The 72089-nt window shown below is 33.8% G+C and overlaps 1 protein-coding gene across 1 annotated transcript; it reads right to left on the reverse strand.

The window, feature by feature from the left end:
* Positions 1-26726: 26726 nt before the first annotated feature.
* LOC145270828 (uncharacterized) lies at positions 26727-43632 on the reverse strand. The gene is made up of 2 exons (XM_080126401.1): positions 43531-43632; positions 26727-28877 (listed from the first exon to the last, which is right to left on the reverse strand). Exon 2 carries the CDS (start codon positions 28728-28730, stop codon positions 27432-27434), a length of 1299 nt encoding a protein of 432 aa, XP_079982527.1. The 5' UTR covers positions 28731-28877; positions 43531-43632; the 3' UTR covers positions 26727-27431.
* Between the last annotated feature and the right edge of the window lie 28457 nt (positions 43633-72089).

Genomic DNA, 72089 nt, shown 5'->3' on the forward strand with positions numbered 1-72089 from the left:
TCATTTCATTTTATTATGTAAAAACATGGCTGCATAAGCCCGCGAAGGCACTTTGTAAACACTGTTTTTTAAAAAATAAAAAAAATATTTCTATTATTCTTCAAAAAAACTTTAATAGTTTATTTTGGAAGTATTTTCCATAAATAAATTAACCAAACCACTTTAAAAAGAGAAATTACGAGTTTTGTATATTTTATTCGCAGTTTTGTGTTAAGTGTGTCAAAAATTCCCAAAAAAAAGTCTGACACACCTAGAGCTTTACCACATTGTAGAAAGACCGGTGTGTGTGTGTGTGTGTGTGTGTGTGTGTGTGTGTGTGTGTGTGTGTGTGTGTGTGTGTGTGTGTGTGTGTGTCGTTTCTTTATTAGTTTGCTTGGGATAACGCTCACTTTTGCTCCTGTATCGATGAGAAAATGTATGCTGTAATTCCTGTCAGTAATGTCGAAAGTCCAATGCGTACAAAGCCAGCCAAGGGTGTCAGTATCTCTTAGCTATGCTGTTTCTCATTGATTTAGATGTTTGTGTAAATGCGTATGCTGCATCGTGATTAGATTCTGCATCTGATTGTTTAAATCTTGTAATAAAAGTTGAGCTTTATTTTAAGCATCTCTTTGACGTCCGTGTTGTCTTTGTCGACTTCAGGTGTTGTAAGAAGGATTGGCGGGGTTTGAGGTTGGTTGACTGAGGAGACTGACGCTTTGACCTCAGTTATTTTGTCAGCAAGGTTGACCAATCCTTTGATCGATGTAATATATCGAGTAGATGAAAGTATCATTTGAACTCTGGCAGTCTATTGGTGAATAGTTGCTTCAAAATGTCGGTTCAAGTAGGTTTTCGCCTAGTAGATACTTCATCGTTTTCAAGAGTTGAGACAGCGTCCTATCGCCTTGATCCTATTCCAGGGACGCTTTTGTTGTCAATCCGACTTTCATTTAATCAATTGTGTCTTAAAAGTGTCGTATGTTACCGATCCAGGTGAAAACACGATTAAGTCACACACTTATGACAGCACCTTTTTATGATAGTGAAACCATGGTGTGGTTGAGCTCGGTAAGCCATGAAGCAAAAATGAAAGCATTTGTAGGAAGTTGTGCAAAAACCAGCGAGGCTTAAGAATCCACCAAGACAGGAAGAAATGCTTTCAGGGAGAGGGATAGAAACAACGTGAAGTTGCAAGACCTTATAAAACGACAGAGGAGCACGACCAGGAGTCACACCACAGTGCCCAGCCACACCAAACTGAAGTTTCTCCTCCTTTAGGCATGGAGTCAAGAAAACGCATCAAATGGCCGCCTGCCAACAAGGAAGCATGAGCAAATTTTGACAACGATATTTGCGAGTTATTGCATTAACCGGGCAAGGAAGCATTCAAAATCGGTTGAAATATATGACCCCAATTATAACCAATATGGCATCTGAAAGTTTTGGTTATGTATTTTAACTTTATTAATTTATAATTCATCCGTTACTTATGATAGTTTTGTTGTAGTTTAACTTTAAGTTAAAATCAACCAGTCCAATACGACAGTTTTAACTTTTTATATATTTTTGTCTTAATTAATTTAGTTAAATGACGCAATAAAAGTATCAACTCGATAAGAACATATTTTATTTATTTATTCGAAAACAAGGTTCCTTTTCCTTCGTTGACTGACAAAAAGCAAGAAGCACAGGAATTATAAATTCCTGCCAAGAGAACAGTTGTATAAATCTTTACAACGACTTGTAGGATCGGATAACAGGTCGGGATGGCGATCTGATGAGTAAGAACCCGAAATCCGTAATGAAGACAGCAATCATCACTGAGGACCACATTAACGCATTTTAATGTATTTTGAGATACCAGATTTATATTGAGTTTAATATAAAATAATTTAAAGATTATACTTGTAGTTAAAAATATGCGTACATATTAGTTTACAGTGGAATTGATTTACAATATCCCGACTTACATAAATAAAAAATAAATATAAATTGAGGTGAAGTTGAAAAACGTTTAATTAGTAAAATATAACGTTTAATTTTGTACAGTTAAAATTCATGAAATAAAATGGATCAATAAAATGATTAAAATATATAAGGGAAATAATACAATATACTTTTAAAGTGGAATAGCGTCCCTTACACGAAAAATAAAAACAGACGTAACGGAAAATTAAGTAACCTCTCATATTTAGATAAGCATACACCATTTTGATATCATTTCAGGATGACATCACAAATGATGAAGATTAGTAATACGTAGATTGGTAGAACTAAGTAAACGGAATAGTTACACTCACATAACATAACAGGTATAGCTGTGCTAAATATTTCTCTATCTCCCCCAAATCATTGGTACAATCCCCGAGGGATGGAACAAGGACTTATTGTAGATTGTAAAAATTCACATTGCAGGATATAGTTTGGTGTCCAGTATTATCAATGTTCCTGTATTGCAGTATTGCATGCTGGGATGCATCAGTGTTGAGTTCTCATTATGAACCAGTATTATCAATGAGCAGCCGTTTGACGGTTTTGACACCAATCCGAGGCCAACAATTGCTGCGTGGGAAAGCAACAAATGGACACCTCAATTTTGTAAGAATTGCCTGGTGAACTCTGATATTTCTATCAGAAGACAGCTCATCCGGTATACCAAATGTGACGAAAGTTCGAGAGAGTCTATTAGACCATCAGTCACACCTGAGGCTCTTTCAACTATGGGCCAATTGGAGTATTTGTAAACAATGACTAAGTAGCTGGTACCTTTAAAGTGGAAGAAGTCAGCACATACACACCGAAATGGGCTATATAGGCGGGTGGTGTCGGGTGTGTAATGAGTCAAGATTATAATATGCTGCAACAACAGCTGATTTAAGCTGGGAAAGGAGAGTTGGGCAAAATCCGAGTAGGGGGACTTATGTCGTGATGTTCATAAATAATAAGTCTTTCCACAGTAATCGCATGTTTTTTTACCACAGACCTGGCTTAGTGCTGACCAATTGGTATCATTTCTGTTGTATGTCACCTCACTAATTGTGGGAAAATTCTCGGTAATAAATTCTGCTAATAAAGTATTTGTCTGCAATATCAGTAACATACACCAAACCAAGGTTAAAATTACATTGAAATTTACGAAACTATAAAAGACTTAATTTAGACCTGTAGAGTCTACCATACTTTGTTCAAGTTATCATCAAAATGTCATTTGGTCATGATAAATGATTGAATATGGATAAAAGATGCAATTATTTGAAATTCAGGTACTTATATTATAGTTTTTTTTGTATATCTACATAGTAAATAATCCTAAATCTTATTTAGAAAAAACAAAACAAAAAAATAATAAACAAATTAATTGCTTTAAAAACTTTTAAAAACAAATATTTAATTATGTTTGACTTAACCATTATATATGTTGCATTTTCTTGTTCGGTGAAGTAAGTGTGTGAGGGAAAAGGGCTGCTAAACTCAGGTAAAATGAATGGCCGATCCCCAAAATGCATAAACATTTGATCCTTGCATTTTTAAATTCACCAAAATTCAGAAAATGAACCAATTTTTATGAAATTTTCAGTATTTATTAACCATCATAAAATATACTTTTTTTCAGTTTTAGTGAAAATGTATTATTTTTTGTAAACAAAACACTTTTACTAAAGTTAAAATTTTAAAACTAAAAAAAAAAATTAAAAAACTTAACTCTAGAGGTTATTTAGGCAACAAAACCTATACTTCTTCATCGTTCAATGAAGGAGAAATCTTTCTACTGGAGCAATTTTAATTTTTATTCTGATTTAAAGTGCCCCTATTTGGGGAGGCTGATTATGCATATATATATATATATATATATATATATATATATATATATATATATATATATATATATATATATATATATATTGCTTATGAAAAAAAAACACTTGCAAAATTCATTGTGCACTTAAAAATCAACGTTAAAACACATTGAAATTTACGAGACTAAAAAACAATTTATGCCTGTCGAGTCTACCATACTTTGTTCAAGTTATCATCAAAATGTCATTTGGCCACGATAAATGGTTGAATATGGATAAAAGATGGAATCATTTGAAATGCAGGTACTTATATTATAGTTTTTTTGTATATCTTTATAGCAAATAATCCTAAATCTTATTAATACAAAAACAAAAAATAATAAACAAATTTATTGCTCGAAAAACCTTTTAAAACAAATATTTAATTATGTTATCGCTCTAGACAAAAATGTCGGCTTTTGTACTTTTGAGGAAAATAAAAATTTTAAATTCTATTAAATATAGTAGAAATATTTTACATTTTCTGGGGAAAAAAGTTACTCATAAATAAATGATTTTAATAAATTTAATTTCGTTTTAAAAAGCGACAACTTGCCTATACTAAAATGTAGGTGAGGGAGGGGGATGCTATTTAATTTTTTTGGCACAAACAAGTGTATTTTTTTAAATTCAATATCTTAAGATTATACTTTACTAACTTTCTTTGAAATAGTCTCAGAAAACTAATATTTATCTTTCAGGGGATTTAGATGAATGTGTCAGTTTATTTCTCCTAAATTGCACAAGCACCAGATTAACTTTAGGCTTTAATCTTTCAAGCACAATTAAAAAAATAACCAGGAATTTTAAGTAAATAAATAAATAAAAATATAAAAATGCGGCTTAAAAAAACTATCAGTTTCCGCCATTAAATTGCACGCGAATTAAAGAAATAATAAAGATGAAACTTGTAATCTGTTCTCTCGCATGTAAATATGAAAATGTTAAATAAAATAAAACTAATTTTATCTGTGATATTCAGTAAATATATCGGCTCTATTTCGAAATGATTTTTTTTCCTCTTCAATTTTTTTATTTTATTTTTCCTCTCCAATTTTGTTTTCTGCGAACTTGCTCTTCTGTTCGTTATCTTGAATGTTAACTTGAGCTTGTAAAGTCAATCACATTTGAAAAATCGTTTCCTTTATAAAAAAAACAGATAAAGTTAATCGAAAGCAGATTATAAAACAAAAACGTAAGTATTACTACATGAACTCAGTATCGATTTTTCACATTTGCAGAATACGTTAAAAATGTAAGGGAGATAACTACATTTAGTAAGCGAATAATCCTGAAATGTTGATTTATCGTGGAAACTTTTTCGGTGTTGATTGTTTTTTTTTTGTTATCAATATTGACTTAAACATTAAAAAAAAAAAAAACTTAAAAAGACAACGGTCAATGTCTAGAATACCTTTAAACGTTTTGGTAAATTATTACTTACTTTCCATCTTAATAATCGTTAGGCACTTCCAAACGATTGGGAAGAACGGAGCACAATCCCGTAAAGTCAAACTTGTCTTAACTATACGAAATATGGAACAACAGAAGGGACTTAATGATTTTTAAAACCTTTGTTTATCTTCTTCAATCTGCAATTAATAATTAATCTTTTTTTATAATTTTGTTAGATTTTAAGATTTACACAGTTTAATGATTAATAATATTTTTCAATCGGTTTTAATCTGGCCATAAAATAGTTGGCAAGAGTAATGTTTATATTATAATTTTATATAAAAAAATTAAACACCGTTAATTAAAAATCTATGTGGTAACCGAACAGTTTATAATAATGGAATTTTAATAGTTTGAATTTTTTTTTTATTAAGTTTAAGGTAGTTTGTTTTTCTTTGTAATTCAACTTATAATAGTAGATATTGATTAGAAAAAAAAAAACGCTATTTAAAAAGAAACATAGTAATTAAAAATTGATATATATTTGTCAGTTTCATTTGTCTGTTTCTAACGACGCCGTAAAAACAATTTTCAGAATAACTTTTTTTTTTTAATTTAGGCAATATCTTCATTTTTAATGTGTTTTGTAAACTGCAGAAGCAACAGATTAACTTTAGTCTTAAATCTTTCAAACACACACAAAAAAAATCAGGAGTCTTAAATAAATAAATAAATAAAAATACGAAAAGGCGGCTTAAAAAACTATCAGCTTTTGTTATTAAATTGCACGTGCAACCAATAAGAGAATTAATAAATATGAAACGTGTAATCTGTTCTCTCTCATGTAAATATTAAAATGTTAAATAAAATAATACTAATTTTATCCGTGATATTCACCAAATAGATCGGCTCTATTTTTAAATGATTTATTTTTACTATTTTTCCTCTTCAATTTTGTTTTCTGCGAACTTGCTCTTCCGTTTGTCATCTTGAATGTTAACTTGAGCTTGTAAAGTCAATCACATTTGAAAAATCGTTTCCTTTATAAAAGCAAATAAAGTTAATCAAAAGCAGATTATAAAACAAAAACGTAAGTATTATTACATTAATTTAGTATCAATTTTTCACATTTACATAATACGTTAAAAATGTAAGGGAGATAACTACATTTACTAAACGAATAATCTTGAAATGTTGATTTAGTCTTGAAAAATTTTCAGATTTGATTGTTTTTTGTTATCAATATTGACTTTAACATTAAAAAAAAAACTTTAAAAAAAATTTTCAGTGTTGATTGTTTTTTGTTATCAATATTGACTTTAACATTAAAAAAAAAACTTTAAAAAAACTTTTCAGTGTTGATTGTTTTTTGTTATCAATATTAACTTTAACATTAAAAAAAAAACTTTAAAAAAAACAACGGTCAGTATCTAGAATTACCGTTTTGGTAAATTGTGACTTATTTTCCATCTTTATAATCGTTAGGCACATCCAAACAATTGGGGAGAACGGAGCACATAATCCCATGACGTCAAACTTATATATGGGGCAGCAGAACGACTTAATGATTTTTAAACTGCAGTTAATAATTACTCTTTGTTATAATTTTGTTTGGTTTTAAGATTTACACAGTTAAATGATTAATAATATTAGAAACATTTGTATATTAAATATGAAATACAGTTTTACGAAATATGTACGACTGTTAATTTGGTTAATTTTTTTTATTCTTTATTTGGTAAAATGAGATAAGCTAGATTGGTCTAAAAGATGTTTATTTTTTGTGCAATAATATTTTTCAATCGGTTTTAATCTGGCCATAAAATAGTTGGGAAGAGTCATGTTTATATTATAATTTTATATTAAAAAAAATTAAACACCGTTAATTAACAGTCTATGTTGTAACAGAACATTTTAAAATAATGGAATTTTTATCTTTTTAATCTTTTAAAAATGAATTAATTTTTAGGAAGTTTCTTTTTCTTGGCAATTCAACTGATAATAGTATATATTGATTAGAAAAAAAAACGCGATTTAAAAAGAAACATAGTAATTAAAAATTGATATAATTTTTTTATTACAACTTCAAGTTTTTGTTCAGTACGAATTTATCGTTTACCAAAGAAAAAAATAATTTTATAAATAAATAAATACATTTTAAATACTTTAAACTAATGTTCTTTATAGTTTACAATATATATATATATATATGATAATAGTATATATTGATTAGAAAAAAAACGCGATTTAAAAAGAAATATAGTAATATAATATTTATATCAATTTTTTTATTGCAACTTCAAGTTTTTGTTCAGTACGAATTTATCATTTACCAAAGAAAAAATAATTTTATAAATTTTAAATACTTTAAACTAATGTTCTTTATAGTTTACAAAAAGAAAAAATAATTTTATAAATTTTAAATACTTTAAACTAATGTTCTTTATAGTTTACAAAAAGAAAAAATAATTTTATAAATTTTAAATACTTTAAACTAATGTTCTTTATAGTTTACAAAAAGAAAAAATAATTTTATAAATTTTAAATACTTTAAACTAATGTTCTTTATAGTTTACAAAAAGAAAAAATAATTTTATAAATTTTAAATACTTTAAACTAATGTTCTTTATAGTTTACAAAAAGAAAAAATAATTTTATAAATTTTAAATACTTTAAACTAATGTTCTTTATAGTTTACAAAAAGAAAAAATAATTTTATAAATTTTAAATACTTTAAACTAATGTTCTTTATAGTTTACAAAAAGAAAAAAAATATAAATCTTAAATGTTTTTCATTGTTTAATGTTTTTTTTCATCTTTTTCTCAATTTTCTCAGTGGATTATTATTATTAATCTATTATTTTATTTTCAATACTTAAACATAAAAAACAACGATCAATGCCTAGAATCTGACGTAAAGCAAAAAAAAAACTCCATCAAAATCTTTACAATGAAACTTTTATAGTCTTTTGGGAAACGAATATATACTTCAAAAGTGGCGCAGAGAATTATATTTCATTATATGATGAAATTACTTTTTCCAAAAGGGGATCATTTTTTTTATAAATTTAATGTAAAATGAGCGGTACCGGTGTACGTATTGATCCATGCTGAAATATTTTTAGAAAATCATTCTTAACATGGGAAGAGGAGGGTGTTTTGTTCATATTCTGTACTTTAACCTTACAATTTAATAAAAACAGATATCATAAAACTTTAATTAAACTTGAAAAAACTAATTTATAATGAAAAGTGATACCCCACTTTTCAGAAAGTACATTTATCATATCATGAAAACAATTTCTTTGCACCACTGTTAAAGCATATATTCGTTTTCAGCACCCCTGAAAACTTGTAACAGTGGTAATCGTACAATTTTTTTTTTTGGGGGGGCGAAAGAATCTAGACATTAACCAGAACAACTGTATAGTTTACCTTGAAAAAAAATTATGAATATTAAATGATTTCCACTAAAAACAAAATGTTCGACGCATGCATGGAAGTGGTATGCTCATGTGTACTTGTCACTAATCTAACAGATTTTCCAAAAACAGATTTCAATATTTACAATTAAGTTGTGTTCTGTTTCTAATACAAAGTTTTCGTAAATCGATCCCCCATTTTGGAAACATCGACTTTTTCAACCAATTTTGTGAATTTAGCCTTTTTTTTATTTTTAGCCTATTTGATATTTAGTAGTTTAGCCATTTTTTTTTAACCTTTTTGATATTTAGTAGTTTTCTCTTTTCTTTAATTAAATGTTTGCATTCTTGACTAGTGCTTTCAATCTGAGGGTTCGATGTATCAGAAACTGTGTGTACACATGTAAGTATACCAAAGAGTTTTCCTGTTAATTAATTTGGAAATGTAGTTATCAAATTTTCTGTTCGTTTGTTTTAAGAATGCTGATCATTAAAATAAACTTTGTTGTATTTTTAAGTTCCCTCAAAAATACTTTCAACAAACCTTACAAATAACTTTGACTAAATTAAAAAAATAATCATGATTTTTAAACAAATTACAATATAATGGTTCTGAATTTTTTTTAGATGAGGAATGATTCTTTGTATTATTTAGATTTTTAAGACTACTGTTCTCATCTTGAGTGTTATTTATTGTGCAAACATTGTAAAAATAACACTTAAGATGAGAACAATAGTCCAAATAATTCAAATGATACGAACAAATCACAATATATATATTTTGTTTTACATGTATTTTTACATGTTGAAAACTTGTTTTTGTTTTTCCTTGCAATAATTGAGATTCCATAATTACTGGATTGTGATATGACCCTTTAATTTTAATTCTGTTTTGAAAAGTGAAGATAACATAAAATTAATTTATTTTGTATTTTGGGGACATAAACATTGACAGATGAAAAGGAAGTTATTATAAATGGGGCTTTCATAAGTAGATGTTCTGAATTTGTGTATGGAAAATCGTAACTTACTTGGCTAGCATGCGTGTGTGCTTCAAATGATTGGTCATGTAACAGAAAAAGAAAGGAAAGAAACAAAGCCTAAAATGGTTGCGGGTCACTTGTGCAATGCAGACGGTTTTTATTTTTGAATAAAAACGTGCTAAAAAGGGCATCGTTTCTCAGATTAGCATGAGGAGAAGCTGATCATTTTCTGACATGTGCAAAATCATTAAACTGGTTTCTGCTCCCCTCCAAGTTTCCCTTCAAATCATGAGAAACTAACAAAAATTCTTTCTCTTCCCTTCCTCTTTCCACAGCCAACTTTATGTCTGCTTAAAAAATGAAGAACAAGAGAAAGAAGAGAAAATTAAGAATATGCAATCAAAAATGCCAATTTGGACAATTCTCTTGGATCAATCATTATGAAATTGAGTTACTCACTGAATGTCATGGAAGCAACATGATTGATCCTAGTTTTGAGGTTATTGTTGGACTCTAAGGGTTTATGAAACGTGTTGAGGTTATGGTTGGAGTCTAAGGGTTTATGAAACGTGTTAAGGTTATGGTTGGAGTCTAAGGGTATATGAAACGTGTTAAGGTTATGGTTGGAGTCTAAGAGTTTATGAAACGTGTTAAGGTTTTGGTTGGAGTCTAATGGTATATGAGACGTGTTGAGGTTATGGTTGGAGTCTAATGGTATATGAAACGTTAAGGTTATGGTTGGAGTCTAATGGTATATTAAACGTGTTAAGGTTGTGGTTGGAGTCTAATGGTATATGAAACATGTCTGTGGAGGCAAATATTGTTTACTTTCATATTTTACCTCTCTTAGCCATCACCAAAATTATGTGATTAAAAACAAGAAAATACATTAAGACGATTCTAATTAAAATACATGACTACTTTTACAAAACTTTAAAATTGACGTCCACTGTGGGTATTGGTGATTAGTCCTAGAGTGATATGATCACTGTTAAAATGGACCAATATTCTATAAGATATGCTATTGATATTCTTAACCAACACAATAGCATTCAAATTAGCTCCTATAGAATAAGGGAATACAGAAGAGATTTATTCGGTTTAATATTCAATCAAAATGGCCGAGTAGTGTGCTAGGGGAAAATAGAAAATCATTTTGGTATATTGCTACCATTGATCATAAATAATGTTTTATTTTAAATTTTGAACAAAAATAAAAGAGAATTGCAATGCTTTCTCACCAGAGTTTCTGCTGAAGACTAATGCAAGGAATGCCGAAAGATTGCAGGCTGTCAAATTGCAGAAGGGCTATACTACTAAATATTCATTGTGTTTGTGTTGTATTTGTGTTACACTAATGGTCTTAATTTATAATAAAATACAATTTTTCATAGTGCGGAGTTTTTAAATTGATGTGAACACTAGGATACTTTCAATTTAGCTTCACTTTGCAGCTTTTGATAAAAACGATGAGTGCGAACCTTTTTGCGTTTTCACTATATATATATATATATATATATATATATATATGTGTGTGTGTGTATATATATATATATATGTGTGTGTGTGTGTGTGTGTGCGTGAGATTTAAAATAGATTATTGTTTAAGGCTTTTAAGCCAGTCATCAACACGAAAGCATGTTACTCGCATGTACTAAATAAAGGGTTCTATTCAAAATTCAGTACAGATTTCTGCATTCAAGAGAAAGGTAACCCAGATCGACAAAGTACACCTGAATAAGATCGGAAGTAACGTATGAACGTTGTGGTAATAACACCCAAGATGACACTCAAGATGAGAACAGTATTCTGAAGAATCTAAATTATATGAATAATCAATCCTCATCTCTAAAAAATGAAGAAACGTAAAGATTTTAGTTAAATATGTGGAAATAAAAACACATTAATTTTATTAACTAAACAGTATTGCATACAACTCTACTCATTTTTTTAAATTTCATTAATAATAGATGTTTTTGATATTTTTAATAAAAATAAATATGAGAAATTAAGCTTAACCACATGAAATATAATTTTTTTAATTTATTTTATATTTTCAGAATTTACAGTAATGAAAAGAAATGAATGGATAAGGAGGACCTTTCTTTATTGGTGATTTAAAAAAGGTTTAAAATAATTTTACATTTTTTATATAAATTTTCAAAGTTAAAATTTACTAGCCTGCCTATGATCATACACTACATTGTATATACATTTTGTGGAATCAGATGCAATCGAACATGGCTGATAAAGCATTTTCTTATGAAGTATGTTGTTCTTCTTTTGGAGAGAAGTCAAGTTTGTGGCGTCATATGCTAACACTTACGGCAGACAAACCACATTCTTCTGAAGTATGTGGTTCTTCCTTTCTAAGTAAGTCATATTTGTTGAGGCATATGATAACACATACTGGAGGAAATTAAAAGATGTTTCAATTATAGCAGTCATCAAAGGAGCATCTGGGTTATGAAAAGGAACTTTAAAAAGTACATAGCAAGCATACCCGGTGAACCAAGTGCAAGTGAAATACAAACGATTGCACTGAAAGAGACGGCTAGAATCCTAAAAAGATCTCTTGATTGGACTCACTAAAATAGGGGTAAATGTCAGACATCTGGTTGGACGTCCCATCCCCTGGAAGAAATAGGTTAAGAAAAATGAAAAAAAGAGACAAACCACATTCTTGTGAAGTATGTGGTTCTTCTTTTGCATGTAAGTCAACTTTGTCGCGTCATATGTTAACACATACGGGAGACAAACCACATTCTTGTGAAGTATGTGGTTCTTCTTTTGCACAGAACTCAACTTTGTCGCATCATATGCTAACACATATGGGAGACAAACCACATTCTTGTGAAGTATGTGGTTCTTCTTTTGCATGTAAGTCAAATTTGTCGCGTCATATGAAAACACATACAGGAGACAAACCACATTTTTGTGAAGTATGTGGTTCTTCTTTTGCACAGAACTCAACTTTGTCGCATCATATGCTAACACATACGGGAGACAAACCACATTCTTGTGAAGTATGTGGTTCTTCTTTTGCACAGAAGTCACATTTGTTGAGTCATATGAAAACACATACAGGAGACAAACCACATTCTTGTGAAGTATGTGGTTCTTCTTTTGCACGGAAGTCAACTTTGTTGCGTCATAGGCTAACACATACGGGAGATAAACCACATTCTTGTGAAGTATGTGGTTCTTCATTTGCTCTGAAGTCAACTTTTGTTCGTCATATGATAACACATACGGGGGACAAACCACATTCTTGTGAGGTATGTGGTTCTTCTTTTGCACGGAAGTCATATTTGTTGATGCATATGACAATACATACAGGAGACAAACCACATTATTGTGAAGTATGTGGTTCTTCGTTTGCACGGAAGTCAAATTTGTCGAGGCATATGACCACACATACAGGAGACAAACCACATTCGAATGTAGTATGTAATTCTTCTTTTGAAGTAGAGTCAAATTTATAGTGAGGATACTAAAAAGAGCTCTCGGTCTGTTTCAATAAAAAGCATTTCAAAGAAAGGAAATAAAAAAGAGAAAAACCAACATTTTTCTGGAGTATGTTGTTCTACTTGTTCATGGAAATCAAATTTGTTTCATAATATGAGAAAATGACAAAATATCAAGGACTTTTGTATGACATAAAAATGAAACTGGAATCTTACAAATGCATCAATCATACAATTATTATAGAAACTGGGCTAATGAAAAAGAATTACAAAAACTATCTGGCAAATATACCTGGTGAACCAAGAGCAAGAGAAATACAAACAGGTAAAGGGACTGAATCTTAAAAAGATCTCACTGTTGGAGTAACTAAACCAATGGAAGAATGTTTTGCATCCGGTAGAATGTTCCATCCCCAGCAAAAAAAAAGTGATAAAATTATGGCAAAATAGAGAGAAAGAGACAAGCCACATTCTTCCTTTGCACAGAAGTCACATCTGTTGAGGCATATGATAACAACTTGACTGCCTACTAGACACTATTCTCGAGTGTCTAAGGTCTCTCTGTACATGGGTTTGCCAAAACAACCTGGTCTGAGGTTACTTTCCTAGAAATAAATGCTGACCAAATATTCAACATTCTATTCCAGCTTCATGAAACAAGAACCAGCAGAACAACCTCTATCACGCAAGTGGCCAACCATTTTGATCAAGACTGTTTTACAAATATGACAGAATTAGAAAACAAGTCTGCTACAGAAATCATCCAAAACATTTATTAAAAATACTCCAGAAGTTCCATTACAGAATATTGGAAAAAATTGGCCAAGCAATATTTTGACAAGTATTTTCTGGATTCATTCATCTAGGACTTTATAAGTTTAAAATACACAGAAATAGTGAGGGTGAACCGTTTGACATCGAGTTGTCAGATTCTTCTAGAGGATGGCTACTATGAAATAAAATAGAATGTATAAATATATCCACATGACGATCTATAACATGTTGAATATTGAATGCTGCAGCAAGTCATGAGAGCAGCAGTTGGACATGTTATACACCATCCACTATGACTCTCCACAATTCCTAAAACTACATGCCTTGAAACGAGCTGTTAAACCTGACATAATTATATGAGAAAATAAGTAGAAAGTCACAATCTCTGAAGATAATGTCTTCAATAATACTAGGTTAAAAAGAGTGAGAGTAAAAAATAACAAAATATCAGGTTTTATGTACGACATGAAAAAAATTGGAATCTTTGGAAAATTTCTATTTCAGTAATTATAGGAGAAACTGAAATTAAACAAAAGAATTTAAAAAACTACCTGGCAAATATACTTGGTGAACCAAGTACAAGAGAGATTAAAAATTTGCTCAAAAAGAGAAGTTAGAATCTTAATATGATTGTTCGGTTGAAATGTATAAAGGCTGAATGCCTAGCATCCACTAGGATACACCATCACCAAATCCATTAAATTAAAAGAGACAAACCACATTCCTTCGATGTATGTGGTTCTTTGCATAGCAGGAACATTTGTTGTCCCAGATGCAAAAACATACGGAAGACGAAAGAACATTCAATATCTGTGCATTTCATATAGAGATAAATGTGAGACCTATGTAGGGAGCCCATCGATTTCTGAGAACTTCAACTGATCAAAATTGAAACAAAAGAGAAAAGTGTATGAAATATACTAACTGTTTTAATGAAAAATCTTAAGAAATATTTACACACAATTCTTAAGACAAAAATCTTAAGAAATATTTACACACAATTCTGAAGACAAAAATCTTAAGAAATATTTACACACTATGAGAAAATCAAACTTTTACAATGAAGCAATAACCGGGACAATAACTCTATAAATATCTATATATTCAAAAAAAAATCACGTAAGTTACAGGAGAATCTCTTCAAACTAACTAAAATGTATAAGTAAACAATTTACCAGGTAAATTTCTCAAAACTTCCAACTCAAAAACTACAGTCTTGTTTCAAAACTTCCAGCTCAAAAACTCAACACTCTTTCAAGTTCAGTTTCACACGGCTACGTATATAGCATGCCTTCTTGCACGTCCATCCACAGCGAGAACTGAAATAATAAAAATTTTAAAAAGTAAAAAAAACATATTCTTGTTATGTGTGTTGGTATTCTTGTGTTAAAAAAGTGTTATTCTCTCATGCAAAAACCTGGGAAACGAATTCGATACTTTGCTTATGTTCATAATTTCCTTTTAAAAACAAAGTTTTTATTCTCGTGTAAATCTTTAAAATCATCCAAAAGAACAAAGGTAACATCTTAACAGTTTTTACGTCTATTTTTAAATTCACTAAAACGTCTATTTTATATCGTGTATTCATGTTTAAATATCTACTTCATGTTTTAGCTTTTTTATCATTTTTATCAGCATACGTTTATTGTGCAAGATCTTTTTAATGCGATTGACGTTCAATAAGTAATGAGCCTGACCCACTTCCGCTTGTCTAAGCTAGTAAAACTGTTGCATATACACTTAGGTCTGAATGCTCTCCATCCATCATTGATGAGACAACTGTCGGCCATTTTGAGGCAACATTTTTTGAAGATCCATGCTTGACTATTTGCTAAAGGGGATGATTAGTGCAGGGTCTGTGGAAACTACCTGATGGATTCATAGGTTGCTGACAACTTTCCAAAAGCAAAACCGCATTGATTACCACAGTGTACCAAAGAAGTATTCACTCTAGGTGTCTTAAACCGGTATCCACAATTTACATACGATAAAGCAAGAGTGTTGAACAACATCCAATTACCATTTACTTTTGCAGCATCTTGATATCAATAAAAATTCAACAATTATAAACTGATTAGCCATATACAGCCTCAACGTAGATAGTAAGTTGTGTAGCAGTTGTATTTTGTGTGGCTGTTTTATATTGTTTAAATTGTGTTTCTTTTTTCCATGGACCATTGCTGGATTAGTTGAGGAAGAATACATTACGAAGTGCTTATTTATTTTAAAGACAATAAATGAAGCATTAATGAATATTGCAGTTATCAGTTAGCAAGTGATAATTTAATTAATTAATAGATTTTTTAAATAAACATCGCGGAAAGCGAAATTTTATAACAAAGCCTGTTTATATCAACAATTTTATAAATATATAATTATTATTTTCAATCAGTAAGATTTCTTTATTAAAAGTCGTGTTTGGTACAAAAAGCAAAATAATCACAAAGCTTTGTAGATGTGTGAGTTAATATGTTCATAGTGTTAATAATATTCACATGTATGTAATATATATATATGAGTGCATGGCATTGTGTATGTGTGTTGATTTATCTTGTTTTTGCTAGTTCGTCTATAGCTGTGATATACACATTTTGTGGTATTTCAGCTGAACCAGCTTGAGTAATCTGAAAAAATCCGATTGTGTTTCCCAGGGCATTAGTTATATAGGCTTGATTTTTTTTTAACTTAATGCAACATTTGTATGCTCCACAAAACTTCGTGCAGTCTTTTCATAAACGCATGGTGTTTTCTCACTTGCGTTTTTACCTTGAAGCAATCAAGGTGTTTGTTTTAAAGTAAATTTAAATATTGCCTCTCCTTTGCCGTTATATTCTCTTGGTTCTTGCTAGTTTTAAAGTTTTTATTTAAAAAGAAATTGTTCATGGGAGGAGAGACCAATATACAATTAACTAATTACTTCTTAATAATGTTTTCTATGTTAGTCTTAAGTATGACGCAGACAGCCAGATAATTTTCCTGTCTCGCTCCCCAATTAAGACTGGGTGAAAACTTTTATCCCCTTATTTCCGCAACCTGCAGCAGCACGGCATATTTCTGTTTGTCGATATGTTATCCTGAGATGTACGACTCTACCCCTTACAAAAATTCATACAAATTAACAAAATTGTTACGGGTGTAAAGTTTTAATATATTACATTAAGGGTGTTATTTTTCCAGTTTAAAGCAACTGTCGTAGTTTAGAAATATTTTGAGTTAAACAAAATGGCTGCATGAATGCACGCAGGCACTTTGTAAACAGTTTTTTTTTCATAAAAAATATTTTTATTATGTTTTAAACGACTTTAATAGTTTATTTTGGAAGTATATTCCATAAAGAAAATAAACAACCCACTTTAAAAAGAGAAATTACGCTTTTTTATATTTTATTCGCAGTTTTCTGTAAGGGGCGTCAAAAATTCACCCCAAATTCTGACACACCTAGTACGGCAAGTCTATGGGCTTGAAACGCTTGTTGTAGCTGCAACGGCGGTGTATGATAGAATGCACCCACATAGAGTAAGCTTGCAGATGGGGAAACTTGTGAGCTTCAGGTTCATTGCAAATGCCCAATCTTGGAAGTAATAGAATTTCCAACACAAGAGCAGACCTATGATGCTGACGTGGCCATTATGTAGTGCATCCGACGGAGAAAAAATAAACAAAAATAGAATAGATGCCGCTTATACGTAAGAACATTAGAAGTAAAATGCTGCAATATTGTGAATTGTGAAAGTGACCAAATTTTATAACTCAGAGAATGTATGTGGGATGTTCTTAGTTTGGTATTCTGAAGTTGTCCGAGAGGAACATTTTAAGAAATCACACACCTCATTTTCGGGATATCTAAGAATTTTGTAAATCGCTTTGTACCGTTGACCACAAACAGGGTTATGGTCAATTAAGGGGTTAGTTAAGAAAGGTGTTACGTTTTTCCATGGTTTGATTTGGAAGACTGGGGGATTCAGATCTTGAAAGTCCGTGTGAATCCGTAAATAGAATTATGAAGTTAGCAAATACCTCGGAGAATTGAATGTTGATCACGGAAACTTAAGTCTGTGAATTCTGAAGTTGACGGTCACCCTAAGGTGGCTCTCGAAGAAATTCCAGGGGTGTTCTGCTGATTTCTTTGTTCGTTAGTTAAGCCGCCAGCATTTAGACGTTTTTGGCCTTGGTCACGTTATTTACTATTAATGGCATTATTATTTCTCATCGTCTGACAAGATTTAACTTTAAGGGATATAAATAACAAGACGATGGAGTACGTAAATGGTCAAACCGTTTGGGTACTTACGGTTTGTAAAATGGCGTCCCTGCGTGAATTATTTATTTGACCACATGCCGTGTGAAGTTTTCTTTTTCTTCTGTTTGCCTGTTATTTTTTAGTTATAGTTTTATTGTGCCGTTCGTATATATTTTTATGACTTATCTAATCCCATTGCTGCCACCATGGTGTGGTACTTGTTAGTTGTTAATATGAAGAATAGAGCTGAACTGCAGATCAAGTTTTAGTAGTTTTATTAAGAATGATGTTTTCATTGGGTCCTAAGCGAGAATAGGTGAATATATCTGCGGTATTATAACATTCTGCAAAAAAAAAGGATGCAATACCCATAAGGAAAGACCATATAACGTTATCTAAAGCAAAGTGACAACGGTTATTTTACTAAATTGATTCTATTCACATCGCTGGAATGTTGAATCTCTGTTTTGTAATTTCTTTAATTGAATGTGCTCTAATGAAATAGCACTTGCAAATATTCAGTGTAATAGTTTTTCCCTCAAACTTAAACCATCTCCCCACGTTTATTTTATTCTCTGAGTGTACTGACATGCAATAGTTTTGATGTAATGTAAACAGGCATCTCACTGATAAGCTCTCCACAATATCGTGTTAGACAGGATCCAATTAGTAGCCCCTTATGTTCAAGTAAAAACGATGTCAAGCTATTCATGAAGAGAATGATGTCAAGATATTCATGAAGAAAATGATGTCAAGATATTAATGAAGAAATGATGTCAAGATATTCATGAAGACAATTATGCCAAGATATTAATGAAGAAAATGATGTCAAGATATTAATGAAGAAAATGATGTCAAGATATTCATGAAGAAAATGATGTCAAGATATTCATGAAGAAAATGATGTCAAGATATTAATGAAGAAATGATGTCAAGATATTCATGAAGACAATTATGCCAAGATATTAATGAAGAAAATGATGTCAAGATATTAATGAAGAAAATGATGTCAAGATATTCATGAAGAAAATGATGTCAAGATATTAATGAAGAAAATGATGTCAAGATATTCATGAAGAAAATGATGTCAAGATATTCATGAAGAAAATGATGTCAAGATATTAATGAAGAAATGATGTCAAGATATTCATGAAGACAATTATGCCAAGATATTAATGAAGAAAATGATGTCAAGATATTAATGAAGAAAATGATGTCAAGATATTAATGAAGAAAATGATGTCAAGATATTCATGAAGAAAATGATGTCAAGATATTAATGAAGAAAATGATGTCAAGATATTAATGAAGAAAATGATGACAAGATATTCATGAAGAAAATGATGTCAAGATATTCATGAAGAAAATGATGTTAAGATATTCAAGAAGAAAATGATGTCAAGATATTAATGAAGAAAATGATGTCAAGATATTAATGAGAAACTGATGTCAATATATTAATGAAGAAAAAATTGTCAATATATTAATGAAGAAAATGATGTCAAGCTATTCATGAAGAAAATGATGTCAAGAAAATCCCCTCAAAACATTTTCATTCACCTAATAATTTACAGTTAAAAAGTAAAATATTCATCTTTTCTTGAAGAAAAAATTTTGCTGATGAATAATTTGCAAAAAATCTTTTTCAAGCACTTTTTATTATTTTTTTGGTTTATGAAAAGTACCAAATTTTCCGGTTTGTTCATTTTGAAATTTGTGTCTGTTACAACGTTCAGACTAAACCAATGATTGCTGGTCTTGCCTGATCCATGCTTGATGGGAATTTCCGAGAATCCAGGTCAAATTATGAAAAAGTACCGAATATTTCTTTCTCGAGCTTCGTTTCATGCATGAGACTGAAAGATGCTTATATCTAACCGTTTGGACAGAGTATGAAGTGTGAAGCGTTAGGATTGAATTATAAAATAACGATTATTAGAAAGACAAAAGAAATGATTTTTTTATTAACTCAACTATTAACTCAAGCAGTAACAACGCATGGAAGTAATCGAGTGTTATCTACTGGTGTTAATTTATCGTCGGATGATTACAACATGCATTGGGTGTTCCCATATAAAGACATTAACCCTTGGGTCGGTTGTCGCCTATCGTCTTAGTGGTGTAATTTCATTGCTCATTGTGGGCCAACCTGGACTCCAATACCAACTATTTACCCAGTGACAATGTCAGCTACCTCAGTCATCAATAAATAACCAGACTGTACCATTTTCAGTGGGGGGTGTTAGTTACATACACATGAATGAAGCACATCGTAAAACGACATTTCGTTACACTGCTAAGACAATAGGCAACATTATTGTCGTTAGACCAACCTAAAGGAATAACTGAGATGAAGGTTTCAAAAGCACAAAGATTACAACTTGGTGTTGTGAATGTGGAGACAGATTTTATTGAAAATAATGCTTCCTGGCATACCGTTTATAATGGATGAGGACATATAGGACTTAGAGACATTCTATAAGTGAAGAACAGGCAGTTTCCTAGAAGTAAAATGGGAATATTTAATTTTATTTTCGTATCTTAAAGCATTTTCAGGGTAAGTAACAGATTTCAAAACTTTTGGCCACCAAATTGACAGAACCGACCAAAGGGTTAAACAACAAAAAAAGAAGCTTGCATTCAGCCGACAATCAACATAGCCCATGTGTGGCTCAATCCATACTAGCTAAGAATATCAATAACATATCTCATAGAATATTGGTCCATTTTAACAGTGATCATATTACTTTAGGACTGACCACCAATATCTATAATGGATGTCAATTTTAAAGATTTGTAAAAGTACTCATGTATTTTAATTAGAACCGTCTTAATGTATTTTTTTGTTTTTAATCACATAATTTTGGAGGACTGTTAAGAGAGGAGAAATTTTTTTCCTCCTGTAGCACGTTTCATATAGTCTTAGACTCCAACCAACACCTCATCACTAGGACCAATCATGCAACTACCAGGATTTTAAATAAGTAACTCGATTGCGAGATGATGACCTACCGCATGGTTAGGAGAATTGTTCATTTTGGCTTTTTGATTGCATATCTTAATTGTCTCTTCTTTCTCCTGTTCTTCCTATATGGACAGAGGAGAGTTTTACCTAAGCAGGTAGAGAGGAGAAGGAATTTGTGTTAGTTTCATATGATTGTAGGTGAAATATGTCAGGAAATGATCAGCTTTTTTCAGGCTACTCTGAGAAATGAGTTCCTTTTAGCAACCAATGAAAATAAGGTGTCCTATATCAAAATAGAATCATTAGCAGTTTATCCTCTTTGACTTCAAGATGTGACAATCATTCGGAGTTTAGTTTCATATGATTGCAGGGAAAATATGTCAGGAAATGATCAGCTTTTTTCATGCTAATCCGAGAATAACCTCAAGATTGGGAAGGTGATTAAAAGTTATTTGCTTACATCCTCCCAGATGATTATCACAGGTAACATTTGAAACGTATCCAAATTTCATAACAAACACATGGCTAGTGATCTAAAAGATAGATACACAAATTATTTTACTCATAGTTGAAAGAAAAATAAAAGAATATATAAATAAAAAGAGGGGTATAATGGTTCCTTACTGAATTTCTATGGTAATATCGAAATAAATAATGGATCACACTTATAAAAAAACTAAAATAATATCAGTTTTTTACGCAACTTTCAAAATCCCTGGATTAAACAACTTTCCAGAAGGGTCTTACCAGCTGAAATAAATTATGAAAGAAATTAGAGATATAATACTCAGATTTTATTTAAATGCTGCATATATAATTTAACTTGCATAACGTGCATGATGCTCATGTGAGAAAATCAGCAGCAGCTGTAGAATAGCTGACTAGCGAAAATATGAGAAGCCGCCATCTAAGTACATATGCAAAGCGTGTGCACACTGATGTCACGGGAAGAAGAAAAAAAGACAGAAAAAAGAACACATGATGAGAGACGACAGCAATCAGACGTGTTTTGACTCATATGCAGTGAAAAATGTGTTGCATGGTTGAAAAAGTGGAAACCCAGGCGGGGAAAATGATACAGAAGAGGGACATTTCTGACAGGCATGTGCAACGCGGGAGTGATACTTTTAAACACAGTGAAGTTCGTTGTTGGAAATAACTGGAATAGTTTTTTTTTATCCACCTAAAAAATGCTTAATCCTATTTTAATGTCCTTCCTTCGTATTTTGTTCCTGCGATGGTATCAATGTGTAGGAGCGAGTTTTTAATCACATTTTTATTTTATTTGTAATAATTAAAAATCAATGTCTCCAAAATACGAAATAGTTTAATTTTATGTCGCCTTTAGTTTTCAAAACAAAATTTAAGTAAAAGTGTACTATCACAATCCGGTAAGTAAATATTTGACAAATGCTATTTTTACAATGTTTGCACAATAAATAACACTGAATATGAGAACAGTAGTCTTAAGAATCCAAGTAATACAAAGAATCATTCTTCATCTAAAAAATCCAGAATCGTAATAATAGAATTGGTTTAATGTTGGAGACGCCCCTCCATAAAATTAATGGACTATCTCATGATGTAAGTTCCTCTGGTGACGTCACTTCCGGTAACGAGTACCGGTGCCTAGCAGAGATTGGTATGTGGTCAAGGAGGTTGTATGCAAACGTCCAACAGTTGAGGAATGATATTGCTCAACCTGCCTTGCCTGTAATATATGTGAATACATGTTTGTTTCTAAACGTCCCGTGTTCCTTTCGTTTTATTACCATTTAACACCATAACATTTAAGAATCATGATTATTTTTAATTCATTCATTTTTAAGGTTTGTTGCTTTGGTCAACTTTATGGCCACCTACGTAGGGGGTTACTTTTTGCCTTTGTTTTTTGGGCAAAAAGTATTTTTGGCTTTTTTTCTCTCAATAAATCCATGGGGATATTTAAGAACAAAAATAAAGTATAATCTCTATACAGATATGTCATTCCTTATGTTTTCAGTGGTGACCATTTTTATGTGCAAGTGCGCACATATATTTGCCACAAACAAGTAGTTTTCCAAATAATAAGCAATGCAATTCATTATGTTATCGGTGGTGACCAATTCTGTATGTGCAAGTGAATACTGAATTGGCCACCACTGACAACAAATGATTGCATTGTTTAATATCCAGATACTTTCTTGTTTGTACCAAATTTAAATGCGATATTCGTTGTCAGCATACCTGAAAACCTATCGAAGTTGTAATGTTAAAGATGATTGTTAAGGTGGAAAGTAAATAACAATTTACCAAATCGGCTTTCAGGCAGGCCAACAAAACAAATAAAAAAATTATCACGTGGCCAGAAAGTGGGTGCTTATTTTACACTAGCAGGGCTACCCAGCGTTGCTCGGGACCATATAAACTATTACAAAATTGAAGTTGATTTTGAACATATCTGTTATTCTTAGGATAGAGGAATTTTTAATATCCATGTATAATTTGCTATTTCGAGCAAAAGAATTTTTACCTACCTAGAACATGTATGAAATAATTGTACCCTCCCTAGGATAGGTAATTAACAGCATGTATATGAAATAATTTTACCTTTGTGAGGACGGGTAATGTACAACAGATATTTAAAATAAGTTTTCCTATCCTCAGACGGGAAATTTAAATACATATATTAAACAATTTAACATACTCTCGACAGGTATTGTACAACATATATGAAATAATTTCACTTCCCACCAAGGCAACCATAATTAAAAAAAAAATGAAGTAATTTTTAGATGGATCGTTATGATTTCCAAATTAATACATAAATACATTGCCTTGATTAATGATTAGACAACCGATTTTCATAAAAAAAATTCAAGTGGCTCCAATCCCTGTCTGAAGCGATTATTATAAAACATTTTCAGTCGCATGATGTCTTGTCTGGAACGATTTCCATAAGACATTTCAAGAGGCTTTGTGCCTTAAGCGATTTCAATAAAAGCTTTCAAGTGGCTTCATGCTTTGTTTAGAGTAATTTCAAGAAAAACTTCCCACTGACTTGAGCGATTTTTAAAAAACATTGGAAGCGGCTTCATGAGAAATTTCCATGAAAAATTTCCAGTAGCTTTATGCTTTGTCTAGAGCGATTTCCATAAAAAAGTCTAGAGGCTTGTCTGCAGCGCTTCCCATAAACCGTTTCAAGTTGCTTCATGCCTTGTCTGGAGAAAATTTCACAAAAAATTAAGTGGCTTTATACCTTGTCTGGAGCGAATTTCATATAACATTTCAAGTGGCTTCATACTGTGTCTGGAGCGATTCTTATATAAAATTTATAGTACCTTTATGCCTTATCTGAAGCGATTTCCATAAAAAATCTTTAGTGGATTCGTGTCGTGTCTGGAGCGATTCCCATCAAACATTTTAAGTGGCTCCATGCCATGTCTGGAGCGATTTTAATAAAAAAAACTTTTAAGTGGCTTCATGACTTGTCTGGAGTGATTTTAATAAAAAAATTTTAAGTGGCTTCATCACTTGTGTAGAGCGATTTCCATAAAAACATTTCAAGTCGCTTTATGCCTTGTCTGGAGCAATTTCCATAAAAACATATCAAGTGGTTTCATGCCTTGTCTTGATCGATTTTCATAAAACTTTCAAGTGGCAACGCTCTGCCTTCTGCCTTAGTATATATTTCCATCTACCTCATTCAATCCCAGGCCATGCCGAGCCTTCTGCTAGTATATATTTCCATTTATTTCATTCAATCACCGGCGACGCTGGGCCTTATGCTAGTATATATTTCCATCAGTCTCATTTAATATATTAGATGACGTTATTATTTCAGCATGGCCAGTATTCCGTATGTTAGTTTCTTAACTTGTTAGGTGAAAGCACAGAATAGTTTAAAAAATACCTTGTTCTCCTCGTATCAACAATGGCATTCTAAATAACGTTAATACTTCAGCACAGTTCGTATTCCATGTCAAATTTTTACTTCTAATATTGTTAGGTGAAAGTATGGAATAGTTTACAAAAATACCTTCCTTTCTCAATATGACTGGCTTTCTAAAGAATAACGTTATTATTTCAGCACGGTCTGTATCCCACATGCCATATTTTCATTTATTAAATTCTTAGGTTTAGGTACAGAATAGTTCAAAACATATGCTCATCATCTTAAGGATGCCTTTCTAAATAATAATGTTATTATTTCAGCACGGTCCGTATCCTGTATGGTATTTTTTCATCTAATAAATTCTTAAAGGACAGTGCAGATTAGTTAAAAATATACTCTCCCCATATTAAGAATGGCTTTCTAAATAATAATGTCATTATTGCAGCGCACTCCTTATTACGTATGTCATTTTTTTATTTATTAAGTTGGTAGGTGAAAGTACATAATAGTTAAAAACATATGCTCCTCATATTAAGAATGGTTATCTAAATAATAACGGTATTATTTCAGCACGGTCCTTAATCCATATTTCAGTTTTTTATTTATTAAATTGTAAGAATAGTTAAAGACACACGCTTCCCATATAAGGAATGGCTCTAAATATTAACGTTATTATTTCAAATCCATATGAAAGCGTAGAATATTTAAAAGATACTTTCCCCATATTAAAAATGGCTTTCTAATAATGTTATTACTTCAGCACGGTTCGTTTCCATATGCCAGTTTTTTATTTATTAAATTGTTACGTGAAAGTACAGAATTATTAAAAAACATACACTCCACATATTAAGAATGTATTTCTAAATAATAACGTTAATATTTCAGCATGCTCTGTATTTCGAATGTCAGTTTTTTATTTATAAAATTGGTAGGTGAAAGCATAGAATAGTTAAAAGACACTCTACCCATATTAAAAATGACTTTCTAAATAATGTTATTACTTCAGCACGGTTCGTATTCAATATGTCAGGGTTTTTTAATTAAATTGTTAGGTGGAAGTACAGAATAGTTTAAACATATCTTCCCCATATTAAGAATGGCTTTCTAAATAATAGCGTTATTATTTAAGCACGGTCTGTAATATGCATGTCAGTTTTTTATTTATTAAATTGTTAGGTGAACGTATAGAATAGTTAAAAACATATGCCTCCCATATAAAAATGACTTTCTTATTAATAGCATTGAGACTCAAGACTTTGTATTTTGAATGAAATTAGATCGAGAAATGGATACTTATTGTTGACATGAAAACAATAATAAAACAAAAATAGAGATAAACATGAAAGGAATCTACCTGGCTTTTTCTAAGCAGTTCAGAGATTTCACCCCCCCCATTTGTTTTTCAAGGAGGAAATAATGCCTGGTAAAAAAAACTACTTGGTTACTTGGCTAAGATTAAAGTGTAGTATCTGTTCTGATGCTCTGCTTCACTTTTTTCAGTTGGTGGAGAAGTTCTTCATGACTGAGACAATTATTTAAAATTGTTAGGAGAAAATAAAGGATAGTAAAAAACATACCCTACCCTCCCCATATAAAGAATAGCTTTCTAAATAATAACATTATTACTTCAACACAGTTCGTATTCCGTATACATGTTCCTTATTTAATAAATTGTTAGATGAAAGTACAGAATAATTAGAAAATACCTTCCCCTCCACATATTAAGAATGGCTTACTAAATAATATTATTTCAGCACAGTCGATATTCCGTGTTATTTTCGATCCCCTCTGCCTTAAAATATTTTTGAAATAAAATAAATATGAAATCTTAAAAGAAATATAGGTTTGTCTTTACAAATTAAAAAACCATGAGTACAATTTACGTATTATTTCATTTTTTAATACAAAGACATAAAAAAATGAATTGTCATCAGCTAGAATCAAGTCAAAATATCTAGCGTTCCAGTTTAATATTGTTTTCTGTATTGTGTGCATAAACGCAAATAATGTCGGCTAGTGGTTAATGTACATTTTATAAGTGTAAATTCTGCCAATGTCTACACGTTATTCATGTATGTAAACAAAGATATAACTCACTATAAACCATCCTTGGTGCATGAATATTATTTCCTGACAATTTCAGTGTTATGTGACCAGTAGTTTAAGGGTTAACCTGTTAGATATTACACACATGCACTATTTTATTTATATAGATAAGTATGTAAGGTTTCACAGCAGCATTTCTTAGATAGGTGGTTGTAGGGATTACATGATAGTAATGTATTGTATATAAGTACTTTCCAACTGTTCTTCCGGTTAATGTTTCCAGGACTTGCTGCTACATTGAATGCTTAATTTTTTTCCCGTATGTGTTTTCATGAGTCAACAAACTTGACAAGAACCACATACTTCACAAGAATATGGTTTCTCTCCTGTATGTGTTTTCCTACAATTCAACAATGTTGACTTCCAAGGAAAATAAGAACCACATATTTAACAAAAATGTGGTTTGTCTGCCGTATGTGTTTTCATATGATTCAACAAATTTGATTTATGTGCAAAAGAAGAGCCAGTAACTTCACAAGCATGTCGTTGCTCCCACGTATGTTTTTTCATATGACTCAACAAATGTGACTTCCGTGCAAAAGAAGAACCACATATTTCACAAGAATGTGGTTTTTCTCCTGTATGTGTTTTTATATGAGTCAACAAATTTGATTTCTGTGCAAAAGAAGAACCACATATTTCACAAGAATGTGGTTTCTCTCCCATGTGTGTTTTCATATGACGCAACAAATTTGACTTCCGTGCAAAACCTGAAGCACATACTTCACAATAATGTGGTTTCTCTCCTGTATGTGTTTTCATATGAGTCAAAAAAGTTGACTTCCATGCAAATGAAGAACCACATACTTCACAGGAATGTGGTTTCTCTCCCGTATGTGTTTTCATATGACTCAGCAAACATGACTTCCATGCAAATGAAGAACCACATACTTCACAAGAATGTGGTTTCTCTCCCGTATGTGTTTTCATATGACTCAACAAATTTGACTTCTGCGCAAAAGAAGAACCACATACTTCACAAGAATGTGGTTTCTCTCCCGTATGTGTTTTCATATGATTCAACAAAGTTGACTTCCATGCAAATGAAGAACCACATACTTCACAGGAATGAGGTTTCTCTCCCATATGTGTTTTCATATGATTCAACAAACTTGACCTCCATGCAAAAGAAGAACCACATACTTCACAAGAATGTGGTTTCTCTCCCGTATGTGTTTTCATATGATTCAACAAAGTTGATTCATGTGCAAAAGAAGAACCACATACTTCACAAGAATGTGGTTTGTCTCCCGTATGTGTTTTCATATGATTCAACAAAGTTGATTTATGTGCAAATGAAGAACCACATACTTCACAAGAATGTGGTTTCTCTCCCGTATGTGTTTTCGTATGTCTCAACAAATTTGACTTCTGCGCAAAAGAACTACCACATACTTCACAAGAATGGTGTTTGTCTCCCGTATGTGTTTTCATATGATGCAACAAATTTGACTTCTGCACAAAAGAAGAACCACATACTTCACAAGAATGGTGTTTCTCTCCCGTATGTGTTTTCATATGCTGCAACAGATGAGACTTCCGTGCAAAAGAAGAACCACATACTTCACAAGAATGTGGTTTCTCTCCCATATGTGTTTTCATATGATTCAATAAAGTTAACTTCCTTGCAAAAGAAGAACCACATATTTCACAAGAATGTAGTTTATCTCCCATGTTTGATTGCATTCCACAAAAGGTATATTGAGTTGAGTATATGAGAAAAAGCACGCTAATAATTCTAAAAATATATTTGAAGGAATTAAAACTGTTACGTAACCAAGGAAGAAAAGGTCTTCTGATCTCTTAATGGATTTCTTTTCAGTGTTGCAAATTCTGAAAATATACAATAAATTTGAAAAAATAAAATTTTGTGATAAAATTTCATTTTTATTAAAATATATATAGCGTCCTATGTAATTTGAAGTAGCATCCTATGTAATTTGAAATTTTATTTTCAATATCACTAAAGATTGAAACTTCAGCATTCAGGAGTATTTAACTTACAACTGATGTTTACCAAGTACTCTAACCATAGCACTTTTTTAAGGATAGATTTTAAACTCTTCTAACTTAATGTTACTAATACTACAATATAAAAGGTTGTGGAAACAAAAAGGTGAATTCCAAAAATGTTATTTAAAATCTGCAGTTTTATTAAATTAGGTTTTTTACATAAGATCAAAATTATAAGACCAAGGGTTTAAATTCTTAGATTTATGGTACTTCTAATGTTTTTAGTTCAGTTAGAGATTAGCAATCACTGTGTAAAGGTGTTACCATGCCTAAACCAAGAAAACTCACCGAAGTTGACTGCCCTCGAATTCTAGGATTCCATAAGCAAAGTTTGTCACAGCAAGTGATAGCAGTTAAGGTATATCGCAGTGCAACTGTTATTGTCAACTTTCTAAAGAACATTGAGAATTATGGAAAAGCAAAATCCTTTGGTAGGCCCCCAAAATTTCTCCTGCATTGAGTAGGAAAATCAGACAGGTTGTTATGAATGACAGAGCACTTTCTTCGAGTCAAATTAAGTCGGTTACAGATGCTGATAACAGTCCAATCAGACGACACTTACAACAAAAAGGCATGGTAAATAAAAAGTGTAAACAAATTCCTCTATTGTTTCCACGTCACAAAGTGGAACGCTTAAGATTTGGTTGGGAATACCAAATCTGGGACGTTGAGAAGTGGAAGACAGTCTTGTTTTCTAATGAGAAAAATTCAATTTAGATGGTCCTTATGAGTTACAGCGATATTGACATGACAAAAGCATGTCTTTTGAAATTTTTTCCACGCATCATAGTGGTAGAGGGTCCATAATGGTATGAGGTGCCTTTTCTTACAGATGATAAGAGGGAACTCCAGATGGTGCAGGATCGTCAGACAACAGCTGGTTATATTAGCGTGCTACAAAAAGCATCTTTGATGACGGAGGGACATCATTTGTGTGGGGATGGATGGTTATTCCAATAGGTTAATGCTGCAGTCCACAATGCAAGACGGACCTTGAACGTTCTACAAGAAAGTGGAGTCCATCTCTTGGGACATCCTTCATGCTCACCAGACTTGAACCCAATTGAAAATGTTTAAGGATGGATGAAAAAAGAGGTTTATCGAAACGGCAGACAATATTCAAGAAAAATGAACTTCGTGAAGCCATCTTCAGAAACTGGACCAGGACTCCTCGCACGTTAATGGAAATCCTTATTTTTAACATGCCCCCCAAAATTTTTGAAGTCATCAAAAGCAGTGGAGGTAGAACTCATTATTAAGTTTTATTGTTTAATGTTTACATACACTTTTCGTACACTTTTTTACAATTTAATAGAATTTTTGTCTCTGGTCTTATAATTTTGATCATGTGTAAAAAGCCTAATTTCATAAAATGTAAATTTTAAAAATAAATCTTTAGAATGTAGCTTTTTGTTTCCATAACCTTTTAGATTGTAGTATCGGAAGAGTTTATAGAAACTTTTACTGCTTATTACTATATTATTTATAATTAATTGTTCCCATATCATGTTAAATACTATACTAGGCTTAGTAATTGATCATCACCCAGAATATATATCGATTCCTTAAGCCAGATTACTCTTTATTGTTCTTCTCCATTTATAATTTTTACTTCATCTCATAAGGCTAGATGGTTTGCTTTTTAAATCATATATTCTGCCATAACTGGTTTTTCAATCTCTTCAATGTTTTTTTAATCTTACTGTGAGTGAGTGACATGGATTACATTTGTATAACTTTCAACATTTACATGGAATCTCTTTGTCATGATTTTTCCATAAACCATTTGACATGCACTCTTTAATACTAACCTGACGTTTTAAAAATTACAAATTCTTTTATTTTTTCTGCCATGTCTTTTGTATATGATATACAAACTTTTATTCGTATAACATAATGGCAGTATTCAGAAGAGATTTGACTATCTTGCTTTCTGGTGGAGAGTTTTTCTTAAGCTTTCCACCTCATTTGAATATGTATTGTTATTAGTATATTAGTATATTTTTATTTGTATGTGTTGATTTTGCTCGGTGTTTTAGGAAACAGACAGTTTCTTTACATTATAGATTGTGAGGATTGAACTGTTATACTGGCAGTCTTTTAATGATGCAAACCACATGTGGCATGAGATGACTTGGAAAATAAGAGACAAGAGTTTGATTTGGAGTGGTATTATTATTTTGTTCTTTCGTCAGTAGCACTTTGTTGTTATAATGGAGTAGTATCTGTTTTCAAATTTTGTGCAGGGATTGAGTTCACTATTGAAAAATAAGGCAGTGGTGTCAGTAACAATAAAAATAAGAGGGAGATCTCTTTTTAGGAAAATAGTGCTGTTGGGAAATAAAAGAGACAGTGGAATAAAGGAGGTGGATTATTGATACCTTGTAATATTTCAGGGTGACCGGAGTAGTGGATGAGGAAAAATGTCAGAAGGCCCTAGCAAAAGTTAAATGGAAGATCTGGCTCGACATAAGGAAGGAATACGAAGAAAATCCCACGGAGATTTTTCACATGAGACAGTTGATTCTAGTTGAGGCTATGGGTCCAGCCAGTCCCCAAAGATATGGAGACATAAAAGAGGAGTAAGGGACTAGTACATGAAGTAAAGAGAAGTAAATAGGCAGGTAGATAATTAGATATTAGTTATTGTGGCGAGCTGGGCCATATACAGAGATTCTGCAGGAAGCATATCCAAGGAAACAAGGGCGCTCCATTCCTTTGATGCCTTATAAACGGAACAAGGGCATCAATGCACATAGTTGGTAATATGGGCGCATCAAATTCCTTTTCAATAAGAATTCAGGGAAATAATTATAGAGCTCTGGTAGATAAGGGAGCAGAGGTGTCAGTAATAAATTTTTTAAAGCACTGACAGAGACATAACTATGCGATAAAAGCATTAGTTTAAGAACAGCTAATGGGTGCCAATTAATTGTAGAAGGGATCCTTCGATTAAGATTAGGAATAGGAAGTCAGTCTATCAACGAGGACTTCTTTGTTACAGAGAATCTCAGTACAAGTGTCATACTATACCACAACTTAAGAAAAATGTGTTAGGATGTACTTTGATTTAGAAGCAATGAGACTATTTGATGAGTATATCGCTCTGGAAGATTTTCCCATATTTCATCAATAGTTCAGTTAGCACAGAAAATTACATTAAAACACCAGCATCTACATACATACTTGAGAGGGAGCTACAAAATAACAAAGTGTAGTGTGACTGGTAACATTATCGAGATTACCATGAATGATGAACAAAAGAGAAAAAAATTTGAAGGGAATAAAAATACCTCAAGATTTCAAGTTGGAAGTTGATATGTTGCTGAAGTAGAATAGAGATTTTTCTTGGACAGAACCAATACGCTGGCGAAGCGTATCAATATTGGAAGGCATGAACTCATACTGAGACGCCTGTATTGAAAACCACTAAAGCAATAAAAGTTGGTAGACTTAGAGAATAGACAAAATGATGCGGACAGGTGGAATTGAGGCATTGAATAGCCCGTGGAGTTTTCTATTAGCATTAGTAGAAAAGACTTTGTGTATATTTTCGGGTTTTAAACAAAGTTACAAAGAAGTATGCCTGAGCATTACTGGTCATTGACAATTAGGGGAGGTCGATTTTGGAACCACGGTTACTTCTACCCAGTGAAAGATGTAAACTAACCTAAAAAGTAAAAGTGCAAAATATTTTTCTCCAAAGCTTTACCGTTTTATGAGCAAATGAATTTAAACATCGAAATTATCGTATATTTTGATTTTATACCGGTGTTAAGTGATAGAAGTAATAGGTTAAATTATGACCGGGGTTGAGAAAATCTGAAGCAAATATGTTAAATAATATATATATATTTTTTACTGTCGAGGCATTTTAAGTAAGTTAGCTAATAATAAATTTGAAAAAAAGGCTAACACTGAATAATATTTAATTTAATTTACAATGAACTTCACACAAATCCGGTCTATTTTTTTACTGGTGCAATTTTCAATCTTCACCGGAAAAATCAAAACATTCGCTAATTCACACACGTATTTACTAGTTTGCATTTCATTTTAATACATAACTATCAAGAAACAAAAATATTTTTATAATTCTTATAAAACAATTTTATTATTATTGTTATAATTATTTGTTTATTTTAAAGATATTTTATAATTGTAAAGATATTTTTTCATTTGAAAGTTGTTTATTTTGCGTGCCTTTTGCTGTTAACATCTTGCCGTTAGCAGTTTGATTTGTAATTCAGTAAGTGAATATTTATTATTTTATATTTTATCCTATTTGAATTTTTTCTCTCTCAATTTTTACTTATTTATATAATTCGACAATTTCCGATATTATATACGTTTTTCAGATATTTTTTTCTAAAATGGTTGGGAAACAAACCAAAATTTCTACTCGCAGTAGAGATACTACTAAATTTGCTGGTCCACCTTCTATGCTTGATAAAACAGAACCCCCCCATATATCGACAAGTGATACAGCACAGTTATTTCCTGGAAAATATACATCCAACCTCAAGTAAATTTGCGCTTTCAAAATTAATAGCCGGTGATATAATTGATATTTGGAAAGCAGTTAATCCACGCTTACCGCTATTAACTGAAGTGTATATTGTGAATAAATTGCAAAATATCTGCTTTAAAAAAGTAAAACAGATAAATAGAAAATATTTGACATTTTGATAAAGAAACTCAACACATTGTTTGACATTTCTTCTTGCCGTTGTCAACTGCCAATTTTATCTTGTGAGGACAAAAATGTGAAATGTAAAAAGGAAAATTGTCAGACCAAACACATAATCTGCAATTGCCCCCTCAAACAGAAGGTAAGTTTATTATTCTATTTTTCATTCTTTAAGACAATGTCATACACATTTTAAAGTAAATTAATTTCTATACTTGTATTTTAAGTAAACAAATTAAAAATCTCATACTTTTTCATTTTATGTGAAATTGCATGAAAATTCTGAGTCACATCTCGCATCCAATATGTGTCAAATTTGATTTTTCAGGTTCCATTGGAAGACAGAGAATATCTAAAAGACCAAAGAAACAAAATAGGACCTAAAGGCACTTTTCAACTTGGTCCTATAGATAAAGCTTCCATTAAAAAATATAAAAGGAGTGCAGTGTTAGGAGAAATAGGGAACCAAGTTGGTTCATCTTCTGTTGCCTCGACATCTTATGACCAGAATGTTTCCCCTTCCCAATCAGATAATAGCGATGGACAAGACGAACATTTTGAGCCAGACAGATATTGTAAGAGAGATTACAGCCAATTAAAAATTCCACGGTACGCTATTGAACTAATCCGGGGTGATGTTAGTTCAAAATTAGGAGCGAGCCTGGCAAATGCCTTCCTTTTGGATTTAAATGCTATGGGCCTTCTCAACATAAGTATAAACATTAACAACATCATCCTGGATAAATCAAAAATAGACAGACAAAAAGAAAAAACTAAAGAACATACCCTTCAAAAGCACAATGAAAAAATTGAAAATCTGGTTTGTATTGGTGTGGATAGTAGGCATGACAAAGACACTTTGTTTTATCAGGAGGTGGTGGAAGCGAATGGAGAAACACAAATAAGGAAAGTTAAGGGACCAGAACGCCATTTGATATTAACAGCGGAAATAGGCTGTGATAAAAAGGGAGGATATCTCACCCATAGAGTTATCCCTAATACTAATGCAACTGGTGTTGTTTTAGCAGAAGAAGTTGCAAGTGTCTTAAAAGAATATAAGAGTGTGACTACATTAAAGGCTGTGCTTTTAGACAACACCAATACAAACACTGGCTGTGAATCTGGGCTTGTCACATCTCTAGAAAAAATATTAAACAGGAAGTTACACACTATCGTTTGCTCCCTACATCAGAATGAACTTCCTTTCAGGGCGTTATTTAAATGGATCGATGGTAATACACAAAGCCCAACATCATTTACTGGGCCAATTGGAAAATTGTGTGGTAATAATTACAATCATTTGCCCCAGGTTGAATTTCCACCAATAAGTAATCCTTTGGATATCAATTATTCTGTACTGGTAGGCATTGATGATCTGAGTGGCGACCAAAGACTACTGTTGGAATATGCAGTAGGAATTTCACGGGGAAAGGTTGACCCAAAATATGCTGCATGGAGGATTGGGCCTTTAAATCAAGCCAGATGGCTAACTCTAGCAATTCGACTAATGTGTTTATGGACGCGACAAATTTATCGTCAAACACTGTTTGATAAAATGCACACATTGGTTAAATTTATTGTTGAAGTGTATGCAGTTAGTTGGTTTGAAATTAAAAGAGACAATAAATTTCATAACCAGCAACTATACATTTTCAATATGATTCAGAGAATTAAGCAGCAGCCACAAGAAATCCAAACAGTTACATTTAAAAATATTCAATACAATGCTTTTGCTCTATTGCCAGAAAATATTTTGTTTGCAATGGTCAAATCAGATGAAATAAAAGTGAGGGAAGAAGCTATAAAAAAATTTTTAACCATTAGGTAAGTAAACATTTTTTTTATATAAAATAATGAAGTTGTTTACATTGATTTATATGTTCATTTTTAAATGTTGTTGAAATTTCATCATTAGAAAAAATTCAAACAAGTAAAATCCATTTTTAAAGTTAATTGCTTTTTTTTCTTTCAGGAGATCAAAATCATCTCACAAAAGGTTGAAAAAAATTTTCAACAATAATTTTCAAAGCTTGGTGTCATTTAATAAACCTATCTCAAAGTGGAGTTTGTGAGCCTGCTTTTACAGAAGAATTTTCAGATGAGGAACTTCAGGATTCATCGTTGAGTGGGAGGAAACTAGATTTTCCTGATTTACCTGCACATTCGCAAAGTGTCGGAAGGGCAGTTAATTTAACTACAGAGGCTTCTCAGTTGGTCTATGGATTTGAAAGAAGACACAAGCATATTATTGCAAAAGTTTTATGTCGAGAAATGAGGCCTTCTTTTGATTCAAAAGGATCTTATGTGGAACACTATGAAATGATGCAACAATAATCATTGCTAACATTTGTGTGTGGTTTGACATATTTTTTATGAATCTGTTTAAAAATTAGTGTATAAATTTGAACCTAAGATTACCTATGATGAATATAGGTATTAGAGCAGTTTTAATTAACAATTGTAGTTTTTAAAAATTGATTCACTTATAAATTCCAATCACATTTCATTCTATTCCTTCAATAATAATTATGACCTTTCACATTTTTATTTTAATTTTATGTTTTTATGGAAATCGTTCCAGACAAGGCATGAAGCCACTTTATGTAAGGATCTAAAAAATAATATTTTAAGGTCAAAATCTTGCTAATAATATGCATAAGATGGAAAAGATTCTGACCCAGAATTACTTTTTATGACTTGCATCCTCAGTTAATGTTGTCAACTGAAGATTATATGCAGCCAGGGGGGGGATTCACTTTTTAATATTAATTTTAATATATTTCTTTCCTTTTTACTAAAATGATTAATCTAATAAATTTGTTTGGACTGAAATTGTAAAATATTTATAAAATTGTCTAAAAAGCAACGGTTTCTTCAGCGCGTCTAATAAGACAATCTTTAAAGTTAAATGCTCATCCAACCATGAAAGATGGCAAGCAAATTTTTTTTATTAGTACTCACCATACCAACACACAACTTTCCCTGCGTAGAAGATTTTGATTTTCTAGAAAAAGTTAAAAATCGACCTCCCCTATTGACGATATACTACCCTTGCTCGGGCCAGCAAAATATTTCTGAAAAATTGACCTAAAGTCAGGGTAATAGCAGCTTAAATTAAGTAAGGACAATAAAATGAAAGCTGTGTTCACCTAATGTGTGAGATTTCTAGGAGAAAAGTACAGTATCTGTGGTTCAAAGTAAGTGAACAGGGTATAGAGTCAGACCTTAACAAAGTCAAATCGATAAAATTAGAGATTTCTTCAATATCACGTCATATTATCAATGATTTATCAAATAATTTTGTGAAACAATGAGCCGTTAGTTTACTTGATGAAGAAATATGAAAGGTTCCAATGGGACAACACATGCTAGTTTGCCTTTAATGTTTGCCTAAAAAAGAAGTTTGCAGATATGGTTATATTGGCGTATTTTGATCCTGAAAAGGACAACCGGCTGTACACAGATGCATTTAATCATGTATTTGGGGAATATCCGTCGCAAATTGTCATATGATCAAAGGAAGAGCAAAGAAGCTGAAAAACCAATTTACTAGTTATCACATAAAGTTAATGATAAAATCGAATCATTTGGAGCCAAAAAAGTTTGCGTCATATAAAAGGGTTGAGTGTTCATCAGTATCGTCCGAATGTTCTATGATTTTGAGTGTAGATTTAAGAGGCAGATAGGGAATTTTTTAGATTTAAAGATGCGGATAAAGAATGGTAAATCATCTATAATGGAACAAAAATAAGTCATAATGAAAGACGAAATAATGTCGAAACTCAATGACAAACTATTGATAAGGTTATATGTACCGTCGCATCATAGAAAAAGACTGGTTGTGCAGTACGATGACAATAATGGTCACATGGGCGTGGAAAAGATATTTCACGCCAATAAGTAAAAATATTTCTGTCTGTGTTCATTTAAGGAGGTGAATGAATACGTAGGCAAATATATTTCATGCCAAACCAGAAACCTGAGAAAGCAACAACTACAAATCTAGAAGTGTGATTTGCCTCGTTTTCCTTTTGCAAAACTGATATTGGATATTTTCAGGCCCTACCCTACACTTTCAGGTAACTAGTACATAGTGACGTTCATCGATATGTATAGTGCTTGGCTGGAGACTTTTATGATCCCTAATAAGAAGGCAGAAACGCTGGTGCATCTGTTGTTGAATGAGATTTTCCCAAGATTCAAGGTACAACTCCAGTTGTTACCAGACAATGGGTCCAAAAATGTTAACAAAGTGATGAAGAAGGCATGGGAGGACCTCAACATACATCACGTGACCACATCATTTTATTTCCCCTAAAGTAACAGAAAATAGAAATATTTCATAGGATGATGTATGACATTTTAGCGAACAATGAACAGTCATGGCATTTATACATAAACCAAATGTTGGCGACTGTCAGATTCCATGTGAGCGAAATAATGAAATTCTCACCATACTTCTTGGTCTACAACAGAGACGTGATCCTGCCATTGGATAATATATCAATGCCTTGTAGAGTATACTATGGGGACGAGCAACACGAGATCGCTCTAAAAGAGATGCATCGATCTTTTACTTTAGTAAGGGATAACATTCAGGAAGCTAAGAAAAAAACTGGTAGATAACTCTGATAAGAAAACAAAGTCAATGGATTTTAAGATTGAAGATCTGGTTTATTATGTTAGAAAACATATTATGTGGTTATATAAGATTAAGTAGCATTTGATGGGCTCCATGACAAACGTGCATGTGTAACATCTGTGGACAACGGCAATCAAGGAATGGGAAATTCCCAGCATGGAAAGACCATTATGAAAGAGCGTATGAGTTAGATAGCTATTCAGGCATAGTACAGGCTGTTATCTTAATATGGAGGAGTTAACATCAACAACAAAGATCGGATCAGGAATCTGATGTACCAATGATGAAGAGGAGAGTCATAACACAGAGCATAACGTCGAAAATTGCATATATTTTAGACACGAATTATCCCCTATTTTCATCAAATATGATATTAGGATCCATTTGAAAAGGCCTAAAGTAGGTTCAGTGTTTGGAAGTGGTTAGGGTTAGATGTCAAAGACGATATTAGGATCCGTTCAGAAAGGCCTAAAGTAAGTTCAGTGTTTGGAAGTGGGGAAGAGGAACAAGTGAGATGGAATTGTTTAGGTTGGGTAAGATCTATTTTCTGTTTTTAAAAGAATATTCCTTTCTCGGGTTCGTTCCATGCATGATTAAAAAAAGTAATTGAAAGTGATTATGAGAAAGACAAAAGAAATTAATTTTTAAGTTGACACAAAAAGAAAGCAATTGGACAAGTTTGGACTCATCTGCAGTGGTCAAAAAATGGAAAGGAAGGTGATGAAAAAGACACATGCATGAAAGGGCATTTCTGAGAAACATGTTCGACACCGAAGTGATATTTTGAAACACAGTAAAGTGCATTGTTCGAAATTACTGGAATAAATTCTTGTGTATCCACTTAAAAAATGCTGAGTCATATTTCAATGTCCTTCCTTTTTTGTTTCTGCGATGGTACCAGAAAATGTGCAGGTCTGGGTTTTTGAAATGTAATAACACTGTTCAAGTGTAAGAACCACATTAAATACTTTCATCTCTATAAATGATCAGTGAAATTCGAAACCAAGATCCCAGTGACTGTGCCAGTTGCTTTATTACTGAGCCATAACCAAAAGCAGCATATCAAGTCTAGATGGAAACCATTATTTCTATAGCAGCAGCACCGACACCTGACGGTCTGACATTTTGAATTTTTGGTTTATAAGCTGTGCTGATTGCTGCTAGCAGTCAACTTCCTTTCTAGTTTACCAAATAAAAGGCCATTTCTCAGGCAAGTTGAGCAGATGACAACATTCATAAAACGATTAAACATTGGCAATCCTCTCTTCCATTCCAGCTCTTGGACTGACAACACACTGAATGGTGATTCTACTTACTAATTTCCCTGTTTCATTGGCATAGAAATGGCGACAGTCTGCATTGCACAATTGACCATCAACAATAAAACCAACAGTTTTATCATTTTAGCTTTTCTTTCCTTTATTTTTTGTTACACTACCAACTCTTCGAAGTACACACACACACATGCTAGCCAAGTCAGTTGCACACATGGACCCATTCTACAGCCAATCCTTTTATTCTTTTTTACATTTTTACTAACGAATAAAATTAATAAAATTGTTTTTAAATGTTAGAATGAGACTTTGTCTTTCTATACTACAATCCTTTCAGCAGATAAATATAAATTAGCAAATTATGGTTAAACCAATAATTTCTTGGGTAAATTCGATACAATGCTATCAAAAACGTACAACTTTTAAACTTAAAACTGTTGTCAAAACATCACACTCCAAAACTCGATACTCTATTGTAAAAACTTTCAACTCAAAAACACAAATTCATTACATCCACTTATGAAAAACCCATTAATAATCACAGTTAATGTTCCATAACATACAAAATAGTTTGATTTTATGTCATCTCACTTTTCAAAACGGAATTAAAGTTAATGTGTACTATCACAATCCGGTAAGTAAATATGAAATTTCCATTATTGCAAGGAAAAACAAAAACAATTTAATGTTCAACAAAATAAAAAATAATTACACACACCTGCTAGCCAAGTCAATTACAATTTTCCCTACACAAATTTAGAACATCAACTTATGAAAGCCTCATTAATAATAACTCTAAACTTTTCATCTATCACATTTAATTGCTTGATTGGTTGAAACATGGACTCATTCTACAATCCTTTTCTTATTTTCTACATTTTTACTAACGAATAAAATTAATAAAGTTGTTTTTCAATGTTAGAATGAGTCTTTCTATACTACAATCCTTTCAGCAGATAAATATAAATTAGCAATTTATTCTTTAACTAACAATTTCTCGGGTGAATTCGATACAGATGTCAAAAGCTTCCAATTTTAAAACTTGAAACTGTTGTCAAAACATCACACTCCAAAACGCGACACTCTATTGTGAAAACTTCCAACTTAAAAACTCAACATTCTTTCAAGTTAACTTGCACATGACCACGTACATAGCATCCTTTATCCAACTTGTTCTTCTGTTTGTTTCACAAACGTTTTTATTCACCCATTTCATGGGCATAGAAATAGTGAGTCTGCATTGCACAAGTGGCCGTCTGTTAGAGAATAACAAGGCAGAAGCAGAAAATTATCTAATTATCTCTGTATCTATCTGTCTATATAATTACCTATCTAGCGATGAGTTGACAACAAAGATTTGAAGTCATTTTCGATGACATGTTATGTGTTCCAGTTTGTGCAAGCATAGCTGAAGTTGGATTAGAGACGCCGAGAAAGACAGATAGGATTAAATGGGTCACCCTTGTGAAGGAGACGTCTCAAAATGGAAGCAAAGAAGAAATCTCAAATCTAAAGATATAAAAAATCCTACATCGTCTTGGGTCCTGTCTTAAAGCGTTCCTTTAAACTGATTCGAGATCCCCAAGGATGTATGACAAACCTATCAGAAGTAGCAGAAACAGGTATGACATCATGTTATGTTATATATGTATATATGTTGACATGCAAGCACACACCAACACTTAGAAGAATCATGGGCATCTACAACAGACATTAAAAATCTGATGACAATAGTCCATTACACAACAATCACAACATACATAGTAACACGTCAACAATAAAACCAACTACCATTTTAATCTTTCTTGTTTTGCTACACAACTAACACTTTGAAGCACACACACATGCTAGCAAATTAAGTTATGATTTTCCCTACACAAATTCAGAACATCCACTTATGAAAGTCCCATTAATAATAACTCCAACCTTTTCATCTATCACAGTTAATGTTTCATAAAATACAAAATAGTTTAATTTTATGTCATCATCACTTTTCAAAACGTTAAAGGGTACTATAACAATCCAGTAAGTAAATATGAAATTTCATTATTGTGATGAAAAACAAAAACAAGTTTTCAACATGTAAAAAATACATGTAAAGAAATAAAAAATGTTATTGGTACGTATCATTTGGACTATTGTTCTCATCTTAAATGTTATTTTTACAATGTTTTCACATTAAGATGAGAACAGTAGTCTTAATAATCTGAATAAGACAAAGAATCATTCCTCATCTAAAGAAATTCAGAACCGTAATATTATAATTTGTTTAAAAATCATGATTATTTTTTAATTTAATCAAAGTTATTTGTAAGGTTTGTTGAATGTATTTTTGAGATAACTTAAAAATACATAATAATAAGTTTCTTTAATTATCAGCATTCTTTAAACAAACGAACAGAAAATTTAATAACTGCATTTCCAAATAAATTAACAGGAAAACTCAACAAGAATAGAAACATATAATTTTTAAAAATGAGAAAACAATAACTGCATTACTTAATTTGTGAAATTTGGCTAAAAAAGTCGATGTTTCCAAAATGGGGGTTCGATTTACTAGAGTGTTGTATTAGAAACAGAGTACACCTAAAAATATTAAATACTGAATTCTTTTTTATATATAATCTGGTAGATTACTGAGTATTAGACTTCGTTGAAAAAAGATACAATAAAAAAGATGACAAAAAAATATACACAGTGGGAGGGTATTGCTTCCATACGTGCATCGAGCATTTTTTTTTTACCTTAACCATATGAATCAGTGAAAAACATTTAAATTTAAAAAATTAAAAAAAAAGAAAAAATTATAATTATAAGTTGTTTTAGTCCACGTCAAAAATCTTTCCAATCCTCCAAAAAATCTTTACAATGACGACGTTTTTTAAGGTTTTCAGGAGTTATATACTTTAAAAGTGGCGCAGAGAAATATTTTTCATGATATAACAAAATTATTTGTTTTTAAAGGTGGGGATCACTTTTCATTATAAATTTAATGTCAAATGAGCATCCACTTTATGGCCACCTAGTAAAGCGCAAAGCGGACACTTTTTGTTTTTGTTTGTTTTTTTCTGATTTCATGTTTCAATAAAGACACAGGGACATTAAAAAACAAAAATCAAGAAAATGTATTTATCAATTCTGTACGTGAAAACGCATACAAAATTGGCCACCACTGATAACATAAAGAATTACGTATTGACCGTTTTTTGTATTTTTAAGTCAGTATTGAAAACAAAATCTGATAAATTAGTGATCATTCGATAATAATCCGATGAAAAAAAATATGAAAATCAAAAAATACACTTTACTTTAAACATATGAATCAGTGAAAAACATTTAAATTTAAAAAATTGAAAGGAGAAAATTTATAAATAAATAGGTTGTTTTAGTCCACATCTAAAAGCTTTGCAATCCTCAAAAAATATTTTACAATGACGACTTTTTAAGGTTTTCAGGAGTTCTGAAAACGAATATATACATCAAAAGTGGCGCAGAGAAATAGTTTTCATGATATAAAAAAATTACTTTTTCAAAAAGTGGGGGATAACTTTTCATTATAAATTTAATGTAAAATGAGCACCTACTTTATGGCCATTTAGTAAGGCGGGCCTTTTTTTTTTTTAATTTTTTTGTTGTTTCGATAAAGACAAAAGGATATTAAAGAACACAAAAACAAGAAAAATGTTATCAATTCGGTACGTGACCACCACTGATAACATAAAGAATTGCGTATTGAACGGTTTTTTATGTTTATGTCAGTATTGAAAACAAAATCTGATAAATTAGTGACTATTCGATAATAATCCGATGAAAAAAAGATGAAAATAAAAAATACACATACGTCGTGCGCCATGTAGTAATACTTACGTTTTTGTTTTATAATCTGCTTTTGATTAACTTTATCTGCTTTTATAAAGGAAACGATTTTTAAAATGTGATTGACTTTACAAGCTCAACTTAACATTCAAGATGACGAACGGAAGAGCAAGTTTGCAGAAAACAAAATGCAAGAGGAAAAATAAAAAAGAAATCATTTCGAAATAGAGCCGATCTATTTGGTGAATATCACGGATATAATTAGTATTATTTTATTTAACATTTTAATATTTACATGAGAGAGAACAGATTACAAGTTTAATTTTTTTTATTAATTCTCTAATTCGTTGTTGCACGTGCAATTTAATGGCTGACACTGATTTAAAGCCGCCTTTTCGTATTTTTATTTATTTATTTATTTTATATTCCTGATTTTTTAAAATTGTTTGAAACATTTAAGCCTAAAGTTAATCTGATGTTTGTGCAGTTTACCAAACTCATTTAAAATGAAGATATTGGTGAACATTAGTTAATCATATATATATATATATATATATATATATATATATATATATATATATATATATATATATATATATATATCCATTATCGTGTTAAATCTCTAATTCGTTGTACGTGCAATTTAATGGCGGGAACAGATAACTTAACATATTTTTGAAAGCTTATCAATGATAATATTATAAGCCTTATCATATTTTTAATCGTGTTTTAAAGATTAAAGCTTAAAGTTAATCGATGATATTTACTGGTTACTTAAATTCGGCTCAAGGAAATAATTTATCCCGAATTCTCCTAAGACAGCAAAACATCGAATCGGAAATGTAAATATGAATCGAAACGTTTCGTTTCTGCCCCCCACAATTTTCTCAGTTTTTTATTATCGAAATGAAACGAAACAGCTTTATTTTTATTATTTTGTCTCTTTTTTTTTTCGAAATGAAATTTGTTTTTGTTTTCCTTTTATTTTTATTTTATTTCATTTTTATTGTGAAAGAAAAGGGGGGGTTAATGATTGCTCACGAGAGGGAGAGCGTTGTGCATTTACCTTGCTTACTAACAAAAAGAGACTGCCTTTTTAAAGCTTTTTTTTCACAGGTCAGGTGACCGTTAATCACATGACCTTTTTGTTATTTAAAGGGAGATTCTTCCCAGTGGTCAAGTTTTTTTTTTCCAGATGAATTTGTGGCTGGTGCCGGAAAGCTATTCTTTGATTACCCAAGCTTTGCTGGCTAGCAATTTTTAACTGACTGTCACGTCGCGAAAGGGGGCAATTCTTCTGCAACTTAAGATAGGTGCACATTGCTTCCTTTCCTCGACTGAGCAGTCATTGGATTTTAAGGGAAAATTAATTTTTTTTCACATTATTAGTTTTTTTTTTGGGGGGGGTCTTCTATATAAATAAAGGTTCCACCCTCAAATTTAAAATTACTACTACTAAGGGTTTTCTGGCTGCTGAAAACGAAAACAACGTTTAAAATTTCAAGAAACAAATATTTTTTCAGACATGAAAAAATTATCGTGTGAAAATGAGGGGGATCACCTTTTTATATTAATGTAACGTAAAATAAGCACCCTCTTTACGGCCACATTTTGCGGGGGGGGGTAATTTTCTTAAGGGGGTGTTTATTTGGTAATTGTGACCAACCAACCAGCAAAAATGAGCGTTTGTGCTTACAACAACGACCACTAGTTATAACAAAAAATGTTTTTTAAAAAAAATACATTTTTCTCAGTTTTTATTAATGAAATGAAATGAAACAGCTTTATTTTTTGTCTCTTTCTTTTTTATCGAAATGAAATTTGTTTTTGTTTTCTTTTTATTTTTATTTTATTTTTATTAGTTTTTTGGGGGGGGGATTCTATTTAAGTAACGATTCCACCCTCAAATTTAAAATTACTGGAGATTACTTTTCTATATTAATTTAACGTAAAAACTGTTTAAAAAATATACATGAAAAAAAAAAGTTGTAATGAAAATGTTTTCCTGGTGGTGTCAGAAACTGACAAATTCAAATTTAGAAATTAAATTTATTGTAAAACATCCCTTGAAATATAAATATTAGTTTTCTGGTACTATTTCAAAGATAATTAATAAAATAAAGTCTTAAGATATTTATTGGATTAAAAAAAAAGAAGACATTGTTTTTAGAAAAAAGCTTAATTACTCCCCACCCATCAAAGAAGAAGTTCGTAACAGATCCAGCTTTGCTTAATCAAAACAAAAGATAACGCGTCGCTCATAAGTTCTATAACCCTTCCCCCAAAAAAATATCAGGAAGTCCATTTTATTTTATTACTAGGGCTGTGACAAGAGAACCTTTTTATCATTGTTTTGACTCTCGAGTATATATCCGACACAGTTAATCAACCGAGAACCACATCACTCTATTGTTACATTTTTTTGTACCAATAATAGTGCCCCCCCCTGTTTACATTTATTATATTTTATCTGGTTCTTGTATTTGATTTTTTGTATTTCGTATCTGTAATAATTCTTAGTTTCATACATTTTGGGTTTGATGAGCCAAGCAAGGATTTCAGCCTCTTTTTTTGGTTGCAGCGGTGTGGAGAATGGATGCAGGTTCATTGCCCAGCGCAGACAAGGAATTTTGAAGCCTCATTCAAAGAAGAAAACCCGGCAAGAATACCACGGATATGCGACGAGGCATGCTTCTGAAAACTATCTACGTGACTATGGTCTGCACGTATTTGGAAGGAGTATATTTTTTTAAAAGGTTTCTATTTTGTGTGGTTACGGTTTGCACGTAAATGGAAGGAAAGAAATTTCTAAAAGGACTTTAAACAAAAAAAAAAGAAAAAGGCACATACCTGACTGGCTTTTTATTTGTGAGTACGCTCCTAAAATTTATTACATATGAGAGTGTGATTAGAAACTACTATTTTGAATCTTATTATTGTATTCGTTCATGGATACGACAACTTCATTATAAGAACCAGTATAATTTTTTCATTATATGTTACCTTGGCGTTTTTTTTTAATTTAATGCCCGCAAAGGGAAAACATTACAACTAATTTTATTGTGAATAAAATCTCTTCTTCGTTTCAAACAAGACCTTTATATTTTATTCTTTACCCCCCTTTTTTATTCCATGCTTTTATTTTTTTTTCAGGCTAGTTACTTTCGTGTCAAATTTATCTGGAAACAAGATAAATTTCCAACATTTTACAAATTTTTTTATTCCCTTTTTCGGAACACTTTGAAAATATAGTGTATTCTTTTTTCATCGAGATATGTTTTAATTCTCTTTCTGTAAATGCCTTTTGCAAAAGTTTGTCCCTTTATGTAAAAGTAGTTTGGGAAATGTCTGCTTTTATTTGAAAGCATTTGGCAAATTTTGTCCCTATATTTAATGCATTTTGCAATTTTTCCCCCTATTAAACACATTTAGCAAATTTTTGTCCCTTATTTAAGACACTTTGAATATTAAGTGTACCCTTTTCTAATCGAGATACGTTTTACTTCTTTTTCTTTCAAGTTAGGATTAAATTTAACCTCTTTAAATTTCTGCTATCTCCGCTACCTGACACTATCAATTTGTCTCTTAGATTCGTTCGACTACTGTGAATTTCTTCCGTTATTTACAGGCATTTTCCAAATTTATTTTCCCTTATTTAGAAACATTTTGTAAGTTTACTGCTTTTATTTGAAGTCATATTGTAAATTCATGTCCCTTATTTCAAATTACTTTTCAAATTAAGTATATCTTTCCTATGTCGAGACCCGTTTTATTCTCATTCTGTCAATGCGTTACTTAGCTAGGGTTAAATACACTGGCCCACTTGTTGACTCTTTCTGTTGCCCCCCGTACCCCACGCCTGTATTTAGAAACGGTCTGTATAGATATTTCAACTACTAAATTCCCTTCCCACTTAAGTTGTAACTTGGCGTGTATCCCAACGTCCCATTAAAAGACACGACGCCTACTATGTCCTTAGTTTAGAAAACGTGTAATGTAATTTTATATGTTTCGAATATTCGACAGTAGCTTAACAAAGATTCCTGAATTTAACATAGTACGTCTGTACAGGGACTGCAATGTTATATTTAGTTTATTCCTAAATTTAGCATTTTTATGTACGTCTAATGTCTTTATTTATATCTGTCTAATATATTTTACGTATGCCTAGCACGCAGTTTTGCACATATTTTCCTTATAAAAAGAGATTAAGCAATACATATATACTTTCCTTTTACTACTTTTTAAAATTGAAGTTGTAACTTTCGTAACCATCTTTCGAAATATAATCTACATTTTAATTGCATTAGTTGAAATTCCAGGGGTATTGCGATTTATGTTGGAATAAACTATAGCATTTTCTTCCCTAGTCAGCGAATAGGAGATCCTGCTAGACTGAGGTAATTTTATTTTTCGTCCTAATTCAGCGTGTTCGATATTTTTTGGAAGCTGGATTTTCCCCACTTTAAGAAACGACTTTTATCTAACTATACCCTCGTGGGGTGCCTAGTAAATAGAGATGCTGTGTCCGAAACCGGACGATAGTATCACAGATATTGTATTATGTGTTGAAGTCTACTTTACCTAAAACTTGTTGCATTCGCATATGTGCGATTACTTTCGTATTTTATTGTAGAAAACGATTTCTTATATGTTGAAGATATTTAAAATTTTCAATAGCGAGTTCATACCGATTTGTTTTGCGGACTGTGTTATTCAAAGAGTTTGTGAAAAAACAAGTTCCCCTTTCTTTACCTTGACCCGTATTTGCATTTGGTTATTTGAATTCGTTTGAAGATACACATGTGACATAAGTGGCATGTACCCTCCCTTGACGTAGTATATTTAAACTCTCTTCTCACTTTTTCCTAGGTTAAATTTCAGTAAGGATATTGCTATAAAAGTGTTAAACGTTATTCATTTTCTAGTCAATTAACTTCCATATAGAAGTTTTCATTTTAAATCCACTTAATTTTAATTTTGAGTCATAGTGACCTTTTTAATTTGTAACTGGGGATTGTAGCCCTTGATATTTTCACGGCTCAGTATGGTGTATGGTCTTGTTTTGTTTGTGCTATGAAGAAGGAATCTTATGCAAATACCTTTGTAACCTTTGTGTGTGCATTTTTTGTGTAAAATATTTGAACGCCTATTTTTTATATTTGTTTGGATTTAGTTTATATTTTTGAAAAAAAAAACGCTGCACGATGTTGGTCACTCGTTCTTCCGGATTCCTTGTAAGGAAATGAAAGTTTTATTTAGGGAAAATTATCGCCGTCTTGGATTTGTTGCGGTTGCAGAAGGAATTACGTAAGCCTTATTTTATGACAATGAAAGCCGATGTTGATGAATGGTTAGCATCGGTAGATAATATAACTGAGTTGTTGGGTGATCGTTCGTTGCGTGAGGACGTGGACTGTTCGCTTGTAGAAGCGGATGCTCTTAATGTTGTAGTGTTCTCGTCCCAGGTTCGATTCATTCTCTCGAGGTTGGCAGATGGTGTGGAGTGTTATTCCTTGTGCAACCCTGTCATATTCGAAACCCGTACGGAGATGCTTGGCGAGTTACCGACTACTAGGCCCAAATGTCCAGACTCGGAAGACGGTTTGCTGAGTGCTGACAAGTTTGGCTTGGAAAATGTTGCATCTCAATCTGAAAGCAGTGTTGCAAGTTCCACTTCAGAGGATCTGCGTAGTCAGGTGCTGAAGTTTGATTTTTCTGGCAGGCAGTTTTCCAGTAATATTTTAAAGAAAAATGTATTGGGAGTGAGATTCCTAGGTATCATGAATGATACCACTCGTGTCCACGACTTGTTAAGCGTAGGCATGAATATTGTGAAATTCATGGAGGGATTTCCATGGGATGTTGGAATTGTTTTACCCTCTAACCATGTGAGTTCGAAAACTTGCATGTGTCTTCTACAACCTTGTCAGAATACCGAGGAACTTAGTCATGACGGTGAGATATTACTCAGGTCATGTAGTTCTGACAATAGCCAGTAGTTAAAGGACAGGAGTCTATCCTGTGTGAAAGTGCAAGTTTTGTGCACTTCTTTAAGTGCTAATGTTAGCACTGGGAGAGAAATTCTCCATCAAGGGTATAGGGCAGAAAGCATTATATCCACCTGTGAACATGTAAAAACCAAGAGAAGAATGTTTTTTTAAGAGTTACGTGAACTCAAGTTTGACAGGGGCGTCCAAATTCAGGTTGAGTGTAATTCGATAAAGAATCCCATGTGGTATCCTGTCGAATTTGCTAACTACATGGTGTGTAATGCAGCTTCTCCGAGTTCCTATGAGAATGTAGGATATGTTGTGCAGAGATTACTTGCAGAACCTTCATTCTATGAAGTTGCTCCTTTAATCATAACATTTCCTGCTTTGGAGTCACATGCAGGTGTCATTGTGTTTAAATGTTTTGTGAAGATCTGCCTTCACATAGCTTACTGCAGTATTGCAAGAGCTATCGAAATAAAGCTCGATTTTTCCTGGGGTGTTTCTGAGGCGCTCAGGGTACTCTTATACTTAGAAGTGAGTTTTCTAATGCTGAGATGTTTGTTTCAGTGCTGGACACAAAAAGATTGGATCTCTCCTTGCTAGGGGTCTTCCATAAGTATTACAACTCCAGTTGCCGAGGTGTTTCTGACACCTATACTAAACTTTGTTTGTTTGGCTATATGTATATGGCTATGCATACGTTTAAAACTGTAATTGCCTTAAATAATTTGTGCAGAATTTGGGTTGAAGTTTTATTTCATTCCACCAAGTTGAAGAACTTATCAAAGCATAGGGTTGATTGGATTCGTCCCTCTTGTAGCACAAGTGTTGATCTCACTGGGCTCTTGTGGTTACGAGGGAGCTGATATATTTTGGTGTTCGCTAGAGATCTTATAGGGATGAGGAGGTTAGATGATAAATTATGTGAACTCCTCAAGCCTTTATACTCTTTTATATGCAAATAATTAATTATCTGGCGAAATATTCTCAGTTCAAAGTTCTGTTGCAAACTTGCATCTGATCATTAGTTTTAAATTTATGAATCTGGTTAGGTACTCCTCTGTTCCAACCTAAAACATGAAGGTTTTCATGTGAATTTCTATAGAATAAGCCTATTTGAATTCGTCTGCCTTTTTTGTTTGTTCTGATATTTGTTTCCTGGAGTTCTTCTGACCATACATTGTGTGGTATATGTATATATATAAAAAAAATTGTATTGTAAATGTTACAGATGTCATCTAACTGTAGGTTGACTGCCATTTCCTGTTGGGAGAGAATGTTGGAATTTTTTTTGTACCAATAATGGTGCATCCCCCCCCGTTTACATTTATTACTTTATCTGGTTCTTATATATGATTTTTTGTATTTCGTATCCTTTATGATTTTTAGTTTCGTATATTTTTGGTTTGTACGAAACTCCCTTTAATTTGGAGAAAAGAGAAATGCTAGCTCCGTGATGATGTCACGAGCCCAGCGCCAATTTCGGCCTCTTTTGAAATTCCGCCGACGTGGAGATTGGACGTTTGTTTCATTGCCCGGCACTGAAAATAGAATTTTGACGAGCCTCCTTCAAAGAAGAAAACCCGGCAAGAATACCCAGTTATGCGACGAGGCATACTTCTGAAAACTATCTATGTGGCTACGGTTTTGCACATAATTTGAAGGAGGGCAATTATTTTTTGAAAAGACTTTATTTTCTGTGACAAGGAATTTTGGAACCTCCTACAAAGAAGAAAACCTGGCAAGAAAACCCCATGTATGCGACTTCTGAAATCCATCTGTGTGTCTACAGTTTGCACGCAAATGGAGGAGAGAAAATTCTAAAAGGACTTTAAACGAAAAAAGAAAAAAAGGAAAAAGGCACGTGCCTGACTGGCTTTCAATTTGTAGATACACTCCACAAATTTATTTCATATGAGAGTGTTATTAAGAAATACTATTTTGAATCTCATTATTGTATTCGTTCATGGATACAACATCTTCATTATAAGAACCAGTGTTTTTTTTTATTATTATATGTTACCTTGGCATTTCATAAATTTAATGCCCACAAAGGGAAAAATTTGCAACTAATTTTATTGTGAATAAAATCTCTTCTTCTTTTCAAAGCAAGACCTTTATATTTTATTCTTTACCCCCCCTTTTATCCCATGCGGTTATTTTTTTTCAGGTTAGTTACTTTAGCATCGAATTTATCTGGAAGCAAGATAAAATTCCGACATAACTTATTGAACCAAATAAATGTATTAAAATACATAACTTATCCAGGTAGGTAGAAGAGTAACTTATCTAACCGAATAAAAGCATAAAAATACATAAATTATCCAGGTAGGTAGAAGAGTAACTTATCGAACTGAATAAAAACATTATAAAACGCATAACTTATCCAGGTGGGTAGAAGAGTAACTTATCGAACCGAATAAAAGCATAAAAATACATAACTTATCCAGGTAGGTAAAATTGTAACTTTTCGGACTGAATAAAAGCATTATAAAACACATAACTTATCCAGGTAGGTAGACGAGTAACTTATTTTGCTTTGTCACTTTATTTGCTGGTTTCTCTTAACAAAACTCCCCAAAAAGGTGAATTGTTATTTGAATTATTTTGAATGCACCTAATATTTTTTTTTTTTTTTTACAAAATATTTTTCTACTTAATTTTTTGTTGCGGTGAAAAGTGAAAATATAGAAGAAAATAATTAAAGTAATTATTGCAGTACAATTGAATATTAAAAAAACAAATAAAACTAATAAAACTTGGAATACGATTTAAAAAACAGGGCGGATAAGTAAGTGCACCCAATTTTCATTATAACTTTTTTTTTCACGTGTAATTTTTTTTACATTTACTTAATTCATTTTTTGCTCGTATAGATTAATTTTTTAAACACAATCAAGAAATAATCAGAAATCTATATGAAAAAAAAATAAAAATAAAAATACGAAAATACGGCTTTAAACACTATCAGTTTCCGCCATTAAATTGCACATGCAACGAATTAGAGAATTAATAAAGATGAAACTTGTAATCTGTTCTCTCTCATGTAAATATTAAAATGTTAAATAAAATCATACTAATTTTATCCGTGATATTCACCAAATAGATCGGCTCTATTTCGAAATGATTTGAGTTTTTTTAATTTTTTCTCTTCAATTTTGTTTTCTGCGAACTTGCTCTTCCGTTCGTCATCTTGAATGTTAAGTTGAACTTGTAAAGTCAATCACATTTGAAAAATCGTTTCCTTTATAAAAGCATATAAAGTTAATCGAAAGCAGATTATAAAACAAAAACGTAAGTATTACTACATGGCGCACGTATGTGTATTTTTTATTTTCATCTTTTTTTCATTTTTTCATCGGATTATTATCGAATGGTTACTAATCTATCAGATTTTGTTTTCAATACTGACTTAAACATAAAAAAAGGTCAATACGTAATTCTTTATGTTATCAGTGGTGGCTAATTCTGTATGCGGTTTCACGTACAGTATTGATAACATTTTTCTCGATTTTTGTTCTTTAATTTCCCTGTGTCTTTATTGAAACATGAAATCAGAAAGAAAAAGCGAATAATCCCAATGAAAATGTTGATTTATCATTGAATATCTTTCGCTGTCGATTGTTTTTGTTTTCAATACTAGATTTAATACTTAAACAAAAAAATAACTTCTTTATCGTTTACCAAAACAAAACAATAAAATAATAATAATTTTATAAATTTTATGTTTTTAACTGTTTCCCAAGTTTAAAAAAAAACAAATTTTGTTTTCACTAATGACTAAAACATAAAACAGGTCAGTGTCTAAAATCTTTCAAAATTACAAATATTCTTTAGAATGACAACTTTTATAGGTTTTCAAGGATGCTTAAAATGAATAAATATTTCAAAAGAGGCGCAGAGAATTAGTTTCGATGACATGAAGAAAATATTTTTTTCTATATAAATTTAATATAAAATAAGCACCCACTTTCTGGCCACACGGTAATATTTGGGGGAGGGACTGCCTTAAAGCCGTTTTGGTAAATTGTTACTTACTTTCAACCTTAACAGTCATCTTTACCATGAGGAATTCTATAGGTTTTCGGGTATGCTGAAAACGAATATCACATTTAAAATTGACGCAAAGAAGTATTTTTATGGTTATTTAGCTAAGTAATTATTTATGTTATCAGTGGTGGCCACCATTCATAACATAAGGAATTACATTGCTTAATATTCGGAAAACTCGTTATTGTCTTTTTTACTGATTTTTTTCTTTCCAAGAATAAGTTTCCTTTTTCTTTTGTTAAATTTCTTAACATGCATGCATCTGATAATTTAAAATTAACATCGGTAGATGACACTTGATAACTTCGATGCTCGAGTTTTTTTTCCTTGTTTTTTTACACGGGGGTCACCACTTATCAAGGTCCAAAGGCCACTCGGGAATAAGGGTTATTGCATGTACAGTAATCAATGAGATAGTATTCTAGTAATCATTAGTATTGGGGTTTTTGATAGAATGTCTTACTTAAGGGGGCAGTTTGTCAGGAGTTTGTTTATGTTGGACTTGAAGACGTCCAAGTTGTAGTCAGGTGGGAAACAGGCAAGCAGCAGAGAGTTCCACTGGCATACAGTTCTAAGAAAGAAGCTTTGCTCATGGAATCTACGTTTGGATTTAGGAACAGATAAAGAGTTGGGAAAATTGTTGACAGTAGTTTCAGCCAGACGGGTGGGTCTCGTGAAAGATTGGCGAGGGGGGACGAGGGATTGGAGCTCAGACGAGCACCTGCCATAGAAATAACGATAAAACAAAGACAGGCTCGCAACATCTCTTCTGTGGGAGAGAGGTTGCCGGAAAGAGAAAAGGGCATCTCCCACTAAACCACAAAGTCTATTTTGTACTCCGTCAAGGCAGGATAGGCTGTTTTTAGCAGCTCCTGCCCAGATATGGCAGCAGTACTCCATCCTTGAACGTACTTGGCTTTTATACAGATAGAGAGTTGCATCAGTAGTGAGATATCAACGACCATTTTCCCAGCGTCCCTGGCAACAGATTTGATGTCCGTGTTCCATTTCAGATCAGGAGTAAAGGTCAAACCCAGAAGCTTGTCAAAACATGGAGCCTCCCCAAGACGAGAGCCATCCATTTCAATTGATGCCAGATGGGGATCAGAGCGTTGATGATGTAAAGATAGAAGCTTGGTTTTGGATGAATTAAAAGTGACCAGCCACCTCTTCCCCCATTGTACCATGCGCTCAAGATCAGAGGAGAGAGAATTAGAGAGAACTTTGTCATTTACGGCCTATGATGTGTTGCCATAGATGGTCGTGTCATCAGCATAGATGTCAATGAATGATTTAAGTATGTGTTTTGGGAGATCATTGATGTAGATCAGGAAGAGAGTTGGGCCAGGATGGACCCCTGGGGGACTCCAGCATTAATACTGTGGGCCTCTGATTTCTGCCCATCAACCACTACTCTTATGATCCTATCAGAGAGAAATGATTTAATGATAGAGAAAACAATTCCAGTAATACCATAGCTGGAAATCTTGGAAGTAGGCCTTATGCCATGCCTTATCAAACGTCTTCGATATGTCAAGAGCAATTGCCCTGGAAGGAAACCTTTGTCAAGAGATTCACTAATCCTATGTGATAGAACCTTTGCTGTAGATCTTTCAGAACGGAACCCTATTGCATGTCAATAAGAAGATTGTTTCTGTTTAGGTGGTTGACTACTTCTTTATTTAATATGGATTCCAACAACTTACTCATGACACACAGGAGACTTATTGGTCTGTACTGAGAGGGAGATGACTTGTCACCCGAATTCTTAAATACAGGGCATACTGATGAGGTTTTCCAGGGTGTTGGAAAGCACTTCTCCTTAAGGCAACACTTAAACAGTTTTGTAAGTATGGGGGCAAGTTCTAAATGGAGCTTTTTCAGCACTATAACTGAAATGCCATCAGGGCCAGTTGCTTAACTGGAATCAAGGTTCTTGATTAGCTTGGCAACCTCACGCACAGATATTTGTATGCTGCATAGCGTGTTGTCTGTTATAGGGGGAAATATGGGGAGTTGATGGTCATTGTCGCATAGGGTAGAATTAGCTGGCCTTGTCTGATGCTGACGAGATGACCTCAGGTCCATTGATGATAGTTGGGCTGGAACGCACACTTCTGTTCAAGATCCTGTTTGCTATTTGCAAATTATGGGAACCAAGCCGCTGCTCAGCTATTTTGGATTTAACAGACTGAGCATATAGCTCTCTTGCATATTTTATTACTCTTTGACAGTGGTTGGTGGCAGTCCTGAAAGCAGCTTTAGTCTCAGTACATCTATTACGTCGGTAGCTATGGAAAAAGTGATTTCTGTGCACGATGGCAGCAGCACATCAAGGGGAGAACCATGGCTGGCTGTTAGGTTTTTGTTGGAAATTTTTGGATGGTATTAATCGGTCTATGCCTACAATTAACCATTCAATCAGGTCTGATACTATAGCGGACACATCCTTTTTAAACATGGAATGCAGAGGTAGGTCAGATATGAATGTACGGAAGCTATCCTAGTCAGCCATAGAGTATCTGTATACAGTACGGTGGAGGGGTACGTCTGAAGACTAATTACATTTCATTTTTATCTTAACTGATACAATGGAGTAGCCAGAGGAGATAGAACGGAACATGAACACAGCTCAGGGGAAGTTGTGAAGAAAAGGTCTAGAAGGCTTGCATATTGACCGGGTGTATCGGGCACACGGATGAGTTCGTGAACAATCTGAGTGAGGTCATAGGCAATGGCAAAATCATGACAAAATCACCCCTTGTCATCGGTTTTGAGTGGGTCAGCCATTCCATGTTATGGACATTGAAGTCACCGCAAATGTGAATGTTAGCCAAAGGATGAGCAGACAGGATGTGGTCAATTTTCTCAGATATGCTCTTAAAGTTAGTAACCTCATTGTTGTGGGGGTGATAGAGGGCAAATATAAATGCAGTGGTGTAAGCTAGTGCAACCCAGAAACATATATAAGGTAAATTAGTGTCTTCTCTGGAGATATCCCGACCACATCTTTGATGTAGGCACATATTCCATGCCCAGGGCGATCTTGGGGGTCAGATTTAGATGTTAAGTTGGAGTATCCTTTAATTATGAATTCGTCTAGAGAAGTTGCTGGCCCTATGCCAGTTTCGCTTATAAAGAATATGTCCTGATTCGTCTCCTGTAATTGTGTTTCAACCTCTGGAAGGTTGGAACGTAGACCCCTGATGTTGGGGAAGGAGACCTGGTAGTAGGGGTCTATGTTGGAGGATGGGGTTCTAGGTTTATTCGTGTTTCTGTTTTGGAGATTTGTCATGATTGTTGAGGTTTTTTGGTTTGTGGAGCAGGTCGGTAGACTTAGTTGGAACAGGACAGAGAGGGAAAATAAAAGAGAAAAAAACAAGAAATTTTATTTTGTGGAACGTGATAAGGTAAAGCCGTAACAATTACCCACTAGTATGGCATTGAGAGGCCCTGCCAGAAACTACTGAATGGTCAAGAGTCCATTCACCAAATGGCAATACAGCAGCCCTGGTACTTTGCACCTGCTAATAGGACAGCCTCCTTAGTGGGTAATCCAAGGTTCAGGTCCCTGACTATCAGGCGGGTAACGTCAGCCCAGATGAAACGTTTACCTCCAGCACCCTTGACATGACCACAAGGATAGACATAGAAACAGAAATTTTCCGACATCTCAGGCTACTCTTTACAAAGTCCTACCGACCTGGAAAGCAGCTTTTTCTTTACCTTTTGTCAGAAAAATCATTCATTAGAAATGAGGACTAAAGGAAAAAAAAGGAGAAGCAAGAGTTACTGCAGCTGCCGATTACACATCCACATGCATTATCTACTCTCCATTGGGAAAAAAAATTTACAATAAATAATAAAAAAAATAAAAGGTGAGAAGGACTTATTTATATCTACTTAGTATAAGTCCGTTGCCCCATTCCACGCTTGGGATAGTACTTGAAGATAGTCTCCCCTCCCATGTTAATGCTTGGATACTTTTTGCCTTTATCTAGGTCGAGTTGGGATGTTAAACCGTTCCAGCTCCACCCCATAATAAATATGCTATAATGGAACTTTTATCAAATTGAAAAAGTCTGGTTATTTTTACTCGTTTTAAAAGCTGGTTAAGAAGTAATACCTTAGGGTTATGTATTAACTTTAGTTAGAAGTAATGCATACTTTAGAAGAAAAAAAAGAAAAAAAAGCCGCGTGTTTTTGACTTCAGATAATATGCAAATATAATTTGGGAAATGTTCGATTTCATGGGAGACTTTTTTCTCGTTTAAAATATAAAGAAAAATATTGGTTAATAGTATTTTTGACAAAAGTGATTTAGGAGAAAACAAGGCAAATATTCAGAATTAAAGTCAAACCTGTGATAATGAAAAATAAAAAAATAAACATGTTGGTGTTTTTAGATTAGTAGGCCGCAAAAGTTACGAACAGAAAAGTTTCTTAGGGGTCGACTTAGCTTGGTGTTATATGCTCAATGCTTGTTATAAACAAGAAAAAAATCATTTCTTTTGTTTCATAACTTCTTCATATGTCAAAATGGTTAGCCGAAATCATCTTCCAAAGTGTCACGTATAGAACAAATCCTGAGAAAAGAATATTTTATTCAAAATAGAATATAGATCTTACCCAACCTAAAGAATTCCCTCTCACTGGTTCTTCTTCCCCACTTCCAAACTCCAAGCCAACTCTAGGCCTTTCCAAATGGATCATATTATTGTGGTTGACAACACAATTGATGCAATTGGGAGATAACTCGTGTTCAAAATATTTGCAATTTTTGATGTCATGCTATGTGTCATGACTCTCCGTTCCATCAATAGCCTTTCCCATTGATGTTGACTTCTCCATATTGAGATATCAGTTTGTTCTGTGGCTCAATCACTATCCGACTCATTGGACTTTCCTCAATCAACGTTGCCCACAGATGTTCCACATGCGCCTTCTGGTGGTTCTTATAAAAACCAGATCTCCAATCTTAAAATCTAATGACTTTATTTTCTTATTCTTGTTCTCTATCAGTTTTTTCCTAACTTCCTGAATGTTATTTCTTACCAAAGTAAAAGATTGATGCATCTCTTTTAGAGCGATCTTGTGTTACTCATCACCATAGTATACTCTACAAGGCATTAATATATTATCTAATGGCAGGATCACGTCTATGTTGTACATTTCCTCATCAGGTGTACTAACATCTCAGAAATCTCAGAAACATTTTTTATAATTTGTTGATAATATGACGTCATACCAATGAAAGCTCTGACTTTTCTCACAGTAGTTGGAGTTGAGACTTTATCGATTTGACTTTTTCCAGGTCTGGCTATATATTCCGTTCACTTACTTCGAACCCCAGATCCTGTTCTTCTAAAATCTTACACTGCATAACTTTGAACCTGAGGTTGTGCTCATGTAAACTGGCGAGTAGTACCCTATCTATGTGATCCAAGCGACTTTCCATATAATCTTAAAATATTCAAATATCATCCAAATACAGTAATGCATAATCTTTGTGTCTCTCTAGAACTATGGACATTAATTCCTGGAAAACCACAGGATCATTTGCAAGTCCAAACCGCATCACATTAAAGTACCCAGACTTTAGATCTAATTTGCAAAGTATTTTGCTGATCCTAGCGATGCATATATTTCATCAATGACAGTTAACGCTCAGACATACTTCTTTGTGACTTTATTTAAAGTTGTAAAATCTATGAAAAATCTTTTATTAACATCCTTCCTTTCTAGTAACATTATCAGAAAACTCAATGGACTATTGGATCTTTCAATTACATCTGCTTACATCATTTCCTCGATTTCAGAATCTTTTTTTTAAATTACGTTTTCACCCCAAACAAGGCGCATTGCCACTTTGGTGTAGGGGGCTACTATCAGGGGCAGCAACTATGGGGTGGCTATGTTGGGATTTGGGCAGCAAGATGTCGGTTCACGTTGCACTTGAACTTCTGCAGGTCAGTACAGTTGGGGAAGCAGGAACTTGGAATGGAATTCAAGAGTCTAGCGGTTCTGGGAAAGAAACTACTGGAGTAGAAAGATCTTTTACATCTAGGGATCTCTACTGTGTGGGGGTGAGATTAAGCTGCCTGTCGGGTTTGTCGAGGGTGTCTACGTCGTGGGGGCACAAGTGTCTGCAATTCGTCATAGCATTCACCATTAAAGTACTTGTAGAACAGGCAGAGGGATGCAACGTTTCATTGAGGGGACAGAAGCTGAAGCTTAGATGCCAGTTCAGAGCCTATCAGATTGGCGACTCTTTTTTTAACCTTGTCAGGGAGCGAGAGACAACAATACTCCATACATGGGCGAATGGTGGCCTTGTAGAGGTACAGGATACTTTCAGGTGTCAGTAGTTTTCTAGCACAGTAGAATTTTTTTTGTTCTAGCAGTGTTCAATACGGGCATCTCAGTATGGGCTCATGCATTCAAGTTTGTATACACATCTCCACCATATCGATTCTACCCAAGTCCTCATTCTCCATAACAAACCCTATTTTGCTTCAACAATGTATGAACTTCGGCATGGTAATCTTGGTAATGTTACCAACCACACTAGACTCAGCAATTTGGCAGCCCTTCTCAATGTGACTTTTTGTTGGTGTTGTTCATTATGAGAAATGGAAACTTACGAGACCCTTCAATCTTTATCACTACATTAGTTACTGATACTCTGCTAAGATTGCTAATGAATCCACTATTTGTTCTATCTCATATTTGAATCCTTGACCATTTGTAAAACCAACACAAGCCATGCATGTATGCAGATGCTGTTGTTTTAACATAATTTCATGTGCTAAATGAACTATATATTCTCTACTTGTTTTTATGTCTGTCCCCATGTCTTGGGAAACTGCCTGGACTCATAGCCTCAACTAGAATCCGCCATCATATGTGACAAACCTCCATGGCTCATCTTCATACTTCTGGCTTGTGTTGAGTCAGATCTATTTAACTTCTGCTAGGGCTTTTTGATAAGTTGCTTGAAGATCCTGTGGCTCGTGTCTCATGACAACAATCTTCACATCCCTATCCTAATAGGATATTAGCAGTCGATATGCACAGTCAATTTTTTCTCACCCAGAAAAATGTACATTTTGTTTTTGTATAAAAATATACACACTTATATTTTCTGTTTCATTACTGCCTCATATGTGTGTACCTAGCTAGAGATGGAGAGTGTGGACTAGTAGGTTGGTAAATGGAACAACGATTGTGTGCTGTTGATTGCCGGCTGACTGTAGGCTTCTCGTCTTTTTTTCTCTGTGCTATATATGTGACCTGCTTTTTGCTCACGTTTGATCATTGTATGCTCTTTCACCACTAACGATATAAATTCTGACAACCTAATCCCATCGTTTACTGCATTTGCAACCAGCTGTCATTCCTTAATATCTTTTAATATGTAAACGGTATGTAAACTTCAATTGTCACAATCTATATCATGTAAACAAAGTAATATTCTGTGTCATACAACACAGAGCAAAACAATATGTACTAATAACAATATCAAAATTAGGTGGAATGTTTTAGAAAACACTCCACCAGAGAGCTAGACACAAGATATTATTCAAGAGTGATTCAACTTTACAGAAACATGTTGTGCATGTCAAGCTGCTTATGGAAAAATCATGACTTACAGATTTCATGTAAATGTGGAAAATTATACAAATGTGAGCCATGTCAGAATATATATGCATGGAGGACGAAAACCTATCTTTATTAGAAAATGGGATAAAGTATTTAACATGATATGGAAACCATTATATATACATATATATATATATATATATATATATATATATATATATATTTGTTTACTGTTTTATGGGAAAGAATTTCAACAAAGTGCCCGATTACAAAAAACTTTTTCGATATAAGAGCTTGATATCTATTAAATAATACAGAAGTTCAGAAAAAACATTGGTACCGTCAGTTTTAAGCCCAACATAAATGGGGCCAGTTAATAGTAAAACGTAAATGATGTTAGGCTCTCGTCAGCCATGCTGTGTTTGTCTCCTGTTTCTGTTCGAGACAAAAACAACATGGCTAACGAGAGCCTAACATCATTTACGTTTTACCATTAACTGATCCTCTTTATATTGGACTTGAAACCGACGGTACCAATGTTTTTCTGAACATCTGTACTATTAAATAAATATATATATATATAGTAAATATTAGTAAGATGTGTCTATGCATATATATATATATAGATGTATAAAAATTTAATTTTAAAATTTTGGTTTTAATATTAAAAGCGCGTAATATAAATTTTTAATTGAAATTAGATTTTAAATCTAATTTAATTTTAAAGTTAATAACATAATTTAATTTTAAATCTAATATAATTTAACTTTCAATCTAATATAATTTTACTTTAAATCTTACATATGTACAAAAATTTAATTTTAAAATTAATTTTAGTTTTAATATTAAAAGCACTTAACATAAAATTTTTAATTGAAATTAGATTTTAAATCTAATATAATTTAACTTTAAAGATAATAAAATCATCAACATCCAATAAATATAAAAGGGAGTTCACAAAACGAGAGTAAAACATGAACTCGTGATGAATATATATTTCTACTTCTGGTTATAAAATAGATGAGTATTGGCTGAAGAGAGCTTGATATGAGTATCTAAAACGGCCCTAATTATCGGGTTTGAGACCGACGGTATGAATGACTTGTGTCATCTAATAATTTTCTGTAAATGAAAAATATATATAAATACCCTCTTATTTTCGGATTTTCCTCATAATTGAGCACTCTGCTGGATTTCTTTTTCCAAACAACTAATTATAATATGTAGTAATAAATAGTGATAACAAAATAGTTCCTAAAATTTATACAATGATTGTCTGCTAGGACCCGTGGTGCTATGTTTAGAGTATGTGGTGAATTCAGTTGTAAGTTAAATACCACTGAACATTGAAGTTTCAATCCTCAGTAAGATGTAGAATAGTTTTTAAATTACTTAAAATTTTACCAAGTCATCGCTAACAATACAAGAGTATGCAAATCTGATGTATTAAATAAAGGGTTCCATTCAGAATAATGTACAGATTCCTTAGTGGAAGAGAAAACTTCCCAAGTTGGGCAAAATACACCTGAATAACATGGGAAGTAACATAGAAACGTTGCTAAAATAACACCTAAGATAAGGACAGTATTCTGAAGAATCCAAATAATATGAATAATGAATCTGCATCTCTAAAATGAAGAAACGTAAAAAAAATTCGTTTAATATTTGAAAATAGAAACAGATTTATTTTGTTAATAAAACAGTATTGCATAAACCCATACTCATTTAATTTTGAATGTCATAAATAAATGTTTTGGATATTTTAAATAAAAATCAGCATAAATTCAATTTTCCATGAAATGTATTTTTCAAAATTTGTTTTATATTTCCAGAACAAGAATTAAAGAAATCGATTTTGGATAAGTTGGAGCTTTCTTCATTGGTGATTTAAAAACTGTTTAAACTTATTATAAATTTCTTCATATAAATTTCCTAAAGTTGAAATTTATGAGCTTGCCTATCATCATACACTTCGCTGCATTCACTTTTTCTGGATTCATATGCAAGCAACCATGGGAGACAAACCACATTCTTGCGACGTGTGTGGTTCTTCTTTTTCACAGAAGTCAAATTTGTTGCGTCATGTGAACACACATAATGGAGAGAAACCACATTCTTGTGAAGTATGTGGTTCTTCTTTTTCACAGAAGTCAAATTTGTTGACTCATATGAAAACACATAGCGGAGAGAAACCACATTCTTGTGAAGTATGTTGTTCTTCTTTTTCACAGAAGTCACATTTGTCGAGTCATATGAAAACACATAGCGGAGAGAAACCACATTCTTGTGAAGTATGTGGTTCTTCTTTTTCACAGAAGTCACATTTGTTGAGTCATATGAAAACACATACTGGAGAGAAACCATATTCTTGTGAAGTATGTGGTTCTTCTTTTGCATGGAAGTCAGCTTTGCGGAGTCATATGATAACACATACTGGAGAGAAACCACATTCTTGTGAAGTATGTGGTTCTTCTTTTGCATGGAAGTCATATTTGCGGAGTCATATGAAGACACACACGGGAGAGAAACCATATTCTTGTGAAGTATGTGGTTCTTCTTTTGCATGGAAGTCATCTTTGTTGAGGCATATGATAACACATACTGGAGAGAAACCACATTCTTGTGAAGTATGTGGTTCTTCTTTTTCACAGAAGTCATATTTGTTGAGTCATATAAAAACACATACTGGAGAGAAACCACATTCTTGTGAAGTATGTGGTTCTTCTTTTGCATGGAAGTCAGCTTTGTTGAGGCATATGATAACACATACTGAAGAGAAACCACATTCTTGTGAAGTATGTGGTTCTTCTTTTGCATGGGAGTCAAGTTTGATAAGTCATGTGAAAACACATACGGGAGAGAAACCACATTCTTGCAAAGTATGTGGTTCTTCTTTTGCAGAGAAGTCAAATTTAATGACTCATATGAGAACACATACGGGAGACAAAAACCTAATGTAACCAAAGCAACACCAAAATGGAAAGCCAAGCTGATAAAAAAATAAACACCTGTAGAAAGGAACTTAGCCAATTAAAGCAGTTCATGAATAATCCCACGGTGGAAGGTAGACTCAGAAACATCGTCAAAAGAATCTGTGCGAAATTTAAAACAAATTGTAAAAATATCAGAAGCATAGTGAAAGAACTGGAAGGCAAAATACCAGCCATTGCCCTGTGGTTAGAAGCAAGAAAGAGAAGTCTTACCGTGGGTGCTCAGCGAGTGAGTACAGGCGAAGAAAAGGAAGATTAAACATGGCGGCCAGCATTTTTATTTCGTCCGTTCTTGCATAATCTCGTGTGTGCGTGAAGATGGAACCTATAAAACGATGTTCATTTCTGGGTGCTGGGAGATGATTCCCGGCCAGCCAAGAGAGAAGAGACAGAGGACTGTAGCGATAATCTGTCTTGAACATTCCGTTTGTGTATTTGAGGTGAACCCCCCCATTTTACGTCAAGCTATTTCGGCGATGGCCAACGCAGGTTTAAGCAATATGATTAAGCCTTTTAATGGCGACGGTGATGTGGTGGCGTGGCTTAAAAAAGTGGACCTTTTAGGAAGGATTCAGAAGCTGGATGATGTGGTATTACTGCGGCCACATCATCCAGCTTCTGAATCCTTCCTACAAGGTCCACATTTTTAAGTTTTTTTGTTTCTGGAAGGAGACGCACTGGCCCTCTATTTGGAGCTCAGCGAGCGGGAACAGGGTGATGCAGACGCCATCAAGGGTCGACTGATCGAAGCTTTCGCAGAGGGGCCTTTTGAGGCCTTTAATAAGTTGAAAGAGAAGAGGTGGACTGGTGAATCTGTGGATGTCTATGCGAATGAGATAAGGAGATTGGTTGAGTTGTCGGGCATCAGAGGACATGCCACGAGTCACGTAGTCAAGATGACTTTTGTTACCGGGTTCCCGGAAGAAATATCAAAAAGGTTGCAGCAGGTACCGGGGGTGGAGGTGCTGGATGTGAGTGAGCTGCTTAGAACTGCGAAAATTTTAGTGAGCACCCAGCCCACGGAGCCTGGAGGAACGACAGCAACGGTACAGCAGGATGTGGGCAGGAATCTGCCAAACCCGGGGATCGCATGCTTCGAATGCGGGGGACCACACATGAGAAGAGACTGCAGGAAGTTCTTGCAACGGACAGTGTGTTACAAATGCAATCGAAGAGGCCATTTAGCGGTAAAATGCACAAGTTCGGGAAACTGGCGAGGGGAGGCCGACGCGCCAGTGGCCGCCCCGATTCGAGAATAGAGGCACACCCGCAGCAGATGCCCAAACAGAAGATTGCGGTGGAAGGACGGGAAATGATGGCCCTGATTGACACTGGCTGCACCACTACCATGGTGCACACTACCCTGGTCGGAAGATGGAAAGGGAAGGGTGAAGTAGTGGCATTCGATGGGTCGCGAGTGAAGTGTCGAGGGAAGAAGACCGTCACTATTGATATTGCTGAACGTCGGATGAGGGTCCATGCAATTGTCACTGATCGCCTGGTGCCTGGTGTCCAAGCCATCATTGGAATGGATGTTATATGCCGCCTTGGAGGTGTTACCATCACATGTGACAATGTGAGGTTCGGACTAGCTGAGTGCACGGTGACGGTGAACGCCCCCAGAGGGATCAACAAGGCCGGGGAGGAAAGAAAATTGTCGATCAAAGATCAGGACTTCCGAGCCGAATTCGACGGAGAGTGGTGGACGGTGGAGTGGATATGGAAACATCAAGCGCCATCGCTGACAAACAGGGTGGCGTGCTACACAAATTCGCTTAGAGGAGGGGCGAGAAAGGAGTTTGAGCAGGAAGTCTACTGATGGATTGAGGAAGGGATACTGATGCCTTGGACGGATGATGTGGAGTCGGGCATTTTGCCATTGGTGGCCGTTCTGCGAACAACTAAAGGGAAAGTAAGACCGGTCCTGGATTTCCGAGAGCTGAACGGCCATGTTAAGTGCCATACGGGAGGCGACACCGTAGATGTGTGCAGTGAGACCATTAGGGAATGGAGGCAGATGAATGGGGCATCTACATTGGTAGATCTAAAATCTGCCTATTTGCAACTCCATGTTGCCAAGAAGCTCTGGAAATATCAGTTAGTCAAGTACAAAGGCAAAACCTACTGCCTTACACGAGTAGGGTTCGGGTTAAATTCGGCACCCAAGATTATGTCAACTATCCTCAGGAAGATTCTGGAGACAATGGGAAAGGAAGATGGGGTAGTGAGCTCATACATAGACGACATTCTGGTGAATGAAACTGTGGTAACTGCCAAGGAGGTGGTAGCTCATTTGAAGAAGTTCGTGTTGGTCGCCAAAGAGCCGGAAAAATTAGACAGAGGGGCTGCTTTGGGCCTAAAACTGAAACGAGGTGCGTCAGGCGGCCTAGAGTTTTGCAGGGGAAACGAAATCCCACAACTGAAGCAGGAGCTCAACAGACGTGAACTTTTTTCCATATGCGGAAAGTTGATCGGACATTACCCCATTGCTAGCTTGCTTAGACCAGCATGCAGCTACATAAAGAGACATGCCGAAGGACAAGGATGGAATGATAAGGTGGGAGAAAGAACGGTCGCCATGATGGAAGAGCTCCTGAAAGAAGCAGAACGGCAAGACCCAGTCCGGGGAACCTGGAACATACCGCGAACATTGGATGGAGTCGTGTGGTGCGATGCGAGCAGCATTGCAACGGGTCGTTTTGGAAATTGGAGGAGTAGTTGCAGAAGATGCAGCCTGGTTGAGGAAAAAGAATGACGTCAGCCACATCAATGTGGCGGAATTAGACGCGACAATAAAAGGAGTCAATCTGGCCTTGAAATGGGGACTACGTGACATCTGCATCAAAACAGACTCCGCCACGGTGTTTGCTTGGCTAAAGTCTCTCATTTCAAGCGAAAAAAGGATAAAAACGAGAGGGGCTGCTGAGATGTTAGTGAAGCGCAGGCTTGGGGTGCTGGCTGAGCTGATGCAAGAGTTTTGTTTGAAGCTTCGCGTAGACATGGTGGCTTCTGAAAAGAACCGAGCAGATGCTCTCACGAGAGTGAAAAAGAGTTGGCTGTTGCCAAAGAAAGATGTTGTTGCTGCATCGGATCTAGATGATGTTGGTGTGCGAGAACTGCACAATTTGCACCATATGGGGGTAGAGAGGACTTGGTACTTAGTGAAAAAAGTCGACCCAAGGATCACCAAAAAGCAGGTGAGGCAAGTGGTCAGGACATGCGACAGATGTCAGTCGATTGATCCTGCTCCAAGCACGCATGAAGCTGGCCAATTGGAGGTGAGTGGGACCTGGGAGAGACTGGCATGCGATGTCACCCATTACAGGGGTGGACTTTACCTTACCATGATTGACTGTGGGCCCGGGCGATTTGCCCTATGGAAGAAGCTACGTGGAGGAACAGGCAATGAAATAGCGGCAATCTTTGATAAGGTGTTTTTAGAGCGAGGCCCCGTGGAAGAGTTGTTAACCGACAATGGGACTGCGTTCAAGTCAGTAGCAGTGACAGAAGTACTGAAGAAATGGAAGATCCAACAATTTTTCAGAGCTGCCTACAGACCTAGTGGCAACGGGATCGTAGAGAGAAACCACCGCACCATAAAGGCAGTTGCGGAAAGAGGAGGCACCTCACCTGAGCAAGCCGTCTTCTGGTATAACATGTCGCCTAAACTGGGACAAGTACCAGAGACGGTCCCGCAACTGTCAATGTTTGCATATTCCTGGAGGCATCCCAGGGTGGAGCCGGCAAGCCGAGAAGTAGAGGCCACAGGGACAATTTCGGGGACGAGGTATGGGTGAAGCCACCGGGGGCGCGCTGCACCACACAATTGAGTAGGGGTCGCGTGACTGGGAGGAACACTAGTAACAACATTGTGGTGGGAGGAGTCCCGAGGCACATTCTTGACGTCAGACCAGTTGAGGGCGAAGCAGTGGAGGGGAGTGTGCAGCCACAGGAGGAGGACGAGACACCTCAGAGGCCAAGTAGAGAGAGGCGACCGCCACAGTGGATGAGAGACTATGAAATGTGATCTTGAGATCAGGGAGGCATGTGGTTAGAAGCAAGAAAGAGAAGTCTTACCGTGGGTGCTCAGCGAGTGAGTACAGGCGAAGAAAAGGAAGAACAAACATGGCGGCCAGCATTTTTATTTCGTCCGTTCTCGCATAATCTCGTGTGTGCGTGAAGATGGAACCTATAAAACGATGTTCATTTCTGGGTGCTGGGAGATGATTCCCGGCCAGCCAAGAGAGAAGAGACAGAGGACTGTAGCGATAATCTGTCTTGAACATTTCGTTTGTGTATTTGAGGTGACCCCCCCCCCATTTTACGTAAAAGAATTAAACATCGCATGGCAAAGATTCATGCAAAGACACAGAATAAGCTTTTTGCAAACAATCCCAGAACTTTCTACAGGAATTTAATAAGAGAGGAAATTAAAATCCAAGATCCCCCATGTAAACAGGAATTAGACGATTACTGGAGACCCTTATTTGAAAAAGAGGAAGTACATAACGAAGAGGCCCAGTGGATCGGGGATATTATCAATGCAAACAAAAATAAAAGAGAAATGCCAGAGCCAGAAATAACGCCAGATAAAATAAGATCAAAGCTGGCACGAGCTTCAAATCACAAGAAACCTGGCATCGACAACATATCTAACTTCTGGTTAAACAGCTAACAGCATTGCATGATCATTATAGCAGATGCTTCACCAGAATGTTGAAAGCTTATGAAGCGACACCATCATGGCTATTAAAAGGCGATACAAGCTTAATAGTTAAAAGCACAGAAACCAAAAACCCCAGCAAATATCGCCCAATATGCTGCCTAACCACGACTTACAAGCTGTTCACTGGATTAATAGCTGACAGCATATATGAACACCTTTCATCCGGTAATTATCTTGAGGAGGAACAAACAGGATGTAGGAAAAACTGCCTGGGCACCAAAGATCAATTGCTCATTAATAAGACCATTTTGGAAGATTGCAGGAAAAGAAAAAGAAATCTAAATATGGCATGGATAGATTATCAGAAAGCATTTGATAGTGTACCCCATTCGTGGATACTAAAATGCCTTGAATTATATAAAATCCACCCGACCATACGAGAAATTTTAGCTGCCCAAATGAAGGAGTGGCAAACATCCATTACCTTAAACCATAACGGGGGAAGGATATCCATCCCAAATATAAGAATAAAAAAAGGAATCTTCCAAGGAGACAGTTTATCTCCTCTACTATTTTGCCTGGCAATTGATCCTCTAAGTAAGCTTCTAAAGAACTACCAAGGTGCTTATAATCTAAGCAACAGCCGCCAAAGAAAATCCTCCAAGTTAATAAACCATTTATTTTTCATGGATGATCTTAAGCTTTATGCTAGCTCGGATAAGGATTTAGATAATCTACTGAAAATTGTCCACACTTTTTCTAATGACATCAAAATGAAGCTCGGACTGGATAAGTGTGCTATGTGTACTCTGAAAGCTGGCAAGAAGATATCTACTGAAAATATACAGCACGATGAAAATAGTGTAATCAGAGAACTGGATGAACAGGAAACATACAAATACCTCGGCATTGATGAAAATGAGTCCATCCAGCATTCAAAGATGAGAGAGAAACTAAGCCAAGAATATTTACGCCGGGTAGGAAAAATCTGCAAAACTGAAATCACAAACAAGAACAAAGTTACGGCAATTAACCAACTTGCCATGCCAGTACTAACATATAGTTTTGGCATTATTGACTGGCCTCAGAAAGACATAAATTGGCTTGACACAAAAACAAGGAAAATGTTAACCTTGTCCCGAGTTATTTATCGAAATCAGTGAATGCCTAGTTTGTACCTACCCAGGCGAGAAGGAGGTATGGGACTCTCGGAAGTCAATCATCAACACAGAGCCACAATCGTCAGCATAGGTCAGTACATAAGTTCCTGTAACCCTAAGCTTATGAAAATTAAAGACCATTATCAGAATCGAGCAAGTAGTACAACATCTATAACACAACTTGCCACTCATTTTGGAAAAGATTGCCTTACAAATGATACTGAGAACCCAAACAAGCCTGCCACTGACATAGCCCAGAAAAGTCGGAAAAAATACACTAGCTAGTTCCATAGTGTTAAAACAGAAGAATGGACCATCCATAAACGGGCAAAATACCTACCGACTGAAATATCCCAAGAATATATCGATAGGGATGCTTCCCTGGACTTGCTCAAAAGAGGATCCCTCCATTACGACCAAGAGAGGTTGATATTGGCTGCACAAGACCAGGGCCTCATGACAAACGCCTCCAAAAAGATGTGTGGTCTAAGCAACAATAATAAATGCAGGTTCTGTAGCACTGAGGTTGAGAGTGTGGGCCACCTGATTTCTAGTTGCAAAGTCCTACTTGGAGATGGTTATTATACAGATCGCCATAACGGAGTTTGCAAATACCTTCACTGGAAGATATGTAAGAAACTCAACATTCAGTGTAGTAAAAAATCCTGGGAACATATACCCGAACGAACAGTTGGGAATGACAACTACACCATTCACTATGACTACATAATCCCGACTGGTACATATCTTGAAAACGCAGCTGTTAAACCAAATATAGTGATTTGGGAGAGAGCAAACAAAAAAGCGACCATAATAGAGGTCAGTGTACCCAATGATACAGGGCTTAACAGAGCTGATAGGGAAAAGATAACAAAGTATCAAGGACTTATGTATGATATGAAACGAAATTGGAAACTAAAAGACGTTTCAATTATACCAGTCATTATAGGAGCAACTGGGCTTATGAAAAAGAACTTTAAAAAGTACATAGCAAGCATACCCGGTGAACCAAGTGCAAATGAAATACAAACGATTGCTCTGAAAGGGACGGCTAAAATCCTGAAAAGATCTCTTGGTTTGAGTCACTAAAATAGGGGTAAATGTCAGACATCTGGTTGGATGTCCAACCCTGCAAGAAGAAAAAGTTAAAGAAAAATGAAAATAAAAGAGACAAACCTCATTTTTGTGATGTGGTTCTTTTACACGGAAGTCAAATTTATTGAATCATATGAAAAGTGAAGTATGTGCTTCTTTTTTTGCATGTAAATCAAATTTGTTGAGTAATATGACAACACATATGCGAGAGAAACCACACTCTTGTTAAGTATGTGGATCTTTTGCACAAAAGCTAAATATGTTTCATCATGTGAGAATACATGTGAGAGAAATCACATTCTTGTGAAGTAACTTATTCTTTTGCATGGAAGTCAAATTTGGTGGATCATATGCAAACACATACGAGGAGAGAAATCGAATGCCTACTAGACACTGTCCTCGAGTGTCTAAGGTCTCTCTGTACAGGGGTTTGTCAGAACAATCTGGCATTAGGATACTTTTTCCATAGAAGTAAACCCTGACCAAATATTCAAAATCACATAGTATTCACAGCCCAAATAAGATCTGTATTCCAGTAATTATAAGAAGAATTTAAATTAGACAAAATAATTTTAAAAACTACCTCGCAAATATACCTGGTGAACCAAGTGCAAGACAGATTTACATAGAAGGAACATTTGTTGCGTCATATGCAAAAATATACTGAATACAAAAGAACTTTAATAGAACATACAAATATTTTTTATCTCTTAAAGAGTTCAAGTGTGACCCCAGATAAGAAGCCCTTTTATTTCTGAGTACTTCGACTCATCAGGTTAATTCGACACTCCGTTTTTAAAAACTTCAAATTCCAATTAAAAAAATCAACATTGTTGTCAAAACTATTAACTCCACAACTTACATTCTGTTGTCAAAACTGTTAACTCCACAACTTACATTCTGTTGTCAAAACTGTTAACTCCACAACTTACATTCTGTTGTCAAAACTGTTAACTCCACAACTTGACATTCTGTTGTCAAAACTATTAACTCCACAACTCGACATTCTCTTGTCAAAACGTCCAACTCCAAAACTCAACACTTTTCAAGT

Source organism: Euprymna scolopes, chromosome 46 (assembly GCF_053919585.1).
Source record: "Euprymna scolopes isolate OS-2025 chromosome 46, ASM5391958v1, whole genome shotgun sequence".
In the NCBI taxonomy this organism is placed as follows: Eukaryota; Metazoa; Mollusca; class Cephalopoda; order Sepiida; family Sepiolidae; genus Euprymna; species Euprymna scolopes.

Coding starts and splice junctions, on each gene's coding strand:
- LOC145270828 (XM_080126401.1), bottom strand. CDS start 28,730: ATGCAATCAAACATGGGAGATAAACTACATTCTTGTGAAATATGTGGT.